This window comes from Malaclemys terrapin, chromosome 8 (assembly GCF_027887155.1).
Source record: "Malaclemys terrapin pileata isolate rMalTer1 chromosome 8, rMalTer1.hap1, whole genome shotgun sequence".
NCBI lineage: Eukaryota > Metazoa > Chordata > Testudines > Emydidae > Malaclemys > Malaclemys terrapin.
In genome coordinates this window covers 80,650,712-80,722,800 of record NC_071512.1, presented here as the reverse complement: position 1 = coordinate 80,722,800, position 72,089 = coordinate 80,650,712, and the positions used below count along the sequence as shown (strand labels likewise).

The 72,089-nt window shown below is 41.3% G+C and overlaps 1 protein-coding gene across 7 annotated transcripts; it reads right to left on the bottom strand.

Annotated features, from left to right (window-relative positions):
• Positions 1-21,018: 21,018 nt before the first annotated feature.
• ODF2L (outer dense fiber of sperm tails 2 like) lies at positions 21,019-66,200 on the bottom strand. 7 transcript variants are annotated; one of them, XM_054038166.1, is made up of 18 exons: positions 65,118-66,127; positions 60,311-60,454; positions 59,322-59,485; positions 58,401-58,518; positions 57,113-57,244; positions 55,492-55,554; positions 52,992-53,063; positions 51,010-51,126; positions 44,922-45,107; positions 43,059-43,168; positions 41,410-41,545; positions 39,243-39,353; positions 34,321-34,425; positions 32,672-32,830; positions 30,709-30,794; positions 30,462-30,624; positions 29,367-29,492; positions 21,019-21,978 (listed from the first exon to the last, which is right to left on the bottom strand). In XM_054038166.1, exons 1-18 carry the CDS (start codon positions 65,202-65,204, stop codon positions 21,850-21,852), a joined length of 2,208 nt encoding a protein of 735 aa, XP_053894141.1. In that variant the 5' UTR covers positions 65,205-66,127; the 3' UTR covers positions 21,019-21,849. The 7 variants fall into 7 exon arrangements, with proteins under 7 accessions (XP_053894141.1, XP_053894135.1, XP_053894136.1 ...); XM_054038160.1 differs by lacking the exon at positions 60,311-60,454 and adding an exon at positions 66,162-66,200 and having other exon boundaries at positions 21,021-21,978; positions 65,118-65,216; XM_054038161.1 differs by lacking the exon at positions 60,311-60,454 and having other exon boundaries at positions 21,021-21,978; positions 65,118-65,216; positions 65,822-66,127.
• Between the last annotated feature and the right edge of the window lie 5,889 nt (positions 66,201-72,089).

Sequence of the window (72,089 nt, the reverse complement as noted above, 5' to 3'; positions counted from 1 at the left end):
CTATGCCATGAATTGTAATCATTAGGGCCAGAATTAAAAATATGATTGAGGGTGCAATTTGTTACTAGAGACTGACAATTAGAAAAATTGTCATTACCTTGAGCAAATGAATTTCTCCCATCTGAGAGATGAATGTGGCCTAACACTTGTGAGAGGCCCATCACCGCCCTAAAAGTCAGATACTGAGCAATGCAGAGGTCTTGCAACACTCTCTGAAGTCAGTGGGCAGTAGCTACACCAGAAAACTTAACACCCGTTTTCTAACACCAGAGGAACTGCACTGCTGTTAGCAAGGCTCAAATACTTCCAGCACCAGGTCATGACAATTTGCAGGGAAATGTGGGTAATTACTACTAAATAAGATCAGCCCTATCATGTTTGTATTGCAAGGCAATACCTTACATTTGTTGTTTTACTAGATTCATGGATTTTAAGGCCACAAGTGACTTATGATTATGTACTCCACCCCCTGCATGAGATCAGCCGTAGAGCTTCACCCAGTAGCGCACGCACAACTTCCATGGTTCTATAAGCACCACTTGGATTTTACCAAATCATACTGACCCGCTAAGTGTACATTTATCATAAGTAACATATTGATAGGTAAATAATCTAGCTCAAAGAATGTTTAATCAGCTCCTGTGTGATAAAATTAAACAAGGATGATCAATTCTGGATCCTAGATTCAATACCTTAAGCTTCTGGATGGGTAATCAAATACATACATACAGGAAGTTTAGTCGCATATCACAGGTCTCATTTGCCACAATGAGACATCATAGGCCAGCCTCATCTGTCACAAGAATAATTTCATTGTGAGAGCCACTTGGCCGCATTGTTGGATATTGCACCTCAAAAACTCTACCCATTGAACCAAAAAATACTGCCTGCTAGCTACCTTGAAAGAAGCTCTGTAATCCATATAAAAACAACAAGGAGTCTGGTGGCACCTTAAAGACTAACAGAGTTATTTTGGGCATAAGCTTTCCTGGGTAAAAACCTCACTTCTTCAGATGCAACAGAAGAAGAAGTGAGGTTTTTACCCAGGAAAGCTCATGCCCAAATAAATCTGTTAGTCTTTAAGGTGCCACCAGACTCCTTGTTGTTTTTGTAGATACAGACTAACATGGCTACCCCCTGATACTTGTAATCCATATACTCTCTCATATACCTTTATAAAGGACACAAGAGTTCCCATTATGAGCTCTTAGTGGAAGTACTCCATCTTCATCATCTCTGCCCAAAATAGATGTTAAATTACTAAAATCCAGAATCAATTATGGAAATATTGGACAGGATTTTAAATGGTTTATTAATATGCACTGCTATTAGATGTATTCCTTTGTAGTTTGGCACGCAGCATCTGAACATGTATTTTCAAGGGATTCTATGGCCATGGTTCCATTGGTAGGTGCCATTTTCTCTTAGAAGACATGTATCTTTCCAGCTGTCTGGTTGTCTCGATCATGGGGTTTTACTCACAGCTGGTGTACCTCCCCCTGGCTGAGGCTGGGGATTAGCTTTGCTGGATCTGATGCCTCCTTTCTTCTCTTGCTGACGCTGTGGCCCCTCTTGCTCTCTAGGAGTTTTACTGCTTCCTCTTTGTGGCTTGGCCCTCCAGCCGGCTCACTATACAGTTCTCCCCTTCCAGGGTAACCAAGTCTCACTGTTATCTGGGTGCCATTCCAGGCAGCCTTCCTAATCAATTTTGTGCCACTTTCCCAGTGGCTAGTTGGGGAACCCAGGCACACCTGCTAATTTAAGTTCCATCCCAGGGACCCCACAATCAGTAGCCAATGTCTCCACCATTTCAACCCTTGCTGCCATTTCCCTGGGCTTCTCTGCAGAGAGCTAACTCCTGTTAGCTCTACAGAATGTTGTTTTAGACTTTGTAGTGAAGTCTAGGAGTCATAGGGTTTGTATACTTTAGAAACCATAGGTAAATTCCTGGCCACACTGAATTCAATAGTGGAACTTGCGTCAACTCCAATAAGGTCAGAATTTCACCCTAGATCCTTAGCCCTGTTCTAGCTGGCTTGTGCTACTGCAGCACTGCCAAGAAAATAACAAAACCAGTCACTGAAGATTGCTGGCTTAAAAAAATCCAAGCTCAGATCATAGCTATAAATTTTATCTAAGTACACCTGCACAGTGAGATGTAGGGTGAAAACTTGGCTCCATTGCAGTCAATGACAAAATTCCCATTGACTTCAATGGAGCCAGATTTCACCCAAGCTCTCTAAGGGCTTGTCTACACAGTAGGGTAATGCACATTAAATGGGTGTGTCAAGGCTGCTTCCCCACTTTGAACTTTAGGGTACAAATGTGGGGGCCTGCATGAAAACTTCTAAGCTTAACTACCAGCTTAGATCTGGTCCGCTGCCACCACTCCCAAAACTAATTCCCTTCCCTGGGTAGCCTTGAGAGACTCTCCACCAATTCCCTGGTGAATACAGATCCAAACCCCTTGGATCTTAAAACAAGGAGAAATTAACCATCCCCCTCCTTTCTCCCACCAACTCCTGGTGGATCAAGATCCAACCCCCTTGGATCTAAAAACAAGGAAAAATCAATCAGGTTCTTAAAAAGAAGGCTTTTAATTAAAGAAAAAGGTAAAAATCCTCTCTGTAAAATCAGGATGGAAAAATAACTTTACAGGGTAATCAAAACTTAAAGAGCCCAGAGGACCCCCCTCTAGCCTTAGGTTCAAAGTACAGCAAACAGAGATAAACACTCTAGCAAAAGGTACATTTACAAGTTGAGAATGCAAAGGAAATATGAGAGACTTGTTCAGAAAGATTTGGAGAACCTGGATTGATGTCTGGTCCCTCTCTGTCCAGGAGGGATTTTATAGTACTGTACACAGGAGAGCTGTTACCCTTCCCTTTATAGTTATGACAGGGTGTGATTTCTAAAGTGCATTATGTGTTGCATATTAATTGGTCTGTGTAGATGCTGCAGGTGTGCACTAAATGTTCTCTAAAGTGCGCTATGTTAAAGCACACTAAAAACAGTTAGTACACATCAGCAGGGTCTACATGGACCAACTAACGCTCCATGCATTAGTATGCTTTAGAAATCACACCCCTGTAGGGCACATAACCGCCCTGTTGACAAACCCTTAATGGGGTTACTTTCTCACAGAGAGAAACTCTAGGTTGATGGAGAGCCAGGGCAGAATCTCCTCCACCACCCTCCAACCCAGCCTTTGGGACAGGGGACAGGATTGGAGAGAAAGATGGTGTGCCTACAGGGATCCTGTGTTGTTGGAAGAGCACTTTGGGACCAGGGCCGGCTCCAGGCACCAGCCGAGCAAGCTCGTGCTTGGGCTGGCAGATTCCAAGGGGCGGCATTCCATCTAATCCTTTTTTTGTTTGTTTTTTTTTGTTTTGCGCTTCACCGCTTTGGCCGCCCCTGCAGGTTTTTTCTTTTTGGTTTGCTGCTCCCGCCACCCTGTAGGGAGCGGAGGAGGGGAGTGCCCTGCAGCAAGCTCGGCAGGGCAGCCCGCGTCCTTCCCTGCCTGCCGACTGGAGCGGCGCGGAGCCCTTCCGGCAGGCAGCGCAGCGGGAGGGTCCGCATGGCAAGCACCCCTCTTAAGGAAGCCCTGGCTGCCCCCCTTCTCTCTCTCTCCCCCTCCGCTAGCCGGGGTGCGCACTCCGCTGCCCGGGGTCTGCAGGGCCGGGAGTCCCCCTGCACCCACGCTCCCGCCACCCCCCAGGTATTTTTGTTTGTTTTTGTTTTTTCTTTCCTTTGCCAGTTTGTTCCCCCCTACCCCGCCGCTCCGGCCGAACGGGGGCAGGTTTGTTTCCCCCCCACCACCCATTTGCTGCTCTGGCTGGCTGGTTTGTCCCCCCCTTTGCCGCTCTGGCTGGCAGGTTTGTTCTCTCCCCCTGCCGCTCCGGACGGCTGGGGGCAGGTTTGTTTCCCCCCCACCCCTTCGCCACTCCAGCCGGCCAGTTTGTTCCCCCCCCTTTGCCGCTCCGGCCGGGGACAGGTTTGTTTTCCTCCTCCCCCCCCCCCCCCCCCTTTGCTGCTCCGGCCGGCTGGGCGTTTTTTGCTTGGGGCGACAAAAAAGCCAGAGCCGGCCCTGTTTGGGACCATCTGGGCTGGGCATCAATGAGAGCACCAATAGAATCAAGGAAAGTACTGAGAGGGCAAAATTTGCAAATGATACAAAACTACTCAAGATAGTTAAGTCCAAAGCAGACTGCGAAGAGTCACAAAGGGATCTCACTACACTGGGGGACTGAGGAACAAAATGGCAGATGAAATTCAACGTTGGTAAATGTAATGCATATTGGAAAACAGAAACTATACATATAAAATGATGGGGTCTAAATTAGCTGTTACCATTCAAGAGAGAGATCTTGGAGTCATTGTGGATACTTCTCTGAAAATATCCCCTCAATGTGCAGCAGCAGTCAAAAAATCGAACAGAATGTTGGGAATCATTAGGAAAGGGATAGATAATAAGACAGAAAATATCATATTGCCTCTATATAAATCCATGGTATGCCTACATCTTGAATACTGCGTGCAGATGTCGTTGCCCCATCTCAAAAAAGATATATTGGAATTGGAAAAGGTATAGAAGAGGGCAACAAAAATTCTTAGGGGTATGGAACAGCTTCTATATGAGGAGAGATTAATAAGACTAGGACTTTTCAGCTTGAAAAAGAGACGACTAAACGGGGATATGATTGAGGTCTATAAAAATCATGATGGGTGTGGAGAAAGTAAATAACGAAGCATTATTTACTCCTTCTCATGATGCACAAACCAGGAGTCACCCTATGAAATTAATAGACAGCAGGTTTAAAACAAACAAAAGGAAGTATTTCTTCACACAATGCACAGTCAACCTGCAGAACTCTTTGCCAGAGGATGTTGTGAAGGCCATCTGTATAACAGGATTCAAAAAAGAACTAGATAGATTCATGGAGGATAGGTCCATCGATGGATATTAGCCAGGAAGGGCAGAGATGGTGTCCCTAGTCTCTGTTTGCCAGAAGCTGAAAATGGGCAACAAGGGATGGATCACTTGATTGCCTGTTCTGTTCATTCTCTCTGAAGCACCTGGCATTGGCCACTGTCGGAAGACAGGATACTGAGCTAGATGAACATTTGGTCTGACTCAGTATGGCCTTTCTTATGTTCTTAAAAGTAAAAGTAACTTTAAACCATTTTTGGCCAACCTCTTTGGTTTTGCACTGAGCACAGTATGTGATTTCTGCCCACTAGAACTCTTGGTCACCAATTCTGAAACTCAAATATCAACAATGGATTTTTTGCAGGGTGGATAAAACTCAATTGAAAAAAAACCCAAAATTTTATTTACATTCATTCTTCTTTTTCAAAGTAAACCTATTTAAAATTATGACATTCTATAATCTCTTAAAATCATTTAATTTAAATTATAAAAAATATTCAAGCATTACATGTTTACTGTTGAATTTTAAAGAAAATCAGGCAACTAAACTGGTGGAAGTCACTGACTACGCACCTGGAACCAGAGCTCATTGAAGTGGTAAACCAGTTTTAGCTAGCAGTAACTTCTCCTGCAGGTACACAGAGAATGTTTTCTTTGTTTCAGTTTATTCAAGTAGTTCATTTCAATGATTAGTTCATTCAAAGTTGAGAAACCAATTGGGAGTTTCCACTTGTTTTCCTCTTCCAATCTATGAACAAAAATGAGGTGAGAAAGAAGGAGATCTAGTAGTTCTAAAATCTAGACGGTCATAGTGATCAAAACCAATCAGTTCTATGCACGAACTACAAACAACACATTCTTTATTTAATAAATCAATTAGTTTTAAATGCAAAACATGTTTTGATAAACTTACCTTTTTCCCCCTTATGTAGTCAACACATCTAAGGTAGTTTTATTTAACTAATTTAAAACCATTTTAGTTTTTCTAGTTGTGTATTTTTAATTGAATTAAATTTCCATTCAAATGCAGATTGACACAAATCATACATAAATAAAAAGAATCATTATCTTGTTAATAAGAAATGCATCATTCACTATTTTCTAACAAAAAAGTAAAAATTAAGAATCTGAATAAATGTACGTAGGCAACATAACTGCTTAAATAAACACGTTGGAGAAAAACAGAGTTTTTACTTTTTTGGTTGGGTGCAGCAAATTAGATATTTTATTATTTTTAGCAATTGCGTGGAGGGAGAGAGCTGAATAGGTTTTTTTATAGGTAAACTATTACAGCACGCATTTATACCTTTTGTTATATACAAAACAGCTGCATTTTGTTTATACATAGGTTATTTTGATATTTTATTTTTTTTACTTATTTAGACTTTAGTTTACATTTTATATTATTTACACAAGGTCGCAACAACTTTTTACACAGTTTTTTTTTTACTTGCCTTACACAATTTTTGCTTTTACAAGTTTTGCGTTATTAGGGTTACAGTTAGCCTGACTTTTGCTAACAAAGACTATTTGGATTTGAAATTTTTTTCAAATCCCTGTTAGGCCTTGCTTTGCTTTTACAAACATATATAAATACGGTGTATTCTCTTGGTTAGCAAAAAGAAGTACCACATTTAATGTAAATGCTGTATTTCATTACAAATCAACATGCTTTAATGGTTACCAAGTAACGAGAATCAATCTTTCTTTAGGAAAATGAAAGTACAAACACAAATATTAAAATAAATTATTTGAATCAAGGTTTCATTTAATTTAAATAATTATTTAAATCTGTGATGTAAAACATTTCTATTTAAATCAATCTGCCCTGATTTTTTATGACTATTCCATAGACTGCTATTTGTTTGCTTAGGATGGTCAAATAACGTTGAATAAGTGTCAAAGTGTCAAAATTAATGGGACTTGTTTGAGAATACTTTGGGAAGCCAAATTTCTATGCATTTTGGAAACTATGTGTTAGCAATGACAAATCCTAACCTTGTAATAGTGACTACAGTAAGGCCAAGAGATTGGTAAAGGAATATACTGGAATGTGGGGAGGACAATAGCTATAATAAGTCTTCTTTAAAATATTCATATCAAAAGCTTTGCTCTAACTGTACTGAAGGCAAACTAAGGAAGAACACAACCCCAGAGAGAAGTTATTGAGTCCACTTTGAGGTCTTTTTGGCTTGATTTTCTTGTTTCCAGTATTTAATTGGCCAAACTACAGCTGCCACTGGAAAATGCCCATGAGAGAGAGAATGAAATGGCTACTCAGTGATTTAGTCTTCATTGTACAGTTGCTTGATCCCAGGGAATGATGCTGTCCTGAATTCCTGAACTTTCTATGGCTAATGTAAGGCATTTGACTTTGTACTGGATATTTTGATTAAAAAATTAGAACAATATAAAATTAACATGGCACACATTAAATGGATTAAAAACTGGCTAACTGATAGGTTTCAAAATGTAACTGTAAACAGGAAATAGTGATTGAGGGGTCTGTTTCCACTGGGGTCCCGCAGGGACTGGTTTTTGGTCCTATACTAGTTAACATTTTTATCTGTGATCTAGAAGAAAATATAAAATTATCACTGATCAGGCTTGGAGATGAAGATGAAACAAAAATTGGGAGTGGTAAATATTGAAGAGTACACTGATTCAGAGCGATCTGGATTCGCTTGGTAAAGTGGGTGCAAGGAAACAATATGCGTTTTAATATGACTAAATGTATAGATCTAGGAACAAAGAAAGTAGGCCATACTTACAGAGTGGAGGACTCTATCCTGGGAGGCAGTGAGTCTGAAAAAAGATTTGGGGGGGGTGGTGGGAGCCGCGATCGGCCGAACCTGCGGACGGGGCAGGTAAACAAACCGGCCCGGCCCGCCAGGGGCTTTTCCTACACAAGCAGCGTCCCCAAGTTTGGGAAACACTGGACTAGATGATTGTAATCAGAGCTGTCCCTTGGGTACGGTGAATCGGGGTGACTGCCCCGGAACCCGTGCTTTGAGGGTCCCCGTGGGTGGGGAGGTGAGGCGGGCGGGTGAGCAGGGTGAGGAGGCGAATGGGGAGGCGAGCAGCCGGTGGGCAGATGGGCGGGGGGGCAAGGAGGAGCCCCCTTACCAGAACCTCCACACTCCCGCCCAGTGTCTCCTGCCTGCCATCAGGCCCCGCCAATCAGCACCTCCCTCTCCCTCCCAGCGCCTACCACCTGCCACGGATCAGATGTTTTGCGATGTCAGGAGGCACTGGGGAAGGCGCGAGGGCACAGCCCGCTCAGGGAAGGGGGCAGAACAGGCAGGGTGGGGCCTTGGGGGAAGGGATGGAGTGGGGGCGAGGCCTGGGCAGAGCACCCCCTGGCAGATAGACACTGAGTTTCTAATGTCCCAGGCTCCGCACCCCCTTAGGGACGGCTCTGATTATAATGATCCCTTAAAATCTATGAATAGAAACAAACAATGCCATGTAAAGTAAGACAAAATGCAAACAGTAGCAAATCTTAGGGCTAATTCTGCCCTCGGTTATTCCTGTGCAGCTCCAGCGATGCAGGAAATCAGGCAAACTCATTTCTATTGTAACTATTCTGGAAGCTGGATCAGAGACTTTGGAAATGTAAAAGACATCAATTTGTTCACGTCTGAAAGCAGGTTTGAAGAAAGTTGCTAACTCCAACAGTTTAAATGCTGTTCTATGAAAGGAAAACCAGGCACTTAATACCATTTAGAAAAACTGTAGAGATCTTAGGGCAAATGTGGTTTGTCAAAAGGCTCAGAAAGAACGGATACCAATAATAGGGCTTGTGAAAAACTGGATGCCTACCATTTGGTTTTGGATACTGTATAGGAACATTCAGATAAAGTGTTCCAAATCTTGGTGAGAAAGCTAAGTGTGGGACTAGACCATGGCAAGAAGGGATATTATTTTTCAATTATTGGATGCGAGGCTCGAACTGATGTGGAACTGGATGGAAAATAGTGCCTACTATTAACATAAAGTTATTAGTTTAATCAATATGGTGAGAAGACAGAAGGGAAAGGGAATTCTTCGTGTTAACAATTTACTGTTCAAGGCCTGATCAGATGCCAAGAACAGAGACTAAATGATTAGGCTGCTAAAAAGAAACAAGACATTGTACAAAAATCATAAAGTACTCTTGTTTCCAGATGTTAGTTTGGTAATTGAAGCCAAAAGAAGAGAACTGAGTCCTAGCAAGTGGTATTTTATAAAAGTGGGAACAGAAGCTTGTTTCATAGACCCAGATAAGCCCCGTGTGCTGCTGTGGGTAAGAACTGTTCGTGTAGGTTTGTGGAACTCTGCAGAGAAACTACTACAGAAGTGATAACAGAAAATAAGCCCTGGTAGGATTTAGACAATGTCTCTCCCAGAAAAGAGTGATGAGGAGGTTTGTATTTGTTGTGGAGATTTAGTTTGTTCTGGGGAGTTTGTTTTGTTTAAGACCTTGGATGATGGTTGCCTGACAAGATCATGTCATTATAGGACAACCAAATTTCCTCCCCATTACTACATATGCAGACTGAAAGAGAAATAAACATGAACACCACCTCTGAATGCTTCCGTCTAGGGGGAAATTCCCTTTAAATAAAAGCATACAGAAAGGGGTTGTGGCCCAGGTACAGAAAGCTTTATATTTCTATCTCCAATCCATGCATCCCAGGCAGATAGATATAAGCTCCATTACATTCTAACTGTACCAAAATTATGTCAATAATTTGGACATGACTAAATGGATAAAGGCTAAATGACAGAGACCCTCCTACATTAACTTTAATGGCACTTTTCAATGTAATTTAACAAGTGTGTTATGCCAGGTATGTTTACTGATGTTTTCCAAAGAGAATGATTTTTATAGTAATAAATTTCCAGACTTACATAGTTGTTGTTGAGGACTTGGGAAAAATTCTGATAATCAGGAGATTTACAGTAATTAATAAACATTGATAGGTAGTACCTTGTTTTGATAACAGGGAGTTTCAAATAGCTGAAGTCTGGATAATCTAGGCCGAGCTACATACGTCTAAAATATTTGCTTGCAAAGGGCTTTTCTTTAACCAGATTTGGATAGCGAGACTGAGAATCATAGTTATGTCTTTTGGCCTTTCTGGCTTGGGGATTGCATTCTGCCAGCTCACAGAAGCTTGGTGAGCCAGTACATTTTCATGCTTGCCATCTTATACTCCAGAATCTAAATTTACATTAAAAAACAACAATCTTTTTAGCCCTTATTGTTGCAAAGACAGCCCTCAAAACATAAATTGAATAACCAATGCAGTGTAGTCCACTTGAGTATGCAGACATCCTGAACCAATGGTGTGACCAACATAATGGCCAGCTCTCATCTCCACACTGGCCTTTCATTCTCCTTGCATTCTCCTCTACAGCCTGATGATAACACAACTCACTGGGAGCAGACTCTTCTGTCCATACTCCTTGAACAAGCTTGAGTTGGGAATTTCAGGGACTCTTTATCCTTCAGCACTTGCACTTAGAAGTTGTGGGGTTCTTTTCTCTTTGGGCAGCTCTGTGAAATTTCCCTTACAACAGTAATCTAAATAAAAAGAAGATTTAGTAAAAATAGAAAAGGGAACTAAACTAGATGAGGTATTTTCAACTCACTCACAGAGAAAAGTGATTGCCTTATATCCTTTGAAAGCAGTATCCTCCTTCTGAACTCTTTTGCCCATCTGTTGGCATCGCATTGCTGTCTACAGAAACGCTTTTGTCTGCTATCCTCAAGACTTCCTAATGAAGCCCAACCTGATCCAGGGCTGCTACTCCTCTTTCCTAACCAGTTTTCTCTGGTTACCTCTGCACACCATAATGTCTGGTAAAACAGCTTCATTCTTCACCTTAAACAAAGACTGTGAATGGCTATCCAACTACAGAAGCAGTTTCTCCTCCCTTGGTGTTCACACCTCAACTGCTAGCAGAGCACCTCACCCTCCCTGATTGAACAATCGTCGTTATCTCCATACTGATTTATACCTGCCTCTGGAGATTTCCATTACTTGCATCTGAAGAAGTGAGGTTCTTACCCACGAAAGCTTATGCTCCCAATACTTCTGTTAGTCTCAAAGGTGCCACAGGACCCTCTGTTGCTCATTGAGGAAAAGAAAATCCTTAATTATGATTAATGGCTGCCTTTCAAAGGTTTACAACCTAGCTCAGATTTTACTTTCACTGGCGATAGGCATTTTTGGTCAAGTCCCATGACAAACCTTCCAAGCAATTTTATTTAATTTCCCCCCATAACCTATGAATTATAGACAGAGCTTCAGACCTCTGTCACACAACAGTCAACTCTGAAATCTAATCATGTCAACATAAATGTCAATATTGTTACCGGTACTGCTTGGCAGCACTCCACACACTAGGATTATGGTTAACACAAAAGAGATAAAATAATCTGATATTTTATTTAAGTAATTATGACATATTTTTGATATTTGATTTTGAAACAATTGCAGAGCCCCATAACTAAAAACAAAGAAAAATATAAAAGCTATTTACAGTGACTCAGATCACTTTAATGGAATAGTACAGATCTTGTAGGTATTTTCCTTCAAATATAATGATCATATTCAGATAGTAATTTATCTGAAAAATAATCTGTGTGAATGAATCTGTAAGAAAATATACAGTATTTGCCCTGGATTTGTCAATGGAACAACCTGTGTGCTTAAAGTTAAGCACCTATATATGTGACTACAAGTTTGAGGCCCAAATTTGCTATAACCAAATTGGGCTTGAGTTAAATGTGGCCTCTTCCAGTACATAAGAGTTAACTTCATAAAAAGAGAAAGAAAGAGAGGAAGAAAGGGGAAGAAGCCCAGTGAAAGCATTTCAACTGCTCTGGGTTCTGTTGTGTCTTATACTAATCATAAAAAGTACAGTGCAGTACATCACATTATAAATTAAAAAAAACAACCCAAAAAAAAAATATATATATTCATGCATTAGGACCATTATGAAAAAGGTAGAAAAGTTTGAGATTCCTTTTAAGATTATTGAAAATTGGGCTGTAACCTACAGAAAATAATTAAATGTAAGTAATGTACAGCTCATATTTTATAATATACTGTATACTGATTTTCTTAGAGGAAAAAGACCTAACCTGGAAGAACACCCTGTATGCTGAGAATAATCTGAAATGCCAACCTAGCATTTTCGTACTTCAAAATGTTTTCAGTTTTGATAACCAGGCACGACTGTTAAAAATACATGAGGCTGTTAAAAATATATGTTTACTTTAGTAGTTTATAATTCAAAGGGGCACTTTAGTGGGTGGAGCTGTAAATTGGCAAGTGGATTGCTGCCACAACGGCGTAAACTGCATCTCTGCAAGGATCTTTACTAAGAATAGATGTGGTCACAGTGATAATTAAAAAGGGCTTGGCCTGAAAGAAGCTTTGGTGGGGAATGATTAAAGTTATGGAGGTGGTTGCTGGGTGCATAAAAACTACACTAAAAATTACATGGCACAGATTACTTTAAAAGGGTTACATTAAGATGAAAAAGATACAAAGTATAACTGATAGGCCATAGTTTCTATTTTTAGTAGAGCCAATGAAAGAAATGGGCATTTGAAGTATTTATGCCAACAGTAACTCAGAAGGCACAATTTTACAGAAGAAAAAGATAACGTGTTGTGAGAAGATGTGGTGAGATTGTGGGAAGGTGTACACACTTAGAGGCATATTTTTTTCTATCACTTTTCAAATGAACCAGATCAGAGATTAATTGCTTTGTATTAATTGCTTTGTATCAAGTATTTGGTACAGTTTAACCTTTGAAAATAATAAAATATGTAGAAGGTCAACCTCAGAGGTCTGAGATTTCCTGGGGTGGGGGAGAAATGCCTTTTATGCAATCAGAATGTCAAAAGGTATCAGATTTCTCTGGGCAGGAATAATTTACTCATCACTTAATAGGGTGATTTTCTTTTGGGCTACTTATAAGCCCCAAGAACCTTTGCAATGGGTCTCAAACCAGCCATGTTATGTTAAGATTCTGGGCTGCAAGTTGTGAATTCATTTTAGTGATGATGTAATCATTGCACCACTGATGGATACTCCGAAGCATCATCACTCAGTGATCATGAAGTTATGAACTTTGGGATCAACCATGAACAAAAGAGTAAATATTCTAATCCAAAGTGCAGATCGGGATAGGTAGGGGGTTTACAATAAACGTGCCCTCTGACTGCAAGAATTCCTTGCCAGAGAATGGCATCAATGGGGTTTATTTACCCGTATGGGCTCAGGGAGTGTGCAAGTTCCCTGTACCTGTGGGGGAAGCTCCATCAGCAGAATCCTTCTTCTTCTGACTGGAGCTCCACAGGAGCCTCACCAACAAAAGCAGTCTGAAATTTGGGCTAAATCACTGCATCTACTTGTGCTGAAGCCCAACCCCCTTCCTGGGTAGTTCTGCTTCTATTGTTGGTTGAACTGACTGGCTCTAGCTCTCCCACCACGGGAAGGGATATAGCTGACTTTCTAGTGTTACGCTGCAGCCTAGATTCTGCTAGTGGAGTAAGTCAGGCTCACTGTTTCTTCCAAGCCCTTCCTCCCACTCTGCCCATCTCTCACCAGTTATTTCATGGAGAAAGCAGGAGCTGTTTCCTCCCCCATGTAGTCATGCTCACCTTCACTCATGCACCATCACTCCCCTGCTCAACCTGACCAAGACTATTTCAGCTCAGTCCCTGACAATTAAGTTTTTCTTTTACTGGCAACTTTAACTTATCAACTTGCCCCTTGACCCCATTCTTTCTTGGCTTCCAACTGCCCTTGCTCCTTCTTATCCTCTTCCTCACCCACTTTAAAGTTAGGAACTAAGTATTAAGTACAACAAAATAATTTGTTATTCCCTGAGCAACTGAGAAATTAATGGATGTGACGGAGCTGTTGAATCTGTGCCTGGTATCTGTCCAAGCATTCTCTCCTTTCTATTGTACCTCCTATGATTATGGAGCAAAAGGCTTCCAAAGGAAAGTGGGCTGCCCATCCAATCAAACATGGAAAGGGAATTGAGAGAATCTTCTAAAAAATCAACAGATTAATCCAGAACATTTGAAATCTAGAACATCTAGAAATGTTCTCCTTCTTCTAGATGTCCCACAAGAGAACATGCACAAGTTCTAAGGCAACAAATGGGTGGTATCTTAGCCGGGGAAGAGATTGCAGAGGGCAAAATTAGACAGATGCCTCTACCAATAATTCTGAAATTATGCTAGATTCTAGCAGCTTCTCTTGCAACTCTTTACATTCCAAGCAAAAGAAAGATGATGAGGAATGCCCCTTTGAAAAGGAAAGTCTTCAGGAGGAAGAGAATTTTCCATAGATATATAACTCTTTGGGGGACTTCCAGAACAATCAGAAAACAGGAGATTGAAGACATTTATCTGCAAGTTTCCTTGTAGGGAAGACTCAGTGACAGGTGCCTTTGCAAAAAAACGTGCATATATGGGGACTAATTTCTTTCCTTTATTCCCTCTGCTGCCAAATGCAGTAGTGGAGATTTTAGTGGAAGTTATGGTGAGTTGGATATTAGTAGTCCCTTTTTAAATTTATCTGGAGATCCAGATCTTGGTTCCAGGCACTAATAAGAATACTAATGGACTATGCAAGAGAATTGGGAAGGCATGAGAGCTAGTAACATATCACATCAGGCTGATGACTCAGCTGTAAGGAACTCAGTGGAGATCATATCTCATATGTCTTCTATCAAGAAATTCCTTGAGGAGGCAGGTTTACAGAGGGAAGCTATTAAGTTTTCTATTATCTCTCTGGAAAGTCTCCATGAATATATCTTACAACAGAATTTATAGCAGCTTTATGCCATGGATAGGAAACAGAGATAAAAGATCTTCTATCAACCCTAAACTACTAGTAATAGCCTATTTGGCAGACAGGATTAAAGAGGGTAGGGCCCCAAGTAGCCTTAAAATTTATGCTTCTGCTTTAAATTCTGTTTTTCCAGACATTAACAAATCTAAAGCATATGATATTATGAGCATCTTCTACTTCAAATCCTGACTTTCCCAAATACAGTGAAAAATGGGGCACTGGTGCATTACTTTCCCTTTTATCAGAGATCAATAATTGCAAGACTAGTGACTGAGTGCTTATTGGCTTCTTTTGGACTAGCAGACTCAAAACTCCACCTGGTTAGAATTTCAGAACCTTAATTAAGGGACACTGTGCATGGATATGGAATTTTCTGGATAGAATGGACAAAATGCAACTCATCTCCCAACTTTACTGTGTCTAGATTGTTCTAGATAATTCTAAACAAAACAGTTTAAATTTTATTGTGTTAACAAATATACAGTACCCAGAAAGGTACAGAGAACGGAGGAAAGACAACTCTTCTGAATGACACTGTCCCTTTAAGGGGCTGCTTATCCTCCCAGCCCCAAACACTCAAACCAATCTGTCAGGTTGATTAAAGAGACCTGGGTCCATGGATCACATATTAATAATCCTTGGATGGAAGTTACAGTAAAACGTAATTTAAGAAAAAAAATCCCATTCATCATGTGGAGTTACTAGTACAAATACAGTGATTAAAAAACATGGATGTTTCAGTACTATCAAGAGCATAATGTAACAGTGTAAGTGTCCTTGACCTTGATTTAGTGAGGAACTTAAGCATGAGACAATAGTCCCAATGACATTGATGGGACAGCAGGACTACTCACATGCTCAAAGTTATGTACAGATTAAGTACAATGCTGAATCAGCCTTTAGGTTGTATTGGCACAAACTGTTTATAAGTCAGATGTCTCATCTAGAATGTAAAACCCTATAGTATGCAGAATGAATGGCTTTGTATTAAAAATTAAAAAGCTATAGTGAAATATATTTTTACTAGAGAAGCTTCTTAAAACGGAATAGTGTTGACCTGACCAATATTACAGCCTTTTTTTCCTCCTCATCGTTATAACAACACAAACTGTTTGTGTTCTTACATAGCTTAAATCTCTTGATCACCTTCTGCTGGATGAACTCATCTTTGAAAAGGATGTTCAAACTGACATGAAGAATGTCTGATCATTTTTTGCTACTCTATGTGAGCTCAGAGCAGCAGAAAGGGAAGGTTCCCACTTGTTAAAGCTCCTACAAAAGAATATTATAAAAGACAGATATTCATGACCACGAAAGCAAGCACAGTACTGATGAGCTCATATTGCTGCTTGACAATTCTTCTGTAACCTTTTGTAACAACAACCAGAAAGAAGTTCGATGCAACCAGCTTTCTCTCTTTTGAAGTGATACAGCTGCAGTTGGAATATCTAAAGATTTTTTGGGGGGAAAAAAATCAAAAGCTTATTTGAAAACTATGTGGGCACTTATGTTAGTAGCTTTGTCCTGAAGTGCCTCTAAAGATGAAAATGACCGTAAAAGGTACATATAGCAACATTCCAGAAGCCCTATTTGATAGAGATTTAAGATATACATATAGGAAATGAAGAACCGGGTTCTCTCTAAAGAATGGTGTAGGCTCTGTCATCATTTTCGTGTGTGTGTGTGGGAGGGACAAATAAAATAATTTAAAGGATAAGAGACCCCAAACTCGATCAGTTCAACATAGCTCTGCTAAGGAAATCTGCATTCTATACAGTAAAATAAACACACAGAATTAAATTGGCAGTATTAACAATGTTGCTAAAAATATCTGCAGTAATCTGGTGAGAATTTTAAATACTTAACCAGTTAGAAAATAAAAGAAATCAGTCTCTTTCTTCATAAAAAGAATAAGCCCAGTTGAGATAGAAAACAAATTATGCTTGGGGCTGGCCACCTTATTTCAACGATGTGGGAAAAAAACTCCAGCCATCCTGAGCAGCCACAAAATGTCACCATGATCAGGAAAACACAGTTGTCATTGTAAGAGGGACTTCAGACTCCTAAAAGGTCCTGTTGGAAGACTCTGGAATTGCAAAGATTATAAAGTGAATTTTAAAAACATACAGCTTTCATTTCATAAACTGAGTTAGATCAAATTTACTGAGCCAAGTCCTAAATTTCTTCTATCTACAGTAACCCATCTAGGCAGTTATACTGAACTCCTCAAGTTAAGCACTATAAATTAAGGGAATTTTGCCTGAGTACAGATGGGATTCAGCTCACTGGGATGCAAATGGGAAGGTTATGTCTCAGGACACTATGCTGCATATTTGTAGAACCAGTGATAAGTCATCTTGAACGCTGAAGGTTTCTTCCTGCTTAAAAAAGAACCAGCAGCACTGTTGATGGGTTGGAACTCAGGTAATAAACACAGTGTTCATATGATTTGATTTGTGATATGGTCAAGAGTGTCCTTAAAAGCGGCTTATAAAATTAAGTTTTCTTCCAGTGCATTGGTCGTGGCTGCATATCATGAAGTTGAGTACAAGCATTACAATGACATCATTTTAGTGATATGACTAAATGACATGAATGTCAACTTTGCCACTGGCAGTATGAGAAAAAAGCCAACGAACATGTCTCATAATAAGAGAACTACACATAAAGACATTTGAATTCTGTAATGTGAAAATAAAGATCACAGGCTGCTGTGTATGCTGAAAAACAGGGAGACACAAAGCCATAAAGGTACCTTCTAAAATACAAGATGTAGAAACGTTAATGGTAATACATAGCTAATGCTTCATAAAGAAATAAAATCCTTTTTGGGTTGTCATCTCTCTGGAGCTCAGGATGTTCCCTTTCAGTGTGGAGGCAACATGCACTTACTACTGAGCAGACATATGACATATGTGACTTAGCAATATTATCCAGTTGGATCTAGCAATTGTTTAAACCATTTGGAAGCAATAAAAGAGCACCATCGGGAACTGTGCTGTCTTTTAAAAAAAGGGCAGATTTTGGGAACATTCTGATGGCTGGCAATGTACCATATGCATCCTAACATCTTCTCTGAACACTCTCCATTTGTCCATATTTTCCTGTAAATAAAATGCTCAGAATTGAACATTATATTCTGGGAGCTCTACACTGGAGTCATACGGACCTTTCATTTCCTGGGCTGTTATTCCTTTATGTATGCAGCCTAAAACTGCATTGGCCTTTGTTGCTCTCATTTGACATTACAAACTATGTCCAACTTGCTGTCACTATCACCAATAAATTTCTCCTACTGAATATCTGCTTATCCAGATGTATTAGTTCAACCATGCAAAAAGTTACTCACTTGCCCGGGGTTAGTAATTTTTTGACAGGCAAGTTATCAACATTAAGATAGGCAAATATACTTTGTTCTTCTGTGTGGTAAATATACAGATTGTCTGCAGCCCTCCAATTCACAATCCTATAATATCTCTGAGGCAACTACATATATGTCTGTCTGTCTTTTAATACCATTTAGCAGTTGGAAATAAGGGGGAAGGATCTAGCACCATGTGATCAACCAGCTCTCTGCAGACCACATAAAGTGCTCCACAGAACACAATTTAAGAACCTCTGACCTACAAGGCATGACTTACATACATGCCAGCTGACTTTTATATGTTCAGATTTTCCAAGTGTTCCCTTATGGTTCCCTGTTATTCTTTTTGCTTAGCATTAACACATCCTGGTCTCAAGTAAATAATACTTAAGCACAGTCAGAGTATCAACAGGTAATTTAGTAGCCTCAGCCAAACTCTCAGTGCTTTCTAGTTGCAGCTACCTATAGTAGGAGCATCAAAGTATGTGGGTGAAAGGGCTGCATAGCTACTGTCTCTTAAGCTTCAATCCTGTAAGTACTTACACATAAGCAACTTTATACAAAAACACATGGTCCCACAGACTCTACCTTGCACAAGCTTAACTTGACGCATATAAGTAATTCCATTGGCTTCAACAGGCATAACATTAAGTGCATGCATACGAATTTGCAAGATAAGGGCATAAGTGATCCCATAATTTCTTTTCTCAGTTCACAAGTAAAAAAAAAAAATGTATTTTTCTAACTGCCAGCCCAGCAACCTCAACCTGATATCTCAGTGGCTTAGTGTTTTCTGAGCGGGGCATCACCATCAGTCAGCCTGACCCAACTGAGGTGTATTATACTCATGTGATACTTGAAGCATACAAACTTGTGTCCTACATTGAGGTAAAGATTCTGCCTCCGAAACTGTCACCAATTGCACTAATCCATGTAGCCAGCTATGGTAGGTAAGGTATAGGTATGGATAGAGCTCTGTGCGGATACAAAAATGTGGATCTCCATCTGCCAGGATCAACCCGTGATCCGACACACAATCTGCTACCCAACTTTTACCTCTATTTGCATCTGCAAGCTGTCTCAAGGGGGGGGTGGAGATGAGCGAGCGGGAGGGGCGTGTTGCAGGGAAGAGGAAGCACGAGGGCAGGGACTGGGGGTAAGGGCCAGGGTCTCGAGTAGAAAGAGCCATGAGGAGGGGCAAGCTAAGCTGCTGGATGGCGAGCAGGTGCTGGACAGCCCCGATTCCAATCTGCCGCCCAGCCCCAGTCCCAGCCACTGGTTGCTGGCTGCCAGCCCAGAGTGCATTGCACCCCGCCCCCCCCGGGTTGCCCGAGCCGGATGCTACAGGACAGGTGCCGCTAGGGTGAGCAGATGTCCCAATTTTATAGGTACAGTCCTGATATTCGGGGCTTTTTCTAATATAGACACCTGTTACCCCACACTCTGTTCCAATTTTTCATACTTGCTAGCTGGTCACCATGATGGCACTAGGTGCTGCCATGAGACATGGCGCCAGAGTCCAGCTGTTGCTGCTCAACATGTACTTGCCAGATACGGGGCCTGCCGCATCGGGGGACAGGAGGGCAGGACAGGGCCCAGGAGGCCCCAGGGCCCGGCTCAGATTCCCCACCCCCCGCATGAGTGGGCCTGCCTGAGAGGATGGGAATGGGCTCCCAAGTCTTCTTACCTGCTCCTGCTTATCCCCTGGCTCATGGACTTTCATCCCTCCACTCCCTGAGCCGTCAGCCAGGCAGCCCAGCTCCTTGGTCTCTCCTTCATGGTCTCTCCATCCCCTGCCAGGCACTGACTCTCTCCCTTTCCCTCACTCTCCCTTCTCATCACTCCCAGCCCAGGCAGCATACTTTTTATCCCTATTTAAAGTGCTCCGGGCTCTGTCGGAAATCAGATTACCTTTTCCTGGACATATTTCTTGGCTTCATGGCCCCAGCGGGGCGGAGGGGGAGGGGGAGGAAGGAGTGTTTGCCGCCACTGCCACGAAGGGGGCTCGGGACTGGGCTGCACTTTATAAGCCGCCCACCAGGCGCTGGGAAGAGGCAAAGTGTCTCCAAAACGGTTTGGGACTTGACCGGGTGCAGCTCAGCTTGGCTCGGCCCTGTGTGAACGCGTCTCTGTCTCCACTCCAGATCCATAGAGCCCTGTGAGGTTGTATCTGGATCCGCTCCACTATCCGCAAAAATGGTCCGTGGATATGAAGCAGATAGCCGCATATTTGCAGGGCTCTAATTATTGCATTAAAGTAAAGACAAAAGGTTCAGGTTTTTCTAATTTCCTGGATAGCAGAGGATAGGTTAAAAGCAATTTATTGGAAATTCTTAAACCATTTATCAAATAAGAAGCCTACACTTACTACAGTGACCTTCATGTGGTTTAATTGGACTGTGCTAGGCTTTTAAAAGTAAACCTGGTACTGGATTCAAGGTTTTACTTCTGCATATCTTGATGTTTCTTCATTCATGATTTTTTAAAAAGGTTATGATCGTTCAGTATCACTAAACAGGTAAATTCTGAAGTGGTGGAGGAAGAAGTTAAACCTAATCAAAAGAAAATTTAGTGTTGTTTTTTTTTTAAGGCAGGGAACCAAAAAATTGTAACAGAAAGTAATGTGCTAGTGTCACAATAATCAAATATACTTAAATAATAGTTTTCTTAAAAAAAAAAAAAAAGTGTAGAGTGTAAACCAACAGAATAATACTTCATATACTATTAGCTTGTTGATATGGATACCTAATTGCAAAGTAAAAGAGAAAACACTGATGCACCAATAAATATTTCATTGCTGGTAGTTTGTTATATGTTGAGAAAAGATGATAGTTAAAACACGTGCATGTAAAACAAAATAAGTAACATCAGTTATATTTTTATATATATATTTATATATAAAAGACATTTATAGGATATTTAATATACACTTAAAATGTATATATTGAGATGTTTCAATGTTATCTGAATCTGTTATCCTTTAAAAACTATATCACAATTCTGTAAGAATATTTTATACTATTGCTATAGAAAACCAACTTACATAATCAGGATTTTCCTTCATACTGGCCCCAGTTCAGCTAGGTACTTAGGCATGTGGTTTGTTTTAGGCACATGAGTAATCCCATTGACTTCAAATGAATTACTAATGTGCTTAAAATTAGGGATATTCTTAAATACCTTGTTGAATTGGGGCCATTATCAGGAGGATTGTCACCACATTTAGTGCCGCCATATAATAATTTGAATGGATTTTCTTTCAATTATATATTACATTTACAAAATATTAAGAATAGTATTTCTATTACTATCATGGTAGCTGGAATGCAAATTGAATCCAGTGAGATTTCTACAGCAATGGAAGTACATTGAATAACAGGAACACATATCTTTCATGGAGATTGCGCAGTTTTTCCTTCACTATTGTTCAAGAAATGAAGATTAGTAATGCCATTTTTAGATTAGTAATGCCATGTAAACATTCAGAACATGATCAACCAGTGTATATACATCAGGGTAGGCTCAATTCTGCAAAACTTGGAGCGAGAGTTTCGCTATGAAGCCCTAATGATACAGGGTTCAATCCAAAGTGTCCTCAGCTTCCACTGACTTCACTGAGAGTTAAAGACACTCAGCGCCTTCCAAGATTCTGCCCTTATTATTTAAAATATTCTAAATTAAAGAATTCAGCCAAACATTGTTACATATGAGTTTTTCAAGAACTGTACATAATTGTGGATGCTGTGGTTCTGGTTTTCTGATTTTTGTAGATTGTGCTCTAATTCTTTCAAACATACTTCCTGATGTTTCTCTCTCTAAAGAAAAAGAGGGAAGGGGGATGCAAGTTAGAAATAAAATACAAAATAAAAATACGGTAAGACTAGTACTTCAAGTTTATAACCCTGTCTGTCATTCCCTAAAATTTTAGTCAACTCCACACAAACACAAAACCTTCAAAATGACCCCAAAATCTTGAACCTATACATTATGTCTCCCGAGCACAAATTGATCTGTTTGAGTAACTTTATACTCTTAAAAAAGGACATGAGTCCTGGGATATCCTTTACAGCAACTGTCGAACATTTCGCATTTCCATCATTAAAGATTTGTGGCACCTTAATTCCAATACAAACTCAAAACTCTCATGCTTATTTTTTTAATGAGAACATCTGTTACTGATCTTTAATGCAGCCTGATTTTTGTTGCCTATGTTACCCTTTAAAATAAAGGGTGAATGATAACACTGTTTACTTGTTTATTAGATCCATATATGGTAATTTGTTACATAAACAATAGTAATTTTTTGGATTTTCTTTTATGCCTATCATAACACGATTTCAGATGTGAGTTACTTAAAATAAACAAAATTTTTCTTAAAATTATTAGTCATTTATAACATTTAGATTTAATTCTAACATTATATAAAATAATCAGGTTAAAGTGAACTAAAGAAAAAATTACCTTCTTGAGCCCTGCCCTGTTTCCAGCATCATGCTAACAGGGCTAAAACAATATGATTTTTGTTTTTCCTTTCCATAATGTATTCCCAATTTTATGGATATGTAACTGAAGAAGGTGAATATGTTTTGTGTTTGTTCAGAATAACACTCCCCTCAGGCATAAGGTCCGGCTGATCGCGGCTCCCACTGGCCACGGTTCGCTGCTCCAGGCCAATGGGAGCTGCTGGAAGTGGCGGCCAGTATGTCCCTCGGCCCGCGCTGCTTCCAGCAGATCCCATTGGCCTGGAGCAGCAAACCGCGGCCAGTGGGAGCTGCGATCAGTCGGATCTACGGACGCGGCAGGTAAACAAACCGGCCCGGCCCGCCAGGGGCTTTCCCTACACAAGCGGCATCCCAAGTTTGGGAAACACTGTTCTAGAGGAATAAAAATCATAAGCATTAAAACGTATTGCTAAAAGAACAAGGGACAGATGATTCCCTGTCCCGGCATAATAAACCGATTTTACTTACAAAGAAATAACAAAAGTACCACAGAGACAACACAGTCTTGAATAAAGCCAGTATTCTAAGAGTTTAATATGGGAAATAGCTATACAGTGGAATCCTGATTAATTGGGATCAAGGCCAGAACGCATAATCAAAAATTTGGATAATCGGGAGAATGGGGGAGGCTCCAGTTGTCAGCCCCAGAAGCAGCAGGACTGACAACCCGAGCCCCGCTGCCCTGTTCAGTTAATATGGAGAGCCAGATAATGGAGACGTGGATAATGGGGGTCTACTGTATTGTTTTGTATGAACAACATACATGCCTCTATAAGTTGCTTATGATTAAGGCTACGATTTAGTCATGGATATTTTTAGTAAAAGTAATGGACAGGTCATGGGCCCTAAACAAAAATTCACAGCCTGTGACCTATCCAAGGCCTTTGCTATAAATACCCTTGACTAAATCCTAGCTGGGGGGCCCCAGGGTGCCGCTGCTTTGGGGTGCCCCCAGGGAGCTGCTGCTCTAGGGGGTCCCTGGGGCATCACTGCTCTGGGGGGCCCCTGGAGCCAGCCCCATTAACCGCTGCTCAGGCCGTCCGTGGGGCTAGTGGCACCAGCTACTGCTTGGGCAGTCCTCAGTGCCAGCAGCCGTGGGACGCCGAGCAGCAGCTGGTGCGGCTGGCTCCTGGATTGCCAAGCAGCAGCCGGTGTGGCTGACTGCGGGACTGCCTGAGCGGCAGGCTGCAGGGACGCTCCAGCAGTGGCCGGTGTGGCTGTCCTGGTGTTGCCTGAACAGCTGGCCCCAGGGTGCTTGGGTGGCCCTGGGGTCAGCCACACTGGCTGCTGCAGAAGTTAGGGAGGTCGTGGAAAGTCACAGAATCTGTGACTTCTGCGACCTCCGTGACAGACATGCAGCCTTATGATAGATTCTTGTTATGGAGACATGGGTTTATTAAAGAAACAAAGCATGAAAAGTAAAAACAATGATCTAGATAAAGTAGCATCCCAAACACTCCAACAACATCATCTGTGAATAGATGACTCCTTGTCCCCAACCCTTGTGACAAAGCTGTTTTGCCAAGACTAAGGGAGAGACCACAGAGTATACAGGAACTCCTCACTTAACTTTGTAGTTATGTTCCTGAAAAATGCGACTTTAAGCGAAACGATGTTAAGTGAATCCAATTTCCCCGTATGAATTAATCTAAATGAGGGGTTAGGTTCCAGTGAAATTTTTTTCACCAGACAAAAGACATATATATATGTTATATTATTTTATAATGTGTGTATGTGTGTGTATATATATATATATATATATATATACACACACACACACACATACACATATATATATATACACACACATACACACACACACGCAGTGTAAGTTTTAAACAAACAATTTAATACTGGTTCACAGTGATGATGATTGTGAAGCCTGGTTGAGGTGGAGGAGTCAGAGGGTGGGATATTTCCCAGGGAATGCCTTACTGCTAAATGAACTAGCAATTGACTGAGTCCTCAAGGGTTAACTCTCCCAACAATCTACAAGGCACCAGGAAAGGAGGGAAGGCACACACACCCTGTGTGTGAGAGAAAAAATGCGCATTTCCCCTTTAAGTAGCTGACCCCAGGCTTAAGTACACTGCCTTGCTAATTAAATCAGCTTGTTGAGACCTGAGATGACAGCTACTGCCTAGAAGCTCCCTCCCTCCGTCGTGTCCCCCCCCGCTCTATGGAAGATAGGGTAAGCGGGGTGCAGGAGCAGGGGGGAGGCGGAGACACCCTGACATTAGCTCCCTTCTTCCCCTCCTTCCCCTAGCGTGACCAGACATCCCAATAAAATCGGGACTGTCCCGATATTTAGGTGTTTGTCCCAAAGATCAGTCGGGACGCAATTTGTCCCGATATTTCGCTCCGCCGGCAGCACTCGGGCACTTGGTTTTTTATTTATTTATTGCTCCGCCGGCAGCACTCGGCTTTTTTTTTTTCCCCCGTCCGCTGGCGGAACCCTTCCCCCTCCCGCCCCCATGTGTCCCGATATTTTCTTCCTCTCATCTGGTCACCGTACCTCCCCCCATACAGCAAGCAGGAGTCTCTGGGAGCAGCTCCAAGGCAGAGGACAGGAGCAGCACATGGCAGTGGGGGAAGAGACAGCTGCTGCACAGGGAATTTAGGGGAGTGGGGAGCTGATAGTGGGGCTGCTGGTCCACCCTGGTTCCAACCACCCACCAGCTAGCTACAACGGGCTGCTCTTCCTGCAAACAGCGGACAAAACAGGCGGCTGCCAAATGACATTAGAAGGGAGAATTTCACAACTTTAAACGAGCATGTTCCCTAATTGATCAGCAACTTAACACTGAAACAACCTTAACCAGGATGACATTAGGTGAGGAGTTCCTGTACTAAACTCTCACAGATGCTAGCCTACAAAAAGGGAGGAGTAGTGTAATGGGGTTCACACTGCACCCCTCCAGATTCAGCCTCTTGGCCCTCACCTCCGTGAATCAGGGACACTTCTGTCTGGTGCAACAGCCATGTTCTTTATTCATGACCAGTTTCCCCACCACCAGTTTCCAGCTATATACAGGTTTTACAGCTGCTTGGCCTACCACAGGCCTTGCCAGCAATAGACTAGCAGGCTTCTACTCCCTCTGAGCCTGACCTCCCACTCTTAGGCTGGGTCTATACTACCCGCCTGAATCGGTGGGTAGAAATCGACCTCCTGGGGATCGATTTATCGCGTCCCGATGGGACGCGACAATCGATCCCCGAATCGACGCTCTTACTCCACCAGCGGAGGTGGGAGTAAGCGCCGTCGACGGGAAGCCGCATAGGTCGATTTTGCCGCCGTCCTCACAGCGGGGTAAGTCGGCTGTGATACGTCGAATTCAGCTACGCTATTCACCTAGCTGAATTTGTGTATCTTAAATCGACTCCCCCCTGTAGTGTAGATGTAGCCTTAGTCTCCAGCCCCACACCCCTTCTCTCACTTCCTTCCAGCCTCATAGCTCCTGCTAATGAGGCTGGCAGGTGTGGTCAGTTATCAGGCAAACATAGGGCGGTTCACCCTGACCCAGCCCCAATACATTCTCTCTGATTGGGGCTGGAGTGGCAGGAACTGATTAAGGGCTTCTGTAGCAGCACCCTACCACAGGTAGAAAAGGGTGTCAGCAGACTGAGGCTGACACCAAGATGGATGCCAAGAGACAGAGATGTTGTGTAGGGTAGGCTGCCCCTCCCTGCCAGAGATGGAGTTAGCTGGGCTGATGAGTAGTTATACCTTAAACTTTCCTTGGTAGCCTTTGTAAGTAAGATTAATGCGTGCAGGTCTTTTATTGTTTCTACCCTGTATTCTAAAGTGCTTTGTACTTTTGAGGAACAAACAAATAATGCTTCATTTGGAAGACACTTTCTGTGTCACTGCAAACTTGCATTGCTACAAACCCCTGAAGGAAACCTCTTATAGGTACCAAAAGCAAGTTGGGCCTGTGTCATTACTATGCTTGGTAAAAAGGGACTGCAGCCCAGAGATCCAGTTTAGGAGTTGTTGGACCGAGTGCTTCTACTGAAGCGAGGCGCAGACAGACAGACCTGTCAGCTAAAGGGTGTATTTGAGAGGAACTAAAAGAAGTCCAAGGCGCAGCTTGCCCTGTAGCCATGACAGGATTAGCAGCTTCCATAGAAAAATCTTAAACTCTCAAGAATCCAGCACCTCAAAAAGCGATCATAAGCCAGTGAAGAGTCAACATTTCTCCTGGGGGGAATTTTGCGCCACTGTGCGTGCACAGAATTCACGTACCCAACAGATTTCTTTGCTTCCGCGCAGAAAAATGACTGTTCTGGTGGCTTCCCCATGAGAAGTCATGCACTCCTCCCCAGCAGCCCGGGTGTGTCGTTTTGGGTACCTGGAGCAGCTGGCGGAGAGGTAAATTGCTGCTGGGAGGGGGCATTTGGGGATCTACTTGCCATTAGCTCCTACTGGAGCTGGGCTCAGCTGCTAGCCCTGGCTGGGCTGGGCTGGGCTGGGAGAGGATGGGACTTACTCTTCCCTCCAAGGAGCAGCCATGTCTGGCTCAGACTAGGAACCTCCCCCAGCTGCAGGAAGCTTCACCCTCTGGCTTCCTGCCCCCATCACTCCTCAGCTGTGGGGGGAGAGGTGATCATACGGGGAACTGCTCCCCCATCCACCCAGCCCCCATGCATCCAGACCCTCCCATACGCAGATTCCCCTGCCAAGCCCCACCCCTTCTCTACCTGGCTCACGTGCCGAGCCCCTCTTTCCTGCCTCTGGACTCCCACCTCTGCACCCAGATCCACCCCCCGCTGAGACCCCCGCCCTTGAACCCCACCTTGATGAGCCCCACCCCCCAAAACCTGGATCCCTCTGCTCAGCCCCTCACCAAGCTGCCACACCCAGATTACCCCACATCTAACCCTCTGACCCCACATCTGGATCCCCCCCACACACTAAACCCCCTCCAAACGTGGATGCTGCCAGGCTGAGCCTGCTGGCCTCACACCTGGATTGGGAGCCAGGGCTGAGCGTGCATGCGAGACTCTGTCCCTTTCTCTTGCTATCTTGGTGTGCATGGTGTGGAGAGGCAGGGCCCTGGGGTGTTTCTGGGGCAGGGCAGGGCAGGCCCTTGCACTGTGTCAGGATCAGGTGCAGCCTCACTGCTGAGTCTGTGTCCTGGGTGGCGGGGAAGCTGCAGGGTGATCTCCCACCTCCATGCAGCCAGTGGCCTGTGTCTTCCCCTGCCATGCTGGAGCCTTCACATTTATTTATTGAAAAATAAAATATGCAGGTTTTTCAGAATTACAACATAAAATTGGAATCAGAACTCAGGAGTTTCTACTTTCGAGTAACAGTAAAAACTGTTGTGCATGAAACAACATGACGCCCATGAAAACTGTTAAAATATAGTGGTACATATTGCACGTTAGGCTGATGTGGAGGGACACTTGTTATTGACAACCCCACAGGTAAGTTATCTTACTCATTTAAAAACCATATAGACTCCCCCCCAAGTTGGCCGTTTTAACTGTTGGTACAGTCACACACTGCTAGACTTCTTTATAATAGTTGACCAGAGAAACATGACAAATTGGAAAGATGTATCAAAAATATTAAAAAAAAAATCAATAATAAAATCAACTGACTACACAAGGTTGAACCAGGAGCAGCCAAAAAAGCCAACTTCATTCTCTGTCTCAAACTTGGAAAACTCTAACAGATTTCACAGAAATATCCAAAGTAGAAGAAGAAACTAAATTCTCCCTGCAATATTGCTTATCTTTGTCAGTGATTTTTACATTAAGGGGGGAAATGTTTGTTACCTTTGTGGTGTTTATGTGGCTGTTGGCTGAAAATACTGTTTTACAGCATTGCAGGGCCAGAATCAGGCCCCCGGTCTCTGAAACCTTATGTATCTCTTTGAGTACTGTTGTCTCTAGCCTGATGCCATGAAATCAAGGGCCAACATTTTCTATTTGGATACCTAAAGTTAAGCACCCGGGATTCAATTTTCGAAGAGTAGAGGATTTAGACATGCCTTCCATTAACAATAATGGAAAATGTGTTGAAATCCCCAAGATTGCTTTGAAAATCTCCACCTAAATTCATACTTTGGCACTTAGGTAGCTAGCCTGATTTTCAAAAGGTGCCAAGTCCACAATATCTTCTTGAAATGGGGCCCTGCTGATAGGGTAAGTACCAATGTGCCACACCTAGGATCTGCAAGTTCTTGAAACCTTTGAAAATCAGGGCACTTATTTAGATTCCTGTATAAGGCTATGGGTGCCTAACTTTAAGCACTCATGTTTGAAAATATTCGCATAGATTCCTGGTAAGATCAGATCCTTTTAACAGCTCAGAAATACATTTATCCACTTCACTAAGTAGGTCTGGACCTGCTAACAATGTGTGTCTGGGTGAGCCTTTAGAATAAGGAGCAGCCCCAAGGGAGGTTAGTAAAGGGTCTTAGCAGAGTAGACAATCCTGCACTAATGTAGGAAGATGGATTAGCTATCCTGGAGATCTTTTCCTAACCTGTCATCTATAACACTGTGCACAAAATATGCAGTTTTTCTGATAGTTTTATGCTTAACTGAATTATGTGAACTGACCTTGTGCCCCAAATTATGTACAAATTCATTTAGAAATATATTCATCTATTTAAAACACATTAGTGTATGTAGTGATTAAATTAACTAAGCAGTTTATGATCAGCGTCAGTAAAGTGATAGATTCTCACATTGTTTAATTTGCAGACAAGTCGCTTTTGCTCCTCTCGTCTCTCTCTCAATTCAGTTTCCAGAGTCAATATTTTTGTCTGAAGAGCTCTCTCCTTGGATGACATTTTTTCCACCTCTTCAGACTCCTGTGATGGTAATGAAAGAAGAAAAAGCTATTTAATTACATACAGACCTGCATTTGAAACCCAAAACAACAAATAATTATTTTAAACTATTTTATGCTACAGTTGATCGTCTCTTCCATATTTGCTGATTATAATCCTCCCTCTATTCCCCACCAATTATCTTGAGCACACATGGAATACATTCTTATTTAAAATGAAATAAGCTGCTTCATAGGAAAACACTGTAAGAATGATTAATGGGGAGGGAAAAGTCTGACTCATCTGTGAATCTGTCCTGAACTGAGACTTATTCAGAATCCATCAGTATTACTAGAATATGAAAACAATCCTACAATTGTACGTGCTACTTCACTTACAGTTAATTTAATGGGAACATTATCACTTCAGATATATATTTTTCTGATTGTACTGCCATAGTTACTTGTGATGTAAATTCCTACAATTCTTCGCCTATTTGTTTTATTGCTTGAAATCTTTTCTGTTCATGACCACACAAAACCTTGTACATTTTGAGTGTGGAAAGCCCTCTTCTGACATTAGAAAGGCTCAATAGCAAAGTCCTAGTGGGCTGCCCATTCAAAAAGGAAATGAAAAAAGCTGAAGCTTTTGATCAGAAACTCTGTCACTTCTGCACATTTAAATATTGGGTGGTTGATGCTCTTCATGTTGTTTGAAGGAAAGAATTGCTTTGTATAAAGATGAAGGACAAAATCCCGGCCCCATTGAAGTCAATGGGAGTTTTGCCATCAGCTTCAATAAGGCTAGGAAATCCAAAGTTCTTTGTATTTATTCAGGCAAAACTCCCATTGACCTATTTTTCCACATTGCCCCCTCCTATGGAATGATCTACCTTTCTTGATTTGTCTGGCTATCACACCTCCTCAAGCCCTTTGTTCTTTTCCAGAGTTTTCTTTATTTGAAAATGGGAAAAACTGCAATCAAATTCAGAAACATATTACACCAATATACCTTTTTTCTGCCTTCTTCCAAAGCAGCCTCCAACTGTCTGGCTAAAGCATCATATTGTGCTAATTTCTCTTTAAGCTGCAATTCACTGTGCTGAAGACTCTCCTCTTGGTTTGCCAGCTGATGTGCAAGTTCTTCATTTTGTACTTCCATCTTTTCTAACTGTCTTTATGCAAAACAGATACACACATGAAATTTGATTACGAGGAGAAAAATGTAAAAGTGAGTACTAGTCAGATATCACATTTACCTTTTAAGATATTCATATTTCTTCTGAATGTTACAGTTTTCCTCTTCCAAAGAATGGTTTCTCAAGAACCTGTTGTTGTCATCCATCTGTGAAAATGATGTTTCCAGTCTACTTAATGTAGATTTGCACAGGACATTATAAGCCAAATCAAGCTTGCCTTATTCAAGCTATCCTATTAAAATCAGTGCGCCTACTTCATCACCATGGCAAGCAGTATTTGGCCTATATTTGAAGCAAATAAAATACAACTATAGTAGCAGACTATATTGTAAGCTAAAGACTTGTTAAGGCATGAACTTAGGGCTGGCTTACCCCTGCAACCTAATGCATTTAGTTGGACAGGTTTAAATTTGTGCAAAATCTGGCTCATAAAGCTTTTTTTCCCTCCATTTTAAAATTATTTTGTCCTCGCAGTATATAAAAAGTGCTTGGAAGCTTGATAATGATATTTGTTTCCTTACCATTTTCCTACATGTACAATTGTAGTTATGCAGGAGCAGCTTAGGAGTGCTGTCTGATGGATTTCAATAAAGCACCAAAGCATTTATTTTGAAAAGAGCAATAAACTTTGCAAACATATATACTAGGCTTTAACTATATATATTAGATTATAGCTAGATATAATAGAAAAAAAATACCGATTATTTGAATTTAAATGTCTTGTCGACAAATTAGTGATCAGATTCTGATCTCAGGTACACAGTGAAAACCTTGAGAAACATCACTGACATTAGAGTTCCTCTGTATTTAGGCATCAATTCAGGACAGTCTTCCTCTTCAAGAAAGCACGCAAGCATTAGATTAACTTTAAGTATATACTTATTCTCAATGAAATTAATGGAACTTACTTAAAATTAAACACGTGATTAAGTGCTTTCCTGAATTGAGGCCTTGGACAGGTTTAAGTGAGAGCAGAATCTGGTCCTATAGCTATAAAGATGACCTTTCCAAGAAATTTAACATAAAATCCAGAGCTTGTATTTTTATACGGATCATAAAAATAGCACATGGGACCTCTTTCTGTTTCTAGTGACGTCACTGGAAGTTTTGCCACTGACTACCCGTCAATAAGTTTTAGAAGACTCTTTCTGGTTTTCCCCATTAATTCAAACACTTCCCAGAGCTCTGCTGTCACAGATTATTCTAGTCCACAAAAAAGATATATGATCTGTCACATAAACTTAAGTTTAAAATAAAAAACTGTAAGTTGTTTTTCTCTCAGTGTTCAGAATCAAAATCTTTGAAAAATGAAATGTATATAAAAACAGGAGGAAAAACACATTCAGGCCCTTAAGAGGTACTCCAAACAGTGATTAAAAAACTCTAAAAATTACTTGAAATCATCTTTTTTAGAAGTCTGAAGTGTCCTTTTTAGTATATTTATATGTAAAATACAATGTAACTTGTAAAATAGAAAGGATATAATTTACTGCTTTGAAGTTTCTGATTGGTAGCCATTTCCCTGAACAAGTATTGCCCAGCTTATAATTTAGGCATTACAATATCATTTTTTTAAAAAAATGCAATATTTCCATTACATGAAAAAAATCCAGAGATTGAAATTACTCTATTAGATATAACGGTGTCCTTTAGAACTGTATAGTACATTAACAAGGAAAACTTTCTGGGATTCAGCTGGGGATTCACATTTAACATATCTAATTATTCAAAAGGGAAGAGGTCTTTCTTATTAGAAAGCTCTAAAATCTAAACGCAAAAATAAATAAGAATTTTCAGTTAGGTACTGAAGCTGCAATTTCATCTCTCTAAACGTACAAAAAAATGCAGGCAGAACATATCACAAAGAGCATCACAATCGCTGCAGAAGGAACTTTTGTTCTATTAAGCAAGTATGTGGATGAGAGAACACTGACATGGGTTCCCTCAGATTGCAAAACTACTCCCAAGACTTTCTTCCACACAGTTTAGATACTTTACTATTAAATGGTTATGCTCTAAGCACCTGAACCTGTAGCTCCCTAATGGTTTTGGATTTGTCTGCATAACTCCTTTTGTAGGACAACAGATTTTCCTGATACTCCTGCAGCCTCTCTTCAGCTACTTTCAGTAAGTCACGAACATGTTCTAACTCCTTCAATTGAGCCTGTATCTGGCTCCTCACCTGCACGGTAGCATTAAGGGAAAACAGGTAGGTACAAAACCATAAATTAATTGTTAAAAAATTTCAAAAGCTTTCCATATGGTAACATACATAATACATCTAAAATTCTACACACATTTTTGCATAATGTTATTCCTCCAATAATAATGAAAAATAGAATGAACATTATGGCACAAACTCATCCCCCCAGCCCTATATTTTAGTTAGGGCTCAGTGAAACTGGAAATGTAATGAAATGTTTATGAAAAGTAATGTGAACATTTTCAACAAGTTATTGTATGTGTACTGCACTCCTAAAATGCTGATTTATTGGGACATTGTGTAACAGAATATTTTTCACAGTGAGGCATGTGAAAGCTCTAAAAGCTTTTTAGATGAGACATTCTGAACATGAGGATTATAGTGTAATTTTGGAAGGCAGTGGCAAGTGCCCTCTTCAGCTCCAATAGCTACATACGCCACTTTTCAAACCTTGTTTAGTTATGAGATGGGCAAATACCATATCCCCATTTTACAGATGAAGGTTGGAACAGTATGTGACTTGCTGAAAGTCACACAGTGGGTTCGTTTCAGAACCAGAATAAAAACCTAGGACTTCTCACTGTGAGGCTCAGGCCTTATCTTTAAAACCATGGTGCCCTATAGGCGAACCAACACCTGTCTGTGTCTCAGTTAAAAAAAAAAAAAAGGCAACAATATTTACCATAAGGGAAATCCACAAACATATAGCAATTAAGTTATATGCAGTCACAGTTAATCAGGTAAAGGATTATCCCAATTTTACTAATTCAGAAACTGAAGCACATGCTTCATGCTCTACCAAGCATGGCTAACAATGAACCAGGGAAGAGTCACGGGGAGCCAGGAAGCAGATTGAAGAAGCATTGCCTCTGTTTAGATACCAACAGAGATCTATGTAGAAACATAGGACTGGAAAGGACCTTGAAAGGTCATCTAGTCCAGTCCCCTGCACAACCATAGTATTTGCATAGTTGGGAATGTTGCTCCCCACAAAAGGAAGAATTTGTAGGATGCTTAGCAAAGCAAACCGTACAGTAATTTCCTTCTTCCCTGTCCAGCTTCCACAGCTTTTCTTGAGGGTGGGGGTAAACTAGGCCACTGATTGGTATTTAAAAAGCAAACAAACAAATCAGTCAATCTGAACATTCTATGGTGGGTTCATAAATTGGTATAGTGTGAACCACACCTTAATTGAGAGCATCTTATGGACCACCTCCTGGGAATGACTGCCACTCCTGCTCTGCAATTCTCACTCTGTGGTGATTACAGCAATTGCTTACAGGGAAAAGTAATGTTAGTGAAGTATTTAATGTATTTTTGGCATTGTTTTATGCAATTTAGTACCTGGAAAACAAGAAAGCCACCACCTTACAACCACCAGCAAGTGGTTCCCAGGCCAGTCTGAGGTTCACTGTTCTACAAAATACCATGAAACCATGTTATACTGTTTGTTAAAGTGGACTACTTACCTCACTTATCTCTAAATCTTTGGCTTCTGTTATTATTTTGTTTTCATTTAACACTTTTTTGTATCGGGCTTTCAGTTCTTCTGCTTCTGTTTGTAATTTTTGTACCTAGGATACAATATATTTTACATATATTTGCAAATGCTACTCCATCATTCCTTAAAGCTGGAAGCATTTATGTCAAGCAACAGCCTTTCATTTCCCCAGATGGTACTTTGTCATTGCTTATACTTACTTATTCATTTTCTCTATCCTCATAATTGCCTTCACAACTGAGTAGGCTGCAGAAACATTGAATACCACCCAAGCTGCTGAGCAACTGGAGACTGCTCCCTCTTCCAAGCCATGTATTGTACTCGTACAGATACACAAAGCCTATTTTGACTTTGTTGCCCCCATACTTATATCTTTGCAGCGGCATAAACTGTGACTTGGCACTATTTGACTGTTATCTGACTCATTTACTCGAACCCCCTTGCATCACTCCCCAATTGCAACAACTGCAGTTTTCCTTCCTTGCCGTGCGACACCCGGTCAACCTGATGAAGTCAGCCAAATGTGTAAACAGCAAATGTAGTCTTCTGAGACTCAAACAAGACCAAATTACTTTTCAGATGAGGTTCCTATGTATTAATTCAAGCATTGTAGTTATTTTCAGAGGCAAACTTTTCTGTCCTGCAATTAAAACTCATCTAACAAAGCTCAAATAGCATTAACATATTCATGTTAAGACACTTAGGCTAGTTCTACACTGGGGGCGGGAGGATCAACCTAAGATACACAACTTCAGCTACGTGAATAGTGTAGCTGAAGTCGGCGTATGTTAGGTCGATTTACCTGGCCGTGAGGATGGCGGCGAGTCGACCGCTGCCGCTCCCCCATCGACTCCGCTTCCGCCTCTCGCTGCAGTGGAGTTCCGGAGTTGATGGCAGAGAGATCGGGGATCAATTTTATCGTGTCTACATTAGACGCGATAAAATTGATTCCCGATAGATCACTACCCGCCAATCCGGTGGGTAGTGTAGACATACCCACAGACTTTAATCAAAAGTCTCTGTGCTTATCATGAAAAAATCCCCACAATCTTGGAAACAATTCACTTGAATTTACACAGGCACTTGAGGCTCACTGCACTTTAAAGTTACTTTATTTCATACAGTAAATAAAAGGCAACAAGTGGTTAATTAATATGATTTGCGAGCACCTATATCTTCCATTTCAAAGGCTTTGTTACAGCCAAAGGCCATATGCAAAAAGTTATAAAGACATAAATATGAATATATCTAGCCATTTCAAGAGATCATACTTCCATGTCTCCAAATTTCAAAAATTCTCATCACTTTAAGATACATGGGGTCAAATTCATCCTTGGTGCAATGAATGTTGCCAGTTATTCATTAAGGGCCTGATGCAACTCCCATTGGAGTCACTGGACAGGCTCCTATTGACTTCAGTGGGAGTTGGACTGATTCTAAAGGGCCAAAGCCAACATTTTCAAAATTGTGTGCATAAATTTAGGCTCCTAAACACATTTTTTGGCACCTAAATGTCTGGTGTGGCTTTCTAAGGTGAAGAGGACCCAGAAGCTCCTGCTGAAGTCAATGGACCACCACCTTTAAAACGACCAAATTGTACCCCCTTTTTGTTAGATAGCAGTAACTGAATTTTTATTTCTCATGGGGATAAAAATATTCAACATTTATTTACCATAATTTAGATTTGGTGCGATGAGATCTTATTGCAGACTGGAAAATTCTGTCTGTGAAAAAAGTGCTGTCCTGTTTAAAATGTTTGTAATAGATTTAACAGAGAGAAATACTACTTCAGTTAAAAAGAGCTTTTACACTGCAGAATACTTAAAGGTAAACCCATTCTTCTTACATGTGTTTCACAGGTTTTCCATGCCTCCAACTTCTGTTACTTATCAAAAATATATGTGCTTTAACAAGGAATTTCCCCCTTTGTATTCCAATCTCTCCTCTATCTCATCTTTGTAGTGAAATCAAAATTACATCAATCATTTCCACTGTAACAAATTCCTATGATAAAGAGCAAAATTATGGCTTCACTGCAACAGCAAGTAAGTGGAGAAGCTGGGCTGAGAGGGAGAAAGTTCTTTTTTTGAAACAAACGTAATCAAGAGACGCAGTGAGGAAACTAAGTTCCTGGCATCAGGAAATGATATTTGTATTGTTTTCTTTTTTCAAATTTGCTGCAGTGTGACAGACCCCGCTTCACAGCAAATATTTTGAAAGGACAACTCTAAATATAAAACGCCAAATTAACTGCTAATATAATGGCTCATTATCCACCATGGAGAACGAGCTGCAGCTGTTGTGTGGGGGCAGTTGATTGTCCAATCCCCTCCCTCTCAAAACAGTGGGTGTCAGCTAATGGCAGCCTATTTCTGAAGGTAGCCCAGCCATTAGTTTGGACCCTAATAACTACTTAAGGCTGGATGTGAGGAACTACCTCTTGTCTCTTACAGCAGGCTAAAAGTTTTATTGTAGCTCTTAGCTCCATAGGCTAGGCCCATTGGCAGGATTTAGAGTTTGTAACAAAACTGTTGCCTGGTCAGTAATTTCAAAATACGATGAGTCAGGGATGTCAATCAAGTGTGTCCTTACACTATCACTGAATTCTATACAACATCTGATTCATCATGCTAAAATTTCCTCTCTGTAAACAAAGGCACATACTACAAAGGAATTGCTAAGGAACTTAAAACAGATTTGCTTATCACAACATGTGGTGTACCTCTTCCAGTACACTAAATGCCCCAGTAACAACTGTGTGGGTGAAACCAGACGATCACTACAATCTCAAATGAACTCACACAGGAAAATGATAAAAGACAAAAACATCATATCACCTGTGAGTGAACACTATATCTGACCTATCAGTCCCCATCCTCAAAGGAAACCTGCACAACACCACTTTCAAAAGGAGAGCCTAGGAACTTAAATTCATAACTTTGCTAGACACTATAGCCTTGTCTTCACTACAAAGTTTTGTCGGCAAAAGCTGCATTTTGCCGACAAAACAGGGGAGGTGTACACACTATAGAGCTACTTTTGGCAGCAAAACACTGCTGTTTTGCCAACAAAATAAAACCACCTCGACGAGAGGCATAAAGCTTTTTGCGGCAAAGTTAAAGCGACAAAGCGTCAGGTCAGTGTAAGCTGACTGTTTTGTCAACATAGCTGGCTTCCACCAGTATCCTACAATGCGTGCAGTGATCACTCTGCTCACTGTTTTGATCTCTCCTGCCCCTTTCAAAGCTCCAGGACAGCTGAACATGCTGCTCTGCTCTGCTCTGGGAACAAAGAGCAAATCATTAACTTGGAATGCTCCTGTTCTGTCCTGCACTAGAAACGCAGCAGACTGCTGCTGCAGGGAATGGAGTGGTGGGTGGGGACTGCTGTGCTGCTTTGACATTCCTTAGCATGGAGAGCTCAGAGCCGTTCAGGATGCCACCCCCGGCAGCTGAGGAGGCTGTGGGAGAACTTGGAGGGAATCACAGAACCATAGGCAGGCAGAGCGGGCTGCTTTGGGAGAGACTGCTTTCAAAAGCATCCTGCGGCCAGTTGCACATTGGGATAGCTACCACAGTGGCCTCCTCTCTGTATCGATGCAACTACTGCTAGTGTGGATGCACTCTGTCAACACAAGGAGCATAGTGTGGACATGCAATAGTGGTTTTAATTAAAGCAGCTTATCTCAGGGGGGAGGGATAGCTCAGTGGCTTGAGCATTAGCCTGCTAAACCCAGGGCTATGAGGTTCAATCCTTGAGGGAGCCACTTAGGGATCTGGGGCAAAATCAGTACTTGGTCCTGCTAGTGAAGGCAGTGGGCTGGACTCAATGACTTTTCAGGGTCCCTTCCAGTTCTGAGATAGGTATATCTCCATTTTTTTTATTATTATTTTATAACTTTTGCTGACAAAACTTTGTAGTGTAGACAAGGCCTAAGAATCATGATCTTACTAAAGACAACAATCTGTAACCCACTAACCCCCCCCCCCATTTTTTGTACTATGACTACAGGGATGCTAATAAGGCACTTCACCTTCAATGGTCCCTTAGAATATGTGCTAACTACTTATGCTAAACTGTTCAACCTCATATTTAGCTGTGACACTCTGAGGGCATGGCTACACTTGCAGATGTAGAGCACTGTGAGTTAAACCCGCCTTCGGAGAGCGCAGTAGGGAAAGCGCTGCAGTCTGTCCACACTGACAACTGCTTGCGCACTGGCGTGGCCTCATTTGCGGCACTTGCAGCGGCATTGGGAGCAGTGCATTATGGACAGCTATCCTGGCATGCAAGTGACTGCAACGTGCTTTTCAAATGGGGGGGGTGAGGGGAGATGGTGTGGTGTGTGACAGGGACTGTGTTGTATGTATGTGGGGGGAGAGAGAGTGTGGGTTTTTGGGGGGCTAAGAGCATGTCAGCAGGCTGTCTTGTAAGTTCAGACAGCAGCAGACTCCCCCCCTCCTCCCCCCACGCACAGCATTCCACACTAATCTGTCTCAGAGCAGATAAGCAGAAGTCTGTCAGAAACGGAGCTTTCAAACAGCATATCCGCATTCCTACGGTGAGTTCAAAACAATGACAAGAGTGGCCACTTGACTTAAGGGGATTATGGGACGTTTCTGGAGGGTGATCAGAGCGCAGTAATGCAACACCTCATCCACATTGGCACCCGGTGCTCCTTTATTGCACTGTAACTCGCAAGTGTAGCCAAGCCCTCAATACCTTTCCCAGACCTGAGGAAGACCTCTATGTAGCTCAAAAACTTGTCTCTTTCACCAACCGAAAATATTTCCTCATCCGCCTTGTCTCTCAAATAAGAGCTTCATCATTATCTCAAAACTGCATATAGACATAAAACTGATACTTAAGCCTTCCAGGTCCATTAGTCACCTGAGTTTTATACTGTTCAGCAAGGTTTTCCTGCTGCTTTACTTTTTCTTGCAGGTTTAAAAGTTCAGCTTCAGCCGAAACAGTGTTGTCTTCCAAAGCAGCAAGTAAAGCCTAGATTAAAATACACAGAAAATAAATATTTTATTCTTGTTATAGGCAATACACTTTTTTTCTGATAGTGGAGAATTAAGAAATCAAAGCACCATCAGCACTATTATATGACTAGCAATTAAACTACTGGCATTTAACTGTACAGGATTACATTTTATTATTTTGCATGGTAAGTAACTGTGACAAACTAATTTAAATCTGTCAACTTCCATTCATATTTGATCCAGAGTAGAAATACTATACAAAAGATGTAAATCCTGTCATTTTAAAGACAGACTGAGTGTGAGATAATCTAACTCTAGGGCAAACCAAGATTCAATCAGCTTGATTCTCTGGCTGGCTAAGATGCATGCAAAATAAAAGAGGCATTTGACAGTTTTGGTTTTAAAAAAGAAAATTTTGGAATTATTTTCCAAGTTGGAAGGGCTGTTGGATGTTAAAGACTATAGGGGATAATAGTCACTATACAGAGAACAGAGACTATTACACTTTCCCCAGATAGTGGAATATATTGATCAAACAATATATTGTTGAATTGCCTATGTAACCTTGACTGGCATGTCTGATATGATGATGAATTCTGGAACATCTTTATAGTCTGTGACCACTTTCAACATTAAAGTACAGGGATCTGAAAGGATAGCAGTGAGGTACTTGAAACCAGAGAATGTGATTCTCAGTATATGTCTGAACTTCAAGCTAGGAGTGTAATTCCCAACTTGAGGAGAAATACTCGCACTAGTTCTGATCAAGCTACCATGTTAAAAACAGAATGTAGCTGTGGCAGCACAAGCAGTGGGACGGGCTAGCAGCCCTGAATATATGCCTGGGGTCTTGGATGGGAACGTACTTGTGGCAGCTAGGCCCTCCGCTGCTCATTGCTACACTCTAGTTTTATCATGGTCGCTTGATCAGAGCTAGCATGAGTATTTCTTCTTGAGCTGGGAATTACACACCCAAGCTGCAATTCCAAGTGTAGGCATACTGTGAAAGGCTAGAAGGACAAAAGGAAAAAGTACTTTCTAGACATGTTTAGGTTTTTTTAAACTTTTATTATAACTTAACGTAGACCAGATAATATGTATACTATTTATTTTATTCGGAGCTGACCTCTCTCCACTCTTAATAAATCTTGTTTTTAATTGGATCTCTCAAGATTTACTGTTTGGGAATTTCACACAGAAAGTCAGATGCCATTTGAACTATGTTTGCAGCAATAAAATTACTTGAATGGTAAAGAAGCTTTCTTATTACAAACTGTATTATTTGCAGTATTTGTAGATCAGATGACATATGAACTAGGCATCTTTTGATGTAATTAACAATTAAATAATAATTGTGACTATAATCTTTGGAGGAGTGGGATGAAAGGTGGCCACCCACAAGCCCCAGTGATTGGTTTTTCAGTGTGTAAAGTTTTGGTTTGCAGGAGAAGGCCACAATGGAGATATCCAGGATCAAGAATATGAACCACAGAAAAAGAGTAGTAGGATAGGTAGGAGCAAAACCAGCAAAGGGAAGTCCTAGAGACTTTATCCAATTGTGCCAAGCAAGTTTGAAACCTCCCTAACTTAATTCGAAACTAGCTATTAAAAGTGAATTCAGTTCCCATGTTTGGAACATTAGTAAAATTTTGTTTCAAGTTAAAAGGGTAACTGTTAGTTAAGTAATCATATAGATAATGATAATGAAAAGGACAGAAGGTAGTGTGGTTAAGGTATAGGACTGGGAGATCAAAGACCTATTCCTAGCTCTGCCACAGATTTCCTGTGTTAACCTATCAATGTCTCATTTTCACCAACTTCAAAATGGGGATGATAATACCTACTTCACAGGGGTCTTGTGATGTTTAGTTCATTAATACCTATAAAGCTCTTTGGGGTCCTTGGATGGAAGGTGCTGTATAAGTGCACAGTTTATTAAAGGAGGCCTCGAGAGATTAAAAATGTATAGTAATAACAAAATTTGAATTAAATCTAGGTACTCTTTATTTTAAAATACATCAGGTAACCATGGTTATTCTCATACTGAACAATGAAATGATATAACAATCTACCTTTAATTTTGCATTTTCAAGACGAATATTTGCACTTTCTGAATTGATAGAATTAAGCTTTCCATGGATTTCTTCATTTGAATTTCTTCCACGATCTTGTATTTTTTTCATGTCCTCCAAAAGGTTTGTGATCTGTCTTTATTAAATAAATCAAGAACTTTTGCAGCAACTAGCATGTTGTACTTTTTAAAATTTAATTTGCATATTATGTTCCTCTAGCAGCTATTGAAAAGTTTGTGGGGTTTTTTTGTTTTTATTAAAGTAACTCCATATATTTACACACTCCAAATGAGCAACAACTGGAGAAGTTGGAAGTTCTTCAGCTTTTCCAATAAATGATGTAATAAGATTAAAGGATGTGAAATGGGGTTAGAACAATTGTAAATAAGCTGATTAGATGGAATGCACAGGCACTCTTCCAACGCAAATATCAGATTATATATATTTACAGTCTTAGACATTATGATGCAGAATTTAAAAAGGGACTGCCAAATAAAAAGCTATCTTAAAACATTTTCTTACGTAGGTTAGGAATACCACCTTCAACTATTAAAAGTAAACCAATTCTACTTTACTTTTCACCATTTATACCAATTTACTTTTTGTACTACAGTCAAATTAGATAATGAAAATTGTCTAATCAGATTCACTTCTGTTCACAGACAGTTTAGCTTTCTGGTGCTCATTCACTGGCATAGTGCCATAGTTTTTGCTGCAATGTTTAATTCTAAGTAAAGAAACTTTCTCTTTGAAATTAAAAAAAAATAAGAACGCTTTCCATGAAAATTTGGTTTTCTGAAACTCAAAAAACCAAAACCCGTAAACTTAATTTTGCCCTTATAAACATGTGAACATTCTTCTTTAAACAGCTATTTGACAAAACAAACATTCTGCATGAAACCCATCAAAAAAGTATAGGCAGCAGCCATTAGTCTTATTTTATGTATTTATGACAAACCTATTGGAAATACGAACTGTAGTTCAAACCATAAAAATGTGTAAGGATACTTCTTACCATAAGCCAAGGAAAAAGGCATTTTTAGTTATTCAACCTTTTTCTATTATATATTTTAAGATTTTAGGGAGTTCTGTTTTGTCTGTGATTACAAATCCTACCCCCCATCTCCATGTATGGAAGGCCCATTCTGTAGTGGAACTAACTGGTCCAATTCACTGCAGCAAAATTGTGAATAGAAAGCCAGGAGTCTATGCAGGGAGGTTCTTCTGTGCTGCTGTGGAGGCCAGGTTTGACAGTGGGTCTGGAGAGGAGAATCCTTGTTGTATCAGTTACTACTGAGATCCTTCAGCTATTTTCCCCCTATGGGGTGTAACCCAAGTACAGGTTACAGCAGCTCATAGCCTGTAATTTCAGCCACTGCTGGCAGGTGAGAGGATTCCCTGTGTCAAGCACAGTAAGCCCCTGTAGTCAGGAATGATGTAGGAGTTACTCTTTAGTTATAATGGAAGTTGTGTGATCCAGTGGAGAGAAGGCGATAATGCTAAAATATGTTCCATAGTTGAAACATCTAATTCTGAGCACCATTTTCCAAGTTCTAAATTCTACCTGGAATTTTAAATAGTAAAAACATGTACATGAAATTAATATTATTTCTTATTGATTTGCAAAAAGCTTCAACAGTTTAACTTACTTCTTCAGAGTTTCAAATTGAACCTCTAACCGAGTCTTTTCTTCTACAGCCTTCTCATGATGATTTTTCCAGACACTGGAAGCTGAAAGTACTTCAGACAATTTGACTTCCTGGAGAATATACAAAATACAGATCATGTAACATAAGAACTGCTTTTTAATTTTGCACAGTTCCTAAACACAAAAGATATTTTAACTTAAAGCAGCCTTAAGTCACACCTCAGTAGTATAAAATAATGTAAACTTAAGCTTGCAATCTCAAGGAGAGAAATTAACATAATTTAAATATATTAAATAAGCTTGAACTACAGAATTATGAGTCCCTAGAACTGAATCACAATTAAGCATTCATGTGTTTTCAAGCTGCAGACTACAGCAAGACTTCAAAATTTGAGGTAAAATGATTTCTTAAAATAAATATATTCAACTGTACTAATCTGAGACATAAGAATGACATTTAAAAAAAAAAGAGATCAAAATAAATGCCAGAATAAAATTGAGTCATAATAGCAAAATGTTGCGAAAAAGAAACAATAGCTATCTAAGAGAGTTTCAAACACAAAAGAAGAAAGATTGGATTTTGTGGTTTATTTAATGGCAGTTAAGTTGAGCTTTTCAAAGCGATGAAGAGTTAGCCACACGTTTCATTAAAATTAACTGCTTTGAAAACCTTCACCTTAAACCTCACAATAGGAAAATAAAGAGAAAGCACTATGACAACACAAAAAAACTGAAACTGAAGTTAGACAAATGGCAATTAAATTAAATTAATTAATTAATTAAAATGTCCAGTACAACTGATTGTCATCATGAGAAAACAAAGTTGCATCGTATGGTCTGAAGGTAAATTAAGCCCACAAAGAAGAAACAAAGCAAATTTAATTAGATCCTGATACAATACATTTGCGTAGTCGTTCTATGTCTACAATGGTATAACATGCTATGAAATGTTATGATGAAAGTATATTCTCACCTGTTGGGAAGTGCAATGAAAGGAGACCAAGTTTTAAATGTACTCTAATGGGCCAACTGATTCCATTCAGAATTGTAAGCCACCAACTCCAGAAAGATCACTCAAAAAAGTTCTGATTCTCCTGGCCTTCTGAAATTTCTTAACATTGGTGAAAAAAAATGTTGAGGCAGCAAGAGGCCCTCAACAAGATCTGAGCGACAGCTGAATGAGAGGGTTCTAACTTCATTTTCAAAGCTCTACAAAATTCAGAGCATACAGCTTACAAAGAGAAATTTGAGCATCTACAAGACATGCTGCCTGCTAGATCCATTTTAAAAAAAGACAATGGCTGAGTACTAAGACATCAAGATCCCCATCCTGCAATCTGATCTGTGTGAGTGGACACTTGTGCCCATTAACTTCAATGTCTATCCACACAGCTCAAACTGCAGGATCGGAGCCCACCTATGAATGTAAGGGAACAAGCTTCTCAATGATATTTAGGGATTAATGTGCATGACTCCTAGTAGCATTAACTGGCATATACCATACTGAAAGGAGACCAGACCCCCTAGAGCAAAATTACAAAGTGTACAACCACATGGTCCAAGTCATTCACTAAACTGACTTTTTAATCTTGTAAACAAAATAAAGACTAGATGATCATGATGGTCCCTTCTGATCTTAAAGTTCATGCATCTTATCTAGCAATTGCTTTTGGATCACCGATTTTAAATTACCCTTCTCTAAAGTGGAACAAATTAAAATGTACCAATCCAGAGTACAGTATGCTCAGTTGGTCATTACTGTTCTCCAACGATGAGGCAATCTTAATGTTTGATTGCACTTATTATTTTAAACAATACTTGATTATTTTAAAAAACATTTGATTATATCAACACAGCCACTTACCCTCTTTCTAATTTTGGAAGTTAGTTTTTCAACAGATGCTTCAAAACATTCAGCTCTTTGTTTCTGGGCTCTGGTTGCTTTTTTCAGAGCTTTCTTCTTTTGCTCATTTGTTTCCTTTACAGCTAAAATTTGGTGCTTGTGTTTTCCAATTTGAAGCTTCCACTCAGTTATTTTCTTTTCCAGAGTCTGCAGAATAATTAAACAAAATGAATATGTTCTGAACATTATGGGGCAGATTTTGAGTCACAGTAACATAACCATGCAGGGGAGAAAGACTTCCACCTCACCTGCATTAGGCTTCCTGCATCCCAAATACATGCACAAGGGTGAGAGCAGAAGCTGTGCACCCAGTATTTCCACCCACTGAGTAGTGAGAAATGGGGATGGAGGGATAGATGGGGAGGAGGGTGCATAAGTCAGACGGTAGGGAAGAAGCCAAATGGTGGGGAAAAGCCATGGGGATGGAGGCACAGCAGAATGGGAAGAGGATAGGAATCAGTGAGTAGGTTGTGGGGGGCAGCAGCAGATGGGGACAAGGGCAGACTGGGGTCACAGGGGCAGCCGAGTCTACAACTACTAGAAAATACTCCCCTCCAGAACCTGGAATAGAACTCAAGAGTCCTAAATCGCTACATTCTTCTGTTGTCAGCAAATAGATCTGAAGACCACTGAAAAAGTGTGTTTTTCCATCCTCCTCTAGTGGCTGGCCCACACAGAATATAACCACCTACTACTGCTATCAGTTACTACATTAGCTCAAGTGGTACCGGTATGTGCTGTGGATGTAAGGGTCTAAAATCTGCTGATAACCCAACCAGGCGATCAATATGACTCCACATGACAGAAACTCTGTTTTTCCAGGTTGTTTTTGAAAAAATTAGGAAATTACATTTAACCAAATACATTAAAAGGACATTAAGGCTGCATAGTCACACACTCAAAAGTTAGGAAACGCCAACACTGCCTTATGTGTATGCATTATAGTACAGTCTTTAATTATATGATCGCATGCTATTTTTTCCACATGACCCCTGCCTCATTCAGCGGTCTGGATGCACCTGCTCTGGGGATGAATCAGGGCTGTGTAGCGAATAAGACAATTACACCTCTACCCCGATATAACGTGACCCGATATAACACGAATTCGGATATAACGTGGTAAAGCAGCGCTCCGGGGGGGCGGGGCTGAGCGCTCTGGCGGATCAAAGCAAGTTCAATATAACGCGGTTTCACCTATAACGCGGTAAGATTTTTTGGCTCCTGAGGACAGCATTATATCGGGGTAGAGGTGTATCTACAGCACCCCTGCATCATTTGTTGCAGAAGTTAGAAGTACACAGTGAATGAGGCAGAAGATTGCAAGAAGAGAAAGGATGGTCTCAACGTTGAGTCAGATGAATGTTGCCCTGGAGAACTGGATTCTCTTCCTGCCTTGGCTACAGAGTTCCTATGCAAGGCTGGGCAAGTTACTTGAACTAGATTTTTCATGGGTGTTACTATCATGATATTTATGTTTGTTCCCCTATATAGCATTTTTTATTTAAATAAGGATGCTAAAGGCAAACCACATCAAAGACGTTAAAACGAGGTACAGTGACATTTGGTGAAGAAAGCAATCAGATGTATCCTTAAAGACTGCTTTAAAGAGGGCCCAAACACAGAGGGTCTTTAGGATGGTCATCGATGGCATCAACAAGCTACCAGCATGCAACTGTTTCTTGATGGACAGTCTTAAATCCACATTGATATCATCAACAATTTTTCCACCGTGCAATAAAGTAGTAAACATGTCAGCTACATATACCAGTCTATATAAAATACTTTCAGATCATCTTAAAATAGTTTAAAGGCAGACATGACTAAATGTAACATAAATTAAAAACAGGTATAGTGCCTTCTCATTTAAGTCTGGGCCGTGACCCTTCCTAAGGTGTGTTCCAGACACATACATAGCTAGAATGACATGAAATTTACTTGGTAGTCAAAAGGGGGAAAAAGGAACAATGCTACTTCTTGATGTAAATGTGAAATGAAGCAGTTTATATTTGACTTTGATATTTATAACTGTGACTTGGGAGATAATATTTTCAATGAATGAAGCAAATTTAGGAGAATATAGAAGATTTTTATTTGTCAGTCTGTTGCTTATACACTGGTAAAAGATATTACCTCACCTACCTTGTAGCTTATATTAACAGTTAAAGAAATACATAGGGAATACAATTGTAATTCTTTTATATCACCACAAGATGTCACTATCACACTATGACTGACAGTCCTGTGTAGCATGCAGCTCCATCCTTTACAAAGGCTTAGGCTTAGGTAAATTTAAACTTGGAACTCATTTCATAATGAGCAGAAAACATTCAAGCTGTCCGAAGGCTTTGTCAGGGTATCAGCTGACTTCAGTGGGATATGGACACTTAATTACCTTAGACTCTTTTGAAAACCTTCAGTGTACTTTCACTGAATCTTAATGCAAAGATCAGCTTATTCCTGGAAATATACCATTTAATAAAATGCGCTAGGAGAATTCTAATAATGACACTGTGCAGAAGTACAAAAAGCAATATCCTTCAGAACAAAACATGAAATGTGTATACCTAATTTCATGTTCTGGAGTAAAAGTGTTAGAGGAGAAAATAAGTAATCTTCCAAACCTGGAAAAAAAAAAAAAAAAAAATCTACCTTACTTTTAATTTCCAAATGTTGACTTCTTAATGGCAAATACCATATATATATTAGGGCTGTCAAGCGATTAAAAAAAATTAATCGTGATTAATTCCCCGATTAAAAAATACCATTTAAATATTTTTGGATGTTTTCTACATTTTCAATGACAACACAGAATACAAAGTGTACATTTCTCACTTTAGAGACTAACAAATTTATTAGAGCATAAGCTTTCGTGGACTACAGCCCACTTCTTCGGATATATATATGCATCCGAAGAAGTGGGCTGTAGTCCACGAAAGCTTATGCTCTAATAAATTTGTTAGTCTCTAAGGTGCCACAAGTACTCCTGTTCTTCTTTTTGCGGATACAGACTAACACGGCTGTTACTCTGAAATTTCTCACTTTATATTTATTTTTGATTACAAATACTTGCACTGTAAAAAACAAAGGAAATAGTATTTTTCAATTAACCTAACAAGTACTGTAATGCAATCTCTTAATCATGAAAGTTACAATTGTAGAATTATGTACAAAAAATATCTGCATTCAAAAATAAAGCAATGTGAAACTTTAGAGCCTACAAGTCCACTCAGTCCTACTTCTAGTTCAACCAATCACTCAGACAAACAAGTTAGATTACAATTTGCAGGAGATAATGCTGCCAGGAGATAATGCATGTCCTCTGGAATGGTGGCCGAAGCATGAAGCGGTATACAAATGTTTAGCATATCTGGCACATAAAAACCTTGCACCACCAGCTACAAAAATGCCATGCGAATGCCTGTTCTTATTTACAATGTCACCTGAAAGTGAGAAGCAGGCAGCATTATCTCCTGCAAATGTGAACAAGCTTGTTTGTCTTAGCGATTGGCTGAACAAGGAGTAGGACTGAGTGGACTTGTAGGCTCTAAAGTTTTAAATTGTTTTGTTTTTGAGTGCAGTTATGTAACCAAAAAACCCTACATTTGTAAGTTACACTTTCACGATAAAGAGATTGCATTACAGTACTTGTATGAGGTGAACTGAAAAATACTATTTCTTTTGTTTATCATGTTTACAATGCAAATATTTGTAATAAAAAAATACTATAAAGTGAGCACTGTACACTTTGCATTGTGTTGTAACAGAAATCAATATTTTGTAAAATGTAGAAAAACATCCAACAATATTTAATACATTTCAATTGGTATTCTATCGTTTAACAGTGCAATTAATCACGATTAATTTTTTGAGTTAATCGTGTGAGTTAACTGTGATTAATTGACAGCCTTAACACACACACACACACACACACACACACACAATGTTAGTATTTGGCATTGCTCTGAAACCTCCACGGTGATATTGTTTTAAAATCACTTTCATTCCTATTTTCCAAAGTGTAAAAATACATCATTACAAAGGTTTATATGCACTATTAGAACGTCATATCCACCAAGAAACAGGTATAATCACTGTAAGAATTAATTAATTCCTATAATTAACTTATCAATTGAGTTTATCTTTGTAGTTGAGTAAGATTCTAGTAAGTCTAAACACAAAAAACCTGCATATTTGTCTGTATGGTATTTATAAGGAGATCATTAATATCCCAAACATCAGAGTCCTCGGTCAAATCCAAGCCTTATTACTAATCTAGGCAAGTTACTTTTGCAATATCACATATCATGGCTATCAACTCCTACTGTTCTACGAGGGCTTTGAGAGTGACCAAAAGACCCAAATTACGCATGTAAAATGATTTCAACTGATTTTTCTGACTTGTTCAGCTAATACACATACAATGCTTAGCTTAACTACAAACCTCAGCTTTCCTCAGATTATATAAAATCTCTCCTTCCCCTTTAAAATTATATTGCAAACTTGTTTTAATTTCCCTAGTTTCTTTAATTGTGCTTAAAAGATTGAATATCTGGCTAGTTACAACTGATTTGGAGCAACCACGAATAATTACTTAGCGATTCAGTTAAAATGAAATGAAAATGATATGCTGCTCTATCCTTCTCCAGTGAGAAATTCTATTTTAGGAATTTTTAATTAACTATACAAATCAACTGGCCAAACCTTCCCCTCTGCATATGATGTGAGATGACAGAGCTCCTATGCAAGCTGTCACAGACCATGAATTGTAGAAGTGGCCTCTCCACTGGTGCTCCATTGCCAGTGGGGTAGGATTCCATGCTACTTTCCCCTGGAAAAGAACCCTGCACAAAGCCCATTTACTCGGCTGCTTTGTTTGGGATCCGTTAGCCATAATTCTGAATGCAGAGAACAATACTATATGTAGTAGACAAAGAAGCTAATTTCAGTTATGTTATCTAGTATGTAGATGAATGAATTGAACTGGTAAAGAACCAGCAGGCATGACAGCCAGGCCTATAGACAGCACAGACCATAAAAAGAGCCAAACAAAATTAGCTCATCTTTAATAAGGGAGAATAAAGTACGGCTAACACAGGGTTTTAGTGAATGTCATTGTCATTATTTAGTGTACAAGCAAGAATGAGTTTAAATACAAAAAACAAGCTTGGCGGTTATATTTTCAGCAGTAGCAGTCCTGATTGAAGTTTGCCCCATTGAAAGTGTGTGCAGCAGAGACCATTATCACAATATTGTTCAGTAAGAGTGAACAGCCTTTTTATTATTATTATTCTAAGCTGGAGAAAGTGAACAGAGGCTTATATTCATATAAAATTTTTTTTTTTTATTGTGTGTATGAGATAACAAGCAATTGACCAACAGATTGATGGTAAGGTATCAGGTAAATTCAAGAAGATAAAAGGTAATAGGGATAGTCCACTTTTAAGACAACTCACCTGCTCAATCTTAAATTTCACCTTCCTTGCAAATTTCAAATACTTATAGAGAATCTGTGGCTAGTCTGTCTCCTCCCTTGCAGCCACCTGATCACACCCTTGCAGTCTTTCAACACTGACAACTCCTGTCAACTTTCTCTGTTTGTTAACACTGAATTATGCATCCCTTTATTAGGCCTTGATCCTGCAAACATTTCCATACATGTTTACTTTAAACATGTGAATAGTTGCATTCTCTTCAGTGGGACTCCTTATATGCACATGTGTAAGTGTTTGCAGGATAAAGGCGTTACTTTGGATACTTTATACATCATTCTATGAGTGTCTATAGTGTAAGCTCTGAACATTCGTAAAATTCATTTGTAACTAAGAACATTGTCCAAATGGCTCTCAAGAAATATCTATTTCCATTATTTTTACTGGTTTGGGGTTTTCTATTCTAATTTGTCTATACCAGGGATTTAATTTAATAATAGCAAGTGACATTTTAAGATTTGACTAACAACTTCTAATTAAAAATGGCCCTCTGGCCCTAATATACTTCTATTAATTTGCCAATGAACTAAAAGTAAACCCAAAGGAAAAATATTTGTAACCTGTATTTTTGCTTTCAACTGATCATTCTCAGCCTCCTTTTTTTGAATCTGGCATTGCAGGTGGGCTTGTACAGCTTCTACTGACTTTGATAGGTGATCTGCTTTTAGTGCATTTGCCTATGCAAAAGATATGAACACAAATCTTTTAATTTATACAGATATGCCATAAGAAGATTTCTCTATTTTTTTGGTATAATTGATTTCTAACATCTGGTAGTATACACATTCTGTGAGTCATGCACAGACACAATGTAATTATGAAATAGATTGTAAACCCAGACTCAAGCATAATGCCCTCAACCGAAGCACTGTCAAGAGCTGTTTTACCCCTTTTATTGAGTATAGTCAGTGCTTTTCCTCCCACTCTCACTTTGCATGGAACCACCTCCCTTGTCTGCTACAGAAGGTAAAAGGAACCTTTATCTATACATTTTGGTGAGGTTAGCACTGTCTAGAGCACTAGCCTTCAGAGGGTGATGAACTCAAAGAGCACAAGCAGAGTGACTGTGAACAGCCCCTGTACAGAGGCAAAATGGAGGGGGGCTTTTGCACTCTCTTCTCTATAGGATTGCCAACTTTCTAATAGCAGAAAACTGAAGACCCTTATATAATAATATATGGAGATATACCTATCTCATAGAACTGGAAGGGACCCTGAAAGGTCATTGAGTCCAGCCCCCTGCCTTTACTAGCAGGACTAAGTACTGATTTTGCCCCAAATCCCTAAGTGGCTCCCTCAAGGATTGAACTCACAACCCTAGGTTTAGCAAGCCAATGCTCAAACCACTAAGCTATCCCTCTCCCTACCCCACCCTTACCCTGAGGCCCCACCCCTTCTCACTCCATCCCCCCCACCCCGTCCATCGGTTGCTCACTCTCCCCGACCCTCACTCACTCGCATACTTTCACTGGGCTGGGCCATGGGGTTGGGATGAGGGCTCAGGCTGGTGGTGTGGGCTCTGAGGTGGGGCCAGAAATGGGGGGTTCAGGGTGCAGGAGGAGGCTCCAGCTGGGGGTGCGGGCTCTGGGGTGGGGTTGGGGATGAGGGATTTGGGGTGCAGGAGGGGGCTCCAGGCTGCGGGGGTAGGGCGGAGGGGTTTGGATTGTGGGAGGGGGCTCCAGGCTGGGGCAAGAGAGTGGGGTGCGGGAGGGGAAGCAGGGTGTAGTCTCTGGGACGGAGTTTGGGTGTGGGAGGGGACTCAGAGCTGGGGAACAGGGTTGGGCTGCGGGAGAGGGTGAGGGGTGTAGGCTCCCGGTGGCGCTTACCCCAGGCGGCTTCTGGAAGCAGTGACATGTCCCTCCGGCTCCTAGGCGGAGGCATGGCCAGGGAGATCTGCATGCTGCCCCCGCCTGCAGGCACCACCCCCACAGCTCCCATTGGCTGCAATTCCCGGCCAATGGAAACTATGGAGCTGGTGCTCAGGGCGGGGGCAGCACGCGGAGTCCCTGTAGCTGCCCCTATGCTTGGAAGCCAGAGGCACATGTTGCTGCTTCCTGGGAGCGGTGCGGAGTCGGGTAGGGAGCCTGCCAGCCCCGCACCAACTGGACTTTTAATGGCCCATCAGCAGTGCTGACCAGAGCTGTCAGGGTCCCTTTTCGACAAGGAGTTCTGGTCAAAAACCAGACACTTGGCAACCCTACCTCTCTACCTTATGCATTTGTGCAACATTAGCCTAAACCTAATCTTAAATGAGAAATGACAGTCAGGTCCAAACCAACCGCCCCCTTCGGAGCCATCCCTCACACTGACCATTGGAGGGGCTGGGGTGAGGATGGTTCACAATCCAAAAAAGAACATCTGGAGTCAAACTTCCTGGTATGTGTCCACTTCTGTGAGAAACACTGGCCCACAGGAATAGCTTTTCATATAATGTTTGAAATTAAATATTACCCTTCATACAATTTGAAAAATTAGGAGATTTGGAGGTAAGAATTTAGCACACTGAGATAAAACATCCATTCTGAGGGGGAAAATGACTTACTTTTTCCTGTTGAAGCTGAGAAGAAAGCTCTACAATATGCTTCTCTGTTTCAAGTGTTTCTTTTCTGAGACCCTTCATGAAGGAAAATTAACACAAAATGAAAAGGTCTCCATATGCACATTTTGGGCTACATTTTCATAACAGTGCACCTAGGGCCGGCTCCAGGCACCAGCTTCTCAAGCAGGTGCTTGGGGCGGCCGCTCCGGAGAGGGGCGGCATGTCCAGGTATTCGGCGGCAATTCGGCGGACGGTCCCTCACTCTGCCTGGGAGTGAAGGACCTCCCGCCGAATTGCCGCCGCAGATTGCGATCGCGGCTTTTTTGTCTGTTTGCTTGTTTTGGCTGCTTGGGGCGGCCAAAACCCTGGAGCCGGCCCTGAGCGCACCCAAATTGCACATGTAAAAGCAGGGCCGGCTCCAGGCACCAGCTTAGCAAGCTAGTGCTTGGGGCGGCCACTCCGGACGGGGCGGCAGGTCCAGCTATTCGGCAGCAATTTGGCGGACGGTCCCTCACTCCCACTAGGAGCGAAGGACCTTCCGCCAAATTGCTGCCACAGATCGCGATCGCGACTCTTTTTTTTTTTTTTGTGTGTGTGGCTGCTTGGGGCGGCCAAAACCCTGGAGCCGGTCCTGTGTAAAAGGGATACTTTATTAAGGTAACTGAGCTCTCATTTCCAGTGGCACAAACATTTCAAGGTGATGCTTAAAAGCAAAGAAATTGTACACCTAAATATAAGAACAAAAGTGTCTCAAAGCAGGGACATTAATTTAAGTGTACAGATGCACAGTCAACATAATTGGGTACCTAAATTTAGCTGATGTACAATGTTGGCTTGTATTATAGGGTTTTGTTCTGGGACACTCTTTTTGTCAATTTCCTGCAAATCAAATTACTGAAGGATACACATACACTTCATTTACTTATCAAATTGTTTTGAAAATTCTGCTTTTTCAAAATTATGTTTGAAGAAGTCACAAGTGAGCAAGGAGACAGAGCAGACAATAAGGGAAAAGCCAGAAAAAGGAATTAAACAAGAATGGGGTGCTACTCTGGTGAGTAAAAAAACAAAAACCAATCTAAACACAGAGCCAGTAAATATTTGTGAACAAAGTAAAAGTAATGTTACTTCTGAGAGAGGAGCTCCTAATTGTAAAGGTTATTTGGTCTTCACCGGAAATTAAACTTAAGGATTTAATCTCTGTTGAAGGAAAATGTGTTGGCTGAATGGTTTTCAGACATAACAGCCATATTCTGTCCCTCCCCCAGACAGGTAATGTTCCATAAGCAGCCCTTGTACTGACACCTATAGTTCAGGTTGCCTTAACTACTGAGTATCAGATTTCCTGGGTTGTGAAAAAAAATAAAAATAAATAGCTCTTTTAAATCTGATAGCATTCCAATTCCAATGTAGTCAATTTCTGCTCAGATTAGGAATAAAGTGATTTGGGTTATACTTTTTGGCCTTGGACAAGTCATTAATACCAACTTGGGCCTCAATTTACTCCATTTATAAAATGAGGATAATAATACATGCTACATGAGATATTTACACTGTATCATGCTTTTCAGCTAAGCATCTTGTTATTCCTTCTCAGTACTGGGGTAAACTGAACTTCAACTTCCAATTACTTTGTTTTAAAATTATTTAAAAAAAAAGATACTGGTGGAATTTTACATTTCTTTGTAATACTGAAGTTGCACCAAAATAGTTAAAACTTCTCTTATCATTGCTTTCAAGGAGTTAACTGTCTGAATTCACCTTTCTGAAGATTTAGGTACTTGGATACCATATTGCCCTTTATTTTCTCATTTGTGGCAAATGGCATATTTGGGGGAATGATTTGGAGGGTTTACAAACGTTTAGTTCCATCTGCTTTCTCAAAACTGTGTAGCCTGATTACGATAGCTACCATCTGGGCAGGAATGTGACCTCATGATGGAATGGAAACATTACATAAACTATAACAAAAATGGTAATTTTGGGGGGCAACGAATTCACAGCTTTTCCCTCCCTTACACTGCCTATCGATTTATGTCAGAATAAAACGGCAATGCACTTGAATAACCATAACATTGAAGCAAAAGTAACATCTGGTCTTAGAGAAACAAAGCTAGACATTCTTCTCAGTTACACCAGTGTAAATAAGTAGCATTTCCATTAAAGTTACTCTGGAATTACACTGGTGAACAACATCAGAAACTGGCCCATGCTGAATATGGGGTAATATACAGCACATTAAACTCTGTATAATAAGCGTGACACCATACGCCTGAAAAATATCACTAGTCAAATTGGTAAGGAAGAAACAAAATGATGGAAATTGGGTAGAAGCCAGGCAAGTATATCAATATACACACACATGTGAGTGCAAGACAGAAAGACCAAGCAGTCTTCCTGATCCTAGGTCTGGCAGTTGCCTAGTGGAATTGTATGAGACTGGGATTTCACTGTTCTGGCATGCCTTGATAGAGTAAGGAGCCAGAAAGTGTAATTTACTTACATCATTTTCAGTTTCACTTTCAGTTAACTTCTGCATCAAAATGTCAATTTGTTTACTGCTTATCTGCATGTTCAAAATAGAAAAAACAACCAATATTTTAAAATTAATTATTTTACAGTATATGGAACTTGCAGATTCAGTGTACTCAGAATGGAGACTGATACATATGAAATACCAACAGCAAGGAGATATTTACTTTGACATGCATGATTATATACAATTGGTGGGAAATATCTTAAGAGATTCTATTCATTCTATGTGCGGAGCTTATGAATAGGGGAAAATAAACCAAGATTAATTCTATATGTAAAACTGATTATTTTTTAAATGGAAGCACTTACATGCCATGCTTATTTAATTTTCCTTGTTCAAATAGTAGCCTAAAGGTCAAGTGTGTATTCCATTCATCTATTTTAAAGACAAAGTGAAGCATTTCCTTAAGTGTTTCTGAAAATATTGTTTGATGGCAGCTAAGATTATCTCCAGACCCCAAAAACTAATATCGCACAATATTAACTTCTATCACAAATATAAATAAACTTGGAATGGCAAAACCATTTATACAGCCATAACTATCACACAATCATCAATTACATAATTTGGCAGTCAAAGTTGTCCTTATTTTATCAATTAGTCTTTTTACCCTAACTGATGGAACTTCCAGTTAAGTAAATCCCAGACTTTTTAACTTCAGAGAATGGGCTCACTGACTTCCAAGGAAGTTTAGATAACTCAGCATGTTATAGGACCAGGCCCAATATGAATACTGAATTATAGGAAGGAGATAGCCAGCAAGTTGGGTGTCAAACTACAGATGGATCGGAAAGCAGGGAAAAGTAGCAAGGGGAAAAGCAAATGAGAGCTGCATTCTCTGCACTGGTATTTGCAGAGTGCACTCTGCTGGATTTTAGAAGCATGATGTACTCTGGCTCATCAGTGAGAGGGAAGCCTTACAGATCATTCTGAACAGAGCCAGAGCACACATGTACAATGTCCGCTTTAGGAATTCACTGCTTATGTATGTTTGGTTTTGTTTGAATACAAACACCTGTGAATTGCAGGTATTCAAACACAAAGAGATAATCACACCACTATTGTAATATAATGCTCTCTATATTTCTTCACTTTTCTTCTTTCTCTGCCTTCCTATTATTTATCAATTGCCATTCGCTATTTGTTTATCTTTTCCTTTTTAAAACTTCCTCTCTCTCCTGATTATTCTATATATACAGGCTCCAGAATAAAGAAGAAACACGTCTTCTCTCATCTGCTTTTTATTAAAAATTTAATATATCTGTTTGAAGTCAAGCAATTCCTATTCTGTCTTATTCAGCAAATATGATTATGCTTAAAGATTAACATATACATGAAAGGAAAGTATCTGTGATATTTACAATACTATACAAGCACAGCATAACATAGATTTCTCAAAATAGGTTAAACTTCCACACAACCTGGGGTTGATTTGGACAATAAAGAATATTTGAAATACTATAATTTTGCATTTTCTGTGACTGGCTATTGCTTCCTTTCTTTGAAAACACTACTGAAAAAGATCAGGAAAAAAAATGTGTTCGTGCTCACTGTTAAGCCACCCCAAGATTGCTTTGGGTCATCTTACTTCTTTATGCTCTGTTGTTCTAAGTAGGTGTAGTAATAATCCTTTTACGTGTTTGAGAGTCTCTAGTTCCTTTATCAGTAAATCCTCTTGTTTAGAAATCTTAATCATATCTGATGTAGAAAGGTTACACACCTGATAAAATATTAAGCCACAAACAAATATACTGTAAGTGTACTACAATATTTTCCCAAAACAGCATGATTACCATTATTAAAATTTAGCTTTAACACATTGAAACCATAAAACTATTTTTCTAAGTACACTGCAAAATATGATAATGAATATGCAAAATACCGTTTAGATTAGGATTTAAACATTTTGGTATGAAATACTACACAATTCAATATTCACTCTTCAAAGTTTGTAACAGAGAGATCAGGCATATGCTCTTTCTATTTTAACTTTTTTGCTGATAAAAGGCCCAATTTTCCTCTTTCAAGGGAAAATCCATTTAAATCAAACTAATTTTGCTGCTCCAAAAATAACAAAGGACAATCAGGTAGCAGACCTTTTAGTAAGTACTATCATAGAAGTTATTTCATCCTGATTCGCACATATGTATTCATGATACTTCTATCTGTAGCTGGAGAGAAAAGTACTATTGGAAATGTTAACTCTGTTGTACAGAAAAGTGTGAATTCCCAATGGCAATTTTTAAACAGATTAACCATGAGGGAATGCAAAAAATCAAGATATCTTGACTCTTAGAATAATATTTGTTTTGTTTTATAAACTTAAATAGTAATAATGTATTTGTACTCAACAGGTTACAGACATCAAAAACTTCATTTGAAGATTTTTTTAAAATCATAGTAAAAAATATATCTACTGTACAATATTGTGTATAAACAGGGTTACAATTGGGCAAGAAGATGCAAATGTACTCAAGTTCTGCTCACAAACCCAGAATACACAAGTAGCTATATGTTTCTGCTCAAATGATCAGCAGTGAAATAGCACAGAATGTTGACTTTTAAACTGACAACATTAGGGTTCAGAATTAACATTCGTGTGAGATGAAAACAAACATTTGGACCCCTCAAAGCTCTTATTTAAAGATGTATGTCTGCACTCAGATATCACATCAGTCAACATTTAGAGTGTTTTTCTAATCAACCATATGAGTTAGACATTTAAGGTTTTTTACAATAAATGTTTAATTCTGCAAAAATGAGTGGAGCAAAAAAAAAAAAAAGACTGTACAGCATATCCCAGTTAGAGTTCGGAGAGTAAATATGTACACAAATTTTTGTATAGTATTAAAATACAGCAAAATACAGAAACTTACATTTGTCATTCCAGCAACAGTGACTTTAAATGAAGGCAAAAACATTTCTGTTGAACTGATTGCCATCTCTGCTTCAAGAATCTTTTCCTGTAATGTGGCAATTTCATCTTCTTTCAACCTATTCACAAGAAGAACTTAATAAAAATCAAATTGCACTAACTATACATGTTTAATATATATGAATATAAATAAACTTTTCCATTTCACAAATATTTATTAACCAAAGGCAGAATTTTCTCAAGTTTTCTCTGAGTAAGAACCTCAGAATTTGGCCTACAGTGTTCCCTTAATATGCAGGCTACAACTCCTTTCCTTTCCATATGATAAATTATTTACACTGAACACTTATGGAAACACTTTCTTGCTGCTGCATTCTATGTCCTCTAAAGCCAGCAGAAGTAGGAACTTTGGGATTTATCCTATTAAAAAAAAAAGGTTTAAAGCAAAGTTTATTTTAAGTTTTACCAATAACTCCTTAGATGACTGTATCATGAACTTCTAAAAATCAAATGTACTTTTCACTAATTAAGCTGTTTGCTTTTTGTATTTCACTCAGCCAGGGGAGTGAAAATAAGACTAAACAATCTCACTTGCAGGGTCTCATGAACTAATACAATATCCAGCAGTGTTTGGGTTGCAAACACAGGCAGGGTGGGATTTTCAAAAAGTTCCCTATTATAGGGTGAAATTAATCTCTGTTCAGAGGACCTACATAAGCCCCTATGTTGTCAAAACACAAAGCCTTAAATGAATCCTCTGCCCAGGCATGAATTGCACCCACAGAAGATAAATATTTATGTTTTGAACATATTGTGTGGATTTGAGCAGCTAAAGAAGCACAAATAAATGCTGTAGGAACAGATGAAAGACTGTTGGTCTCATGAAATTCTGTAACTGTATTTTTCCCAGTCTGAAGCATACCATCTCATTTCACTTTCACTCAGGTTTTGTTCTAGGAAGTTTTCCTGTGATCTGCTTTTGAGCTGTGGTGACAGTTCTTTCAGCTTGGTCTGATGTTTATCCATAACTTTGGTAAATGAACTCCAATTCTGCTTCAAGGGTCCCTCCTCCATGCATGCTGAAAACTTACAAACATTTTATTTTATTTCAGTCTTTATCTTCTCCCCAACTATTTCAAGACATATTTTCTACCTATAACAATCAAAGCTTAATCAAAAGATTATCTATCACCAGATAACAAACCAGAATATGGGGCCAGAATTATTTTAGAAGGTTATTTCTAATGTCCATCATCCCTTTTATTATGGGAAATAGAATGGAATTAAAAGATGGTACCAATTTTCTCCCCAATAACCTACTTCTCTACATACTTTTCCTCCTACTTTCTTTAGTCTTTATGTAAGAAGTCTTGTCCAATGCTGTAAAACAGCTAATAGTGGATGTTATACTCTGAAGATCAAGCATATTACCATCACAGTGAGAAAAATGGAAGTCCAGAATCCAGATTATTTACTTGTACAAATGGGCAGAAAGAAGGATGTTTCCGATGATAGTTATCATAGCAACAAATTTAGCATTAAGGCCACATAGTTTAATTATTAACTTCTTAAAAATGTATAGAAAACAATCCAGCTGGGATTTCTAAAGGAGCCAAAGAAAGTTAGGCGACCAAATCCTATTTCATTTCGAAAGTGAATAGTGTGCTTAACTCCCTGATGATCCTTTGAAAGTCCCACCCTCTAGGAATTTGCAGCTAGTCAGGAATTAAGTAGAATTTTCTTTATGCTTTCGCATACATCATTCTATGAATTCCTTAGCAGGAAATTATTTAATTCAAGGGAGTTAAGAACAAATGTGCAAATATCTCTAATGCCAACAGAAATGCAAGAAAGGCTTAAGAATGTCAGCCTCATACTGATACTATTTTTAGGTCTTCCACAATTCCCTACTTGGTCTGCTTCTTCACTTAGACCTGTAAAATATTTTCCATGATGGTTGACTTTTCTGATTCTAAAAAAATCTTCACAGGACTGAATCAATGAACAGAGTTTTGCTGCTTCTCCAGGTGTAATAGGTAGTGCATGTCTTGTTCCCTACAACAACAATATTGAGAATTATGTAACAATTGGTACTACTCATTGCTAGGCTTGCTATCCTTACCTGCCACCTGAGCCTAAGAGACATCTCAAGATAAAACAACTTATGTTCTTTATTAAGTAGAAATACTCCAGAATAATTTTCAGGATGAACTAAATTATCATTTTCATCTGTTATTTCCATCATTACTAAAGGCCCTACCTTGTGACGTAATAGGAGGTGAGAATTGAGAAAACTGAGAATTTAGCATCAGACTCTTAATAACTAGACAATAACATCACACTTATTTACATCTCGTCATAATGTGAAATTTTACATCTAACTTCTATTTTTCCCATTTTCATTTCTTTGTTTTTCCATAGGTTTACATTTCAAAGGGGACTTCAATCTGAATGACATATGCTGGAAGTCTTATGCTGCTAGAACGAAAACGTTCTCTGAATTTCTAGAAGTTATAGAGGACAATTTTTTAATTCCAAAAGTGTTACACCCAACACAGGGGAATTCTATAAAAGACCCCATCTTGACAGGAGGAATTGATTGCAGAACTAAAAATTAGCATTTCCATAGATGCAAGTGATTGTGACTTGATTACATTTGTTGCATACAAAGACAATGAAGTCCAAGCCAGTTTTAAGGATTTAAAAGGGCCAATTATACAAAGCTGAAAACAATTATGAGCCAAATCAGTTGAGAGAAGGAATTTACACAGGAAAATATGAAGGATAATTGGTAGTTGTTTAAAAACATTTTACTAGATGCCAAAAAAAGGTACAACCCCACAAATGAGAAGGCTATACTGCTTAAAAAACAACCTGGTTTAGAGGGGAGGTGATCTACATAATGTATTTATATAAAAAATGAGGTGCAGTGGCTAAGTGGTTAATGCACTTGACAACAATCCCGGCGGTTGTGGGTTAGAGTCTTGATTGATCTTACACTGAAAGGCTGTCTCCAGTTCACCTCCATAGGGTAGAGAAGTCAAAAGTGTAGCGAGGCAGTCAACCGCTCTGGCTCAGAAGTGGTTAAAAGCCAGACGTTGGGGGAGAGCTGGGGCTGAGAGCCAATCAGAGAAGACTGGGAGGCAGCCAATCAGGGCCAGGCTGTACCCTATAAAAGGGCTGCAGGGCCAGAAGGCTGTCAGTCTCTCTCCAGCCTTGAAGAGGCAAAGACTGGCTGCCTGCAAGCAGAAGGGGGTACCTGGACAGAGCAGTGCTGGGAAGAGCAGGAGCTGAGGAGCTCCAGCCTGGCAAACACCCAAACTTAGGCTTTACTTCCAAGGCCTGAGAAAGTACTGGGGCTGTGGGGAGCAGCCAAAAAAGGAAGAAGCAACCGGTCCAACCCCCTTGCCGATGATGAGTGGCCACTTCAGACTGCAGTTTGCCCCTGAGGAAAGGGGCTAGATGAAGACTGGCAGTGGGTCACTGAGACGAAGTGGGCTTAGGGGATTGGGGTTCCCCGGGGAGGGGAGGACCCAGAGTGTGGGGGCCACTGCTGTGGGACAGTACCCAGGAAAAGGGGCACCGCAGGCCGGGAGGGATGTGGGGCCTGAAGTATAGTGGTGGAGACTGAGAATAAAAAGATAAGTAGCGACAGCAGAAGAGACACCGGCCAGCAGGAGGTGCTCCAAGGCTGGATGAGTTAATTCCCGGACTGACCAGCAGGAGGCGCTGTGGCGGTGAGTGCATGCCATGGTACAAAAGGCAGTTGAGCATGATGCTAGCTACATTACTCCCTTGTATAACGTTGGCAATGGAAAATGACACATCTTAAAGACATTACTGCTAAAGTTTGCAGATGACATAAAGATTTGGGGAGTGTTAAAAAATGAAGAGTTCACGTCATTGATACAGAGCGATCTGGATTACTTAATAAACTGGGAAACAATATACATTTCAATGCAGCCAAATGTAAAGTCATACATCTAGGAACAAAGAATGCAGGGTATACTTAAAGGATGGGAGACTCTTGGGGGTCTCCCAGTGTGGCAGTGTACCCCAAAAGGATAATGAGAACTCTGGATGTAAAAACCGGAATATCAAGTAGGAGAACAGAGGTTATTTTACCTCTGTATTTGGCACTGATACGACTGACCGCTACTGAAATATTGAGTCCAGTTCTGGTGTCCACAATTCAAGAAGGAGGTTGGTAAAATGGAGATGATTCAGAGAAGAACCACAAGAATGATCAAAGGGCTGGAAAATGTGCCTTTTAGTGAAAGACATAAGGAGCTATTTAGCTTATCAAAGAGAAGATTAAGAAGAGACTTAATAGGTCTGTTAAGTACCTACATGGGGAACAGAAATTTAATATTAGAAGGCTTCCCAATCTATCAGATGAAAGTATAACAAAATCCAATGGTTGGAAGTTGAAACTAGACAAATTTAGACTAGAAATAAGGTGCAAATTATTATCAGTGAGGGTAATTAACCATTGGAACAACACATCAAAGGCTGTGGCAAATTCTCCATCACTGTTACTATTTTAATCCGGATAGGATGTTTTTCTAAAAGATCTTATACTCAATGAATTTATAACGGTTCCAGTCTGAAGTTTTAATTAATAATAATTGTATACTGATTGCTTCTTTGACTGATGATGCAAGTTATAAAGGGTGCTTAGTTGCAGGAGGAATAGATTTTTTTTTTCTAGAGTGATATAAATATGTACAGCAAAACAGTAACAAAATTAAAATTCATAAGCATTTAATGAAACCATCTAACCAAATACTAATTTAAGTGCCCCAATTCCAGTCGTAAGAGTGAATTAAGTCTCCATTGGTTCTAACAAGTAAATTTGCAAGAATTTAATTTGATGTAAACTTAAGTAAGTTCTATAAAATATATTGATACCGAGGCTTAATACATTACATTCCATGTGTGTTGAATGCAAATAATTTTCATATGTTCTCAAGTTAATATTGCTATGAAAATATTTTTGCTATTTTTACACATTGCACAACTAAGCACCAAAATCTAAGACTGAGATTAGTCAAATTCCTTCTACACAACATCTTGGGAGGGTGGGCATAACATTTAATTTATCCTAATTCATCCAGAGCCAGAGAAGCACAAACTAGAATTTATCCATTTTTTCAGTATGTAATTTTTAGAGGTAGCCTTTAATTAGGATATAGGATCCCTCCTACCTTGTGTCAAACTTGCATAAATCTTCTTTTAAGAACTTAGCTTCTCTTAGTAAACGTGTAGCATATTCATACACTCTCATAAACAAACGCAGAAGTCTTCCACATAATATCCTCTATTCTAACCCCATTTTTCTCTTTTTCCCCTCTGAATTTATTTCCCAGTGGCTTGAGATGTGACCAAGCAGCTTCCAACAAACACTTGTCTAAGGGCAGGTCTACACTACCACTTGAGTCGATCTAAGATACGTCGCTCAGGAATATGAAAAAGCAGCCTCTGAGTGACACAAGTTTTGCGCTGTTCACACTGGCGCTATGTCGGTGGGAGACACTTTCCCACCAACATAGCTTCCGCTTCTTGCAGTGGTGGAGTAATTATGCCAACGGGAGAGCTCACTCCCGCCAGCATAGTGTCTCTTCACTAGGTGTGCTACAGCGGTGCAGCTGCGCCGATGTAGTGCTGTAATGTAGACTTGCCCTAACTCACTTAATGAATTATCCTACATATGTCCTTTATTAGCATTGCACTCCATTCCTAAACAGCAAGAGTAGACTCTTCAAAAGTGCCTAGGGAATTAGATACATGGCTCCCATTGATTTTCAAGGGGAATTGGGCACAAAACTCCCTCAAACCCCAAATGCATCCCTTCTTTCTACTGTCTACAGATACGAAGCAAAATTTAAAGTTTGATTTGAAGCCAGGAACTAGTCCAGAGGTGGGCAAACTACAGCCCGCAGGACTGTCCTGCCTGGCCCCTGAGCTCCCAGCCGGGGAAACTAGTCCCCGGCCCCTCCCCCCGCAGCCTCACCTCGCCGCATGCTCTGACCCGCCGCTCCTGCTGGGCAGCGCGGGCGGTGTGGCTGGCTGCGAGCTTCTGCTGCTCTGAGCAGCATGGTAAGGGGGCAGGGGACTGGTTAGGGGCAGGGGGTCCCCAGGGGCAGTCAGGGGATAGGGAGCAGGGGGCGATTGGATGGGGCGGAGGTTGGGGGGGGGAAGTCAGGGGACAGGGAGCGGGGGGGTTGAATAGGGGCTGGGGTCCTGGGGGTGGTTGGGGTGGGGGTCCCAGGAGGGGGCGGTTAGGGGACAAGGAGCAGGGGGGGCTGGATGGGTTGGGGGTCCTCAGGGGGCGGGAAGTGGGAGGGGGGCAGATAGGGGGCAGGGGCCAGGCTGTTTGGGGAGGCACAGGCTTCCCTACTCGGCCCTCCATACAGTTTCGCAATGCTGATGTTGCCATTGGGCCAAAAAGTTTGCCTACCCCTGGTCTAATCGGTAACGAAGTGCATAGATTACTCTTCTTTGCAGCAAATGCTCATACATCAGTAACACATTAGCAGAACCGTTCCTTGGGTAGGGCGAATCGGGGCGACTGCTCCGGGCCCCGCGCTTTGGGGGGGCCCACGGGCTGCTGTGATTGATCCGTGCGGTCGGTCCCGGAAGAGATGAATCGGTCACTTCCGCCCAGGCCCCGCAGCCCCCTAGTGATGGCCCTGAAAATTAGGATGAATTGACTTACCTCAGCAACATCAGGAGAAGACAACTTTTGTTGAACATGCAGCTCTGATGGAATATCGTTATCCTGTCTGTGCACAGATGACAACATTCTGTCTTAATTCTGCAAAAAGATTAAAAGTTGAGATAAAAACATCTATCTACATTGCCATCACTGTACCAAAAATAATAGAAAAGCAAGCTGGTAAAGGAAGGCACATTAGTTAAAGGATCACTGGTACCTCAGTGCAGTCAAATATAAAATGCAACAAAAAGCAGGATGAACACAACCTAGACCCACAACAAGAATGAGGTTTCCAAATGACCCTGAGTGAAATTACTGGCCAGAGTCAATACTTAGTAAACATGGGTTGCAAGGATATTTATTTAGCACTTATTGTTTACTTGGCCCCGACCACTCACACATTCATTGCACAAAAGTTAAATAACCCCCCAAAACGGAGGGCTACTGACTGTAACTGACATAAAGGGTAGGGAGGGAGGCCCGCCAGGGCAAAGCCTGGCCGCAAGATCCCCCACGCTGAGTGGGAGGGGACGGGAAAGGGGCAGGCACTACACCGGCGCTCCAGGTCACCCCCAAGCAGCTCCCCTTGCCCCGGGCAGTGCCCAGGCACCTTCCCCCAGCGCTGCCCCGCCGCTACCGGCCACGACCCTGAGCCGCCAAGCAGCGCCGCGGCCCTGCCCCGCCGGATTCCCCGGAGACGTTACCAGCCTCCCCGCAGGGCCGTCCCGCTCCTTCTCCCCACGGGAAGAGGGAGCCGCAGCCGCTTCCTTGGCAACCTGTAGCCGCCCGCCGCTTCCGCAGCGCGGCTCCCTTCCCGCGCCCGGCACTCAGGGGCGGAGCCCGCTGCCATGGGGGGAGCCACTCGGCCGGGCCTGGATGCTGCTGGGGACCGGGAGAGCAGCGCCTTGGCCGCGCGGAGCCTGGTCCCGAGCGCCCCGGCAGAGCCCGGCTTCGTCCTCCCCGAGTCCCCGTCACCCGCCGGGAGCAGGGCCCGTCACACACAACTCCAGGGTAACACCCCCCCCCCGTCCGCCCGTCACACACAGCTCCAGGGAAACACCCCCGTCCGCCCGTCACACACAGCTCCAGGGTAACACCCCCCTCCCCTCCGTCCGCCCGTCACACACAGCTCCAGGGAAACACCCCCCTCCCCTCCGTCCGCCCGTCACACACAGCTCCAGGGTAACACCCCCCTCCCCTCCGTCCGCCCGTCACACACAGCTCCAGGGTAACACCCCCCTCCCCCCCGTCCGCCCGTCACACACAGCTCCAGGGAAACACCCCCCTCCCCTCCGTCCGCCCGTCACACACAGCTCCAGGGAAACACCCCCCTCCCCCCCGTCCGCCCGTCACACACAGCTCCAGGGTAACACCCCCCTCCCCTCCGTCCGCCCGTCACACACAGCTCCAGGGAAACACCCCCCTCCCCTCCGTCCGCCCGTCACACACAGCTCCAGGGAAACACCCCCCTCCCCTCCGTCCGCCCGTCACACACAGCTCCAGGGTAACACCCCCCTCCCCTCCGTCCGCCCGTCACACACAGCTCCAGGGTAACACCCCCCTCCCCTCCGTCCGCCCGTCACACACAGCTCCAGGGTAACACCCCCCTCCCCTCCGTCCGCCCGTCACACACAGCTCCAGGGAAACACCCCCCTCCCCTCCGTCCGCCCGTCACACACAGCTCCAGGGTAACACCCCCCTCCCCTCCGTCCGCCCGTCACACACAGCTCCAGGCTAGCACCCCCCGTCCGCCCTGCCCGTCACACACAGCTCCAGGCTAGCACCCCCCCCGTCTGCCCGTCACACGCAGCTCCAGGCTAGGGACCCCCCTCGACCGCCCGTCACACGCAGCTCCAGGCTAGGGACCCCCCTCGACCGCCCGTCACACACAACTCCAGGCTAGGGATCCCCCTCGTCTGCCTGTCACACACAACTCCAGGGTAGGGACCCCCTCGTCTGCCCATCACATATATCTCTTGCCCCCCGTCACATGCATCTCCAGACTAGGCCCCCCGTCACATACACAGCCTGCACGCCCATCACTTGCATCTCCAGACTAAGGCCCTCCCCTCCCCGCCCCCCATTACATGCATTTCCAGACTGGGGCCCCTCCCCTGCCTATCCATCACACACATCTCCAGACTAATCAAAAATTGGAGAGGCCCAATCCTAAATTCACCAGCCAGACGGGGCCACTTGACTGTCTGTGGCCAGTGAGAAAAATAAGATGTGCATGGACATACAGTAATGGAGTCATTCTCATGCTAAGCTAACCTTCCCTAATGGACTGTCATATTAGCAAATTCTGAACCGCAGTGCACTTCCTGCCTGTCAAAGGCACTGAAGCTCTAATAATGGGCTCCGGCAGAGGAGTACTCAGTGCAATTCAGGAAAGAGTGTTTGTGGAAAAGTGGCTTTGAGCCATCTTTGAATTCCCAGCTCTTGAGACTGCTCAGCACTGAGCCAGTCTGCTGGTGTAATTGCACTAGCTGCTGTGACGTTATGAGTGTAAAATAATATTTCACCGAAAGGTGACAAGGCCAGAAAGAGTTAATTAACTCAGACTGACCTGACCCATGGGTGAACTGTAGAAACTGGTTAGGAAGATATGTAAATGAATAGAGCTTTGAAATGCAAGTCTGCATTGTTAGAGATAAAAGGGTAGATGTTTGCTCCGGGCTTGTGATGTAAGCAAACAAGTCTTGTCTATTGCTATAGTTTTAAATTCAAATATCAAAAAAGGAATATTAACATTTATGATGATACTTGAGTGAAATAGTATTATTGGCTATATGTCTCTTTGAAGATTGTGGTAACCTGTATCTGAACTGTTTACTGGATAAATTACGCTGTGCTAATTGCTAGGATGTTTGGAAGGAGAATTAAGCCTATTGTTTTCTGAGACCGAAAGGCTGCTGGAAATGTATAAGAACCAATGGGACATAATACTTCTTCATCTCAGATCTGCTTTGGGTTTCAAGAAGGGGAAACCTTAAGCCACAAAGATTGAGATCCCCAGTCATTGACTGGAGCCACCCTGAATATGGACATTGGACTATAACCTGTGGACTATATCTAAAAGGACTTTTGGCATCTACAAGCTCACCTCTGCTATGTATCTGAACCTCAAGAATTGAATTCAAGTCTGTATGTATATGGATCTTTTAACCAACACTCTCTCTCTTTTCCTTTTTAATAAATTTTAGCTTAGTTAACAAGAATTGGCTATAAGCGTGTATTTTGGGTAAGATCTAAGTTGTAATTAAACCTGGGTATGTGACTGATCCTTTGGGATTGGAAGAGCCTTTTCTTTTATATGATGAGATAAGATTTTCAGTAATCATCATCATATGTTTGACAGGTGTGTCTGGACGGAGGCCTGAGGCTGGGCACTTTAAGGGAACTGCGTGGTTTGGACTTCTAAGTAACCAGTGAGGTACTATAGAAGCTGTTTTGTGTTGGCTTGGTAAATCTAAGTATTGGAATATCCACCAACATTTGGGATTTGTCTGCCCCGTTTTGTTTCCAGTTCACCCTGATTGAGTGACCTCAGCTGGCTCCTACTGGCAGCACTGTCACAGCTGCCAATGACCCCTAGAGACCATTCCAGAAGCCATGGATCATTGCACCAGCAACTGCAATTGCACCAACTGCACCATCTTTGCCAGGTGGAGAGATGACAGTTCAGGGCATCTACCCCACCTGAGGATTCCCATAAGCCTGACGGTCCTTCTGGAGCCAGCTAAACTGTTTGAAAAGGAAAGGATTAGATGCTAAATATTTTTAAAGATTTGCAATAAAGCACACAAATATTACTTTTCACAGATGATCAAGTTATTTGATTGCAATCGTCAGGCCCTGTCACTCCTGCTGAGGAGTTTTGCACTGGAAAAGACTGCAGCTAAGGGTCTCTGTTAGTACCCTCTTGGAAATTGAGAGCTTTGAACATTCAACTACCCTGGAGCTGGCCCTGGAGCAACAAAGAACTAAACATATAGAACATGACTGTTCAATAATCTGTTGCCAGAATTACATGTTAAACATAGGCAGGGGTGAAAGTGGACTGGTACAGGCTGGTACGACGTACTGGTAAGAAGCTGATACCAGTCCGTACGCTGCCCATGTTAATCATGTCATTGCTCCTGTTGCCCCCACCCCACCCCCCCAGCCTACTCTCCTGGACCCTTTTAAATCACCACCGGAGCCCCGGACGGTGGGGGCCAGGCAGCACAGATGGGCTGACTGGGGAAGGCTGACCCCTCCCAGCCCTGCCCCTTCCACCCAAGGCCCCGCCCCTTCCGAGGGCTGGAGCTGGCCCCCGTACCAGTAAGAATTAAATATTACTTTCACCCCTGAACCTAGGGCCAAAAGCTCCCTTTCATTTTAGAAATGAAACTGCAGAGTTGCGCTGCCATTGGCACCAGCGCAGGAGGGCCAAGCCTCTGTGCATGGCACTGGTCTTCAGAGTTTTCTCAAGATCCACACTGATTTGGGAGAGCCAGAGGTTTAGAGGCAATCATTGGTTGTTCTAAAGAGGAACAAACCCATCACCTCATCCCCCAACAGAATGATTAAAGATATTACACAAGCTAAGACTCAAAAAGTTTTGAGTTGTCTATGCAGGAATAATCTAAACAGAATTTGGCCTATTGCTTTTTAGAATCCAGAAGACTGCAGTTATTGCTGTGTTACTATGACATTCAAGATTGTGTCATGTTCACCAGATTATAACAGTTCTAAGACAGATCACATTTTGGACTTCAACAAGTTATGTCAGGGGTCGGCAACATTTGGCACGTGGCTCGCCAGGATAAGCACCCTGGCGAGCCGGGCCAGTTTATTTACCTGTCGTCCCGGGCCAATGGGGGTGGCGGAAAGCCGCGGCCAGCACATCCCTCGCCCGTGCCGCTTCCCGCGGTCCCCATTGGAAATTTATCTCCCAACCGGGGACAGGTGGGTGTCTTCTTGAGGACACTACAAACAGCCCCCGAGCAATGGCTGCTATGGCACTACAGGGGCATGTAACCAGATCACCTGGCACTGGACTCCATCCTGAAATACTGGTGTTTTTCCACTGACTGGCATGGAAACCAAGCTTTGAGACAAAGGGTTCCTGCCATATGTAAAAGCTATTTAAGGCAGGGGAGTGACATCATTGTGGTTCTTCACTGACTCCCCACCCAAAGAGACTCCTGGAAAGAGCTAAGGAACAAGGACGGAACTGGGGGAAAGTGCTGGACCCAGGCTAAAGGGATTTTTAGCCTGTGAAAGGAACACCTGGTGTTTTTAAGCTCTCAGCAAGTGCAGCTGGCCCCTTAAGAATATCTGCAGCCTGCTTGAATCATCATTTAGGATGAGAATTTGCTACTCATATCCAATCTCTTTAGTCTATTAAACTTAGTTTGCTTGTTTTGTTTGTTTGCTAGGTAATCTAATTTGATCTGTTTGCTCTCCCTTATAATCACTTAAAATCTATCTTTTGTACTTAATAAACTTTATTTTTGCTTTGTCTAAAATCAGTGTGTGGGAGTCATAACTTGGGGCAGAAAGCTGTTGCATATTCTTCTCCACATTGAGGGATGGGGGGAATGTCATGATCTTATGCTGTACAGATCACTGTGCAGTGCAAGACAGTATAATTTTGGGTTTGCACTCCAGAGGAGTGTGTGCATTTGAGTAGCTGGGCAGTTCCTTAGCTGTAGCCTACCCCATGCAGAGCTGATCACAGCTCTGTATGTACTGCAACTGGGTGTGTCCCTGCCTGTATGTGTGCTGATGCCTGGGAAAGGCTTGGCAGGCTGGTCACAGCAGTACAGTGTAAAGGAAGCCCAGGCTGGTGGGCCAGAGTGGCTCAGTGGTACCCCAGTTCCAGGTGACTCCCTGTGGAGGGAACCCATCATCCATACATATGATGAGTTTTGCATGTGTATATTGCATATGCAAAAGCAGCCTGTTCATGTAAATATTACTCCTGGGGGAATTCTGTGCCACTGCGCATGTGCAGAATTCATGTCCCCCACAGATCAATTTTCTCTGCAGAAAATACATTCTGCCGGAGAGGCACTGCAATTATGCCTTTTGCCCACCAAGGGCTGCTGTGGTGTCAGAACAGAGAGCAGCCGGCTTAGAGGCCAGAGCAGCCAGCAGTGGATAGGGAGGAGGAGCGGCTGCATTCCTCACAGCATCCTGTGTGTGGAGCCTGGTGAGGAGGCATGGTATTTGTGGGGGACAGACAGAACAGGGCTGCTGTGGGGTCACAAATACTGGGGTTGTGAATGGCTAGTGGGGGGGCAGACTGAGGTGGATGTTGAATGGCAGTGGGGATGCAAGGACACATGGGGAGAGAGGAAAATGTTCCTGACTGAATGGGACTGAATCTATTTGTTTAAAAAACATTTCCTGAATCTTTAAGACATCTTGCTGACAAGTTTTTTTTTTAGTAAATTACCAAAATACTTGAAACTGGTGTGATTACATTGTGTTATTTTGACAAATAAAATATGCAGAATTATCTTTCACTGGGGACAAGCAAAATTTTGAACAAGGGATGATAATAAAATATGGTACAACCATTCCCATGCTGGACTCTTTGGAAACTCATTTGGCCATGTGTATAATGTAAATGTTTATAATATACAACTTTCACAAACAGTAAATATAGTTCATACAGTGTGTTTATTGTTCTGATGTAAGGCTGTTATTGTGCTGTATTTTTTTGCCATTCCCAGACACCCTATTGTGTTATCATCTCCTGGCATGTTAGACACCATTTTGCAATCCAGCGAGCCATAATTGATGAATAACAGCACTAGACCATTTTGTTCCCTTTTGCAAAAATGGGACTTTTAAACCATAAACATATATCTACCATTAAAAATAATACAATTATGTAATTATGTTTCTGAAATCAACATTTTTACAAGGTACTTGGTTTATGAAATGGCATGTTCTCAAAGTTTATTACAGTCAACA

Coding starts and splice junctions, on each gene's coding strand:
- ODF2L (XM_054038166.1), bottom strand. CDS start 65,204: ATGTTGTCATCTGTGCACAGACAGGATAACGATATTCCATCAGAGCTG. Junction 45,108..51,009: donor AGTTGAAAGCAAAAATACAG/GTTACAAATATT, acceptor ATTATTCTGCAG/ACTCTGGAAAAGAAAATAAC. Junction 30,625..30,708: donor AAATATGAATATCTTAAAAG/GTAAATGTGATA, acceptor TTTTGCATAAAG/ACAGTTAGAAAAGATGGAAG.